The sequence below is a fragment of the Lissotriton vulgaris genome, chromosome 6, assembly GCF_964263255.1.
Source record: "Lissotriton vulgaris chromosome 6, aLisVul1.2, whole genome shotgun sequence".
Classification (NCBI taxonomy): Eukaryota; Metazoa; Chordata; class Amphibia; order Caudata; family Salamandridae; genus Lissotriton; species Lissotriton vulgaris.
In genome coordinates this window covers 552,299,690-552,371,778 of record NC_141694.1, presented here as the reverse complement: position 1 = coordinate 552,371,778, position 72,089 = coordinate 552,299,690, and positions in this window count along the sequence as shown.

Here is a 72,089-nt window from a genome sequence, read left to right as displayed (position 1 = left end):
TAAGTAATTACCTTAATTTACCTAACTTATGTGCTGAATTTATAGTTAAAAGGAATGCAGCTTTGGCAGCCAGCCATGGCATGCGTACAGAAAAAAAGGTTCTAAAGGATGATATTTTGACCTCTTAATGCTATCTGAGCATAGCTAGGAGGAATTGTACAGTGTACAACAGGTGATTCATTTCTAAAACTTCAAAAATGTCTGTCAAATCATGTGAAAGGAACGCTAAGGTTCTCTAAAGCCCCAAATGTATGCACACTAAACATTTAAAGTAGAAGGGTCTAGACCTTTAGAGAAACCATCCCAGCACAAAGTCCAATATTAAAATTGGGGCACACGAAATTGGATTCAGACTGAGACACTTTTTCCATACATCACAGATCAAAACAATTCCAGTGCTTGACATAAGTTAGAGTTTATGGACAGCTAGGTTCTTGAATTCTTGGGATACCTTCCTTGAGCACTTTTCAAGTTGCAAACACAGTCATTCAACTTCCTTGCCAGAAAGCAAAGGTATGCCACAGATTAAAGGGATATGGTTGAAAACTGAACAAGAGATAAGTTGAGAGGAAGATGGAAAGACAGCATAACTTATATATTCATTAGATAAGAGAATCATGATCAATGAGTCCAGAAATGTACCACTTGGATCACTGATGTGGCTTACTCCTGATACTTCCATGGCATCCTTGGGAGGAGGAGAATTGGAAGAAACAGGTATAGCTGACCCCTGGGTCAACTCATACATAGGGTATTTACCCCTAAGTTTTCTGATGCCAAATCTCTAAACAGATTATGGGAAGGATAGCTGCCTTTTTGTTGGCAAACATGTCTAGAAAGGGAAATTTGCATTGAATCGCAATCATCTGGAAAGTCTTTTTTGACAGATGATAATTGACTGAGGTAGGAACCATTCTGTTTGGCTTTAATCTCTTTATTTATTATCCTGAAGAGATATTAGGTTAATCTAAACTCAAGAGCGATTTTTGAGCTAGATTGGATAAGTCTCAGATGCTGAGCTCTCCTCCCAAATGATGTATACTTTCGCAACCTAGTTGGCTGTTTTTATCAGAACTGAAATCACTTAAACAATTGGCAGAAACTCTTGAAGGGACAGAAAAATTGTCCCCAATTCCTCTTAGTTTAAGGATTTTTTTTGCTCATTCTGAAAACATTGAACTTGATTCTCCTCACTTTTCAATGTAGCCCCCAATCCAAATGATTTACTTCGGATGTTATAATTATCCCAAAATAACACCCAATTAAACATCTTCCAGATCTAACCGTCATGCTAGTGCATGGGAAATAGCTGGGATCATTATAATTGCAGAATAACAACTCTTGGACTCAGAGTACTAATGCATCAGGATATGAAAGATTAAAAGTTGTAGGTGTAGGTAGCCCATAGGATGACTGCAATTGTAGATGTCTTGTAGCCTTGGCTTATCTGACAGTTTCTGGCAATCACAAGAGATTATGTACAAATTTGAGAGAGATAAGGCTGAAGACTAAGTTGCCTCTTTTTGGGAAGGAATACTGATCCAATATCATTATGTAAGAGGATACAATTGAATTGTGCTGCAACCAGTTGGGACCTATCCATGTTCACCAAAAACCTCATATCCTTAGGATAATTGCAGACTGTCAGAGTATTTTCTTCTGCCTTACTAAAAAAGCTTCAATGCAAACAATTGATTGGCGGAATGCTGAATAAATCACACATTCACTGCCAGTCAAGAGAAACTGGGTTAAATCCATTGTTCTTTTGCTCATCATGCCACCCCAGTTTAGACCCAGCCATATGCAAATCAGTCTTGACCCTGCTCCTCATGGAACCATCCAGCCCGACAGCTGCGGCCGGCAGTAGGAGTTCCCGCAGGGCGGTGACGTGGGGAGGGGGAGGGCCAGGGTGGGGGGAAGCAATGTATGGATTACGGAGTTTAACAGGTAAGTAAACATGTAAATAAATAAAACGAATTTCGTTGTGCGCACTGCATCACCAAATGTGATGCAGTGCACGCAACAAAATTCGTCCTCCCTGGACTGGAAACAAGCATCCTTGGGCCAGTTTCGGGGTATTACCCCTCATTAGCCAGGCTAGCTTGAATCCAATGGTACAGTGAGCAAAAGGCCCACATCTGGGCATACCCATACCACTTAGGGCGAAAAATGCTACACAAACAAATGATGGACGGAATGCTGAATAAATCAAACTTTCACCCCCATTAAGAGATCAAGACATGAGAGGTTAAAGGTTTTAGTTGTAGGCAGTCCATAGGATAACTGCAAGTGTAGATCTATGTTGCCTTAGTTTCTCTGTCAGCTTCAATCAAAAACACAAAAGATTATGTTAATATTTCAATGACTTAAGACTGAAAACAAAGTTGCCTCTTGTCAAGAAGAAATACTTATCCGAGATCAGTATGAAAGAAGATACAATTGAATTGTGTTGCATCCAGTTGGGACCTTTCCATGTTCAGCAAAAACCTCATTGTCTTAAGAGAATTGCAGACCTTCAGAGTATTTCCTTCTGCCTTAGGAAAAGAAGGTGGTATGTAACAACAATTGGTTCTGTAGGGGGTACAGTATTTATTTTCCAAAACATATTCAGTATCCTGTATCACTAGGAATATGACAAATAAATTGTGCAAGTATTATAAAATGGAAAACACAATGACACCAAACAGAAATGAAGTTAGACATCGTATATTATTAATCATATGTCATGAAACGATGCAAAAAATATATAAACACACAGGACTGTTATGTAACCAAATAAATAAATGAAAAAACAAAACCAATAAATGTAAATTTGACATAGTGTATCAAGACTGTGATACAATAAATACGGGAAACATTACACAGATTAACATACAGTACATAGATTAATCAATATGGTGTCCATGCAGAGCATGTATATGTTGGAGCAGATTCCTTCAACCGCAATTAAGAAACAAAAGCGTGGCGCACACCTTTGTCAATGTCATGTAAACATTCTTTTCTTACACATATATACACACGTCAATTATCATCATTTCAACCATCAGTTGGAGCAGAGAGAGGACTAGATGTTAGTACATCTCCCGATTTCTATGGATTTCACTGCGGCCATTTTGTACTACATATGTATGCAATCTTCCCTGTATGCTAACATTATGATGTTTGTAGTATTATCATACCAACATGAATTTCTTACTGTGTTCAAAGAATGCATGCAAGATTTCCTACATATTCTGTTGGATTTTGCCCTGAATGGGCCAGCGTTGTACTATTGAATTCTACATACTATGAGTAAAGTTCTTCACTCAACCGCCCTTCAGCATCCAGCCCTGAATGGGCATTGTCTGTCTCAACCTTCTGCTAATTGTCAATTTGACATAGTTCTCAAATATTGGGATATTGACGTAATTAAAAACAGTTAGTAAAGAAATTAATTTGAATTAAAGTAAATACCATATTCTCAATTTCTTAAGAGTGGGGCACACTATTCCAAACAATTTCTACAGCAGTTTTTATATCTCTATAAAAGGCTCTTTTCACTGATTCTCCCCCATGAGATATTTTGCCGGGAGTAACATGCTCTCAGCTAAATTAATTAGTTGATTAACTTCTTCTTTCTTGCATATCAATTCATTAAAGGTATAGAATACAAGGTTCACACCATCACATAACACAATCCTTCTCCTCTTCAATACTAATTTTTTCACACTTGTTCACATTAGACACTTTCCTTTATCTACCTCTTATGTTTCCGTTTTTTCCTTTATTCCCTCATTTCCCACGTTATTAACCCACATGTATCCACATTTCTTCTTCACAGTTTAGGCCATTTGGTGCTAAGGTGCGGAGTTCTATTATATATTTTGAGAGGTGGGACCTGGTCTAAACAGAAGAATTTCAATAAGTTGCAATTACTTTTGTGCATTTCCGCAAAGTGCCTGGCCAGAGGGGAACTACTGTCCTTCTTAGTTATTGCACACATGTGCTCTAAGATCCTCTTCTTAGTCTGATGTATCGTGCTTCCCACATATCGTCGGTTGCATGGACACATTAGATAGTAGACTGTGAAGTCCGAATTGGAGTTAAGAAACTTGGTGACCTCTTTAGTTTTTTGTTCCCTGGAACAGCATCAGTTTTGACTGTGCTACAATTTTTGCACGCCTTACATTTTAGACATAGATATGATCCCTTTACCTCATACCGACTCGTGTCTTTTTTAGTAAAGTGGCTATGCACTAGCATATCCCTAATTGAAACATTTTTCCTATAGGTTATGCTTGGCTGTTGGGTGATTTTCTGACCTATGGGCATATCTGCCTGGAGTATACTCCAGTGATTCTTCAGAGTCTGGCGGATATGTCCTGAGTCTGGCGAGAATGTTAAAATCAATATGGTTGTGTCATCACTTTCCATTTTTACAGGTTTATTCAAAAGATCTTCCTTTTTCCGATCTACTGCCCTCTCAAAGACCTGCTGTGGATATCCTCTTTGTTTGAAGTGATTCACAGCATCCTTTGTCGGTTTTTTATACTCTTGGTTATTCCTTTTTAATCTGAGACATTCTCCATATGGAATGCTGTTCACAAGGCAGCGTGGGTGTTGACTAGAGAAATGCAGAGTTGCATTGCCCGCCGTGGGTTTACGAAATAGTGTAATTTTTAAAGTGCCACCATCTGCATACACTAGTAGATCTAGATATGGTCTTTCTTGTGCACTGATGGTACTGGTGAAGTTAAGATTCACATAATTCTTATTAAGGTTACTGATATATTCTTCTAAATCTTGTCTAGTACCTGTCCAGGTGAAGAATATATAATTGATGAAACAGATTCAGATTCCTATTTTCTGCGACCACACTTCATTGGTGCCTTCCCAGGCACGTGCTTCTCCCACCAGCCCAAGAATAAATTCACGTAGCTAGGGGCGAAGCACGTGCCCATGGCAGTCCCCTGCCTCTGGATGTACAGTTGTTCACAAAATGCAAACATTTTATTATTGAAGCAGAAGGATAAAAATTGTAGAATCATCTGATTGTGTTCTGTGTATTTCAATGGTCTAGTTCTAAGAAAGGACTTTACAGCTGCCTCTCCCTGGCCATGATTAATGCATGTGTATAAGCTGGTAATATCAAGAGTAACAAGTAGAACGGATTCATCCCAAATAGTATTGGCAATTAATTTGATGAAATCGATACTGTCTTTGATATAAGACCCTCAGTCAAAGACAAAAGGACAAAGTACATTGTTTACCAAAATTGAGTTGTTCTCTAAAAGACTACCCATGGAGGATGGAGGAGACAATTGGTCTCCCCGGGGGTCTTTTTTTGTTTTTGTGTAATTTTGGGATGTGATAGAAGGCTGGGGTCACAGGGTGATCTGGTTTGATGGGGGGGGGGGGGGGTGCTACTGCTCGAACAGCCAGGTCTTGAGCTTCTTCCTGAAGGAGAGGTGGTCCTGGGTCAGGCGCAGGTCGGGAGGGAGGGAGTTCCAGGTCTTGGCGGCCAGGTAGGAGAAGGACCTTCCTCCTGTTGTTGTTCTGCGGATGCGGGGGACAGCGGCGAGGGCGTGACTGGCTGATCGGAGATGGCGTTTGGGAGCGTAGAAGTTGATGCGGTTGTTGAGGTAGCTCGGGCCTTGATCGTGTAGGGCTTTGTGTGCGTGGGTGAGGAGACGGAAGGTGATTCTTTTGTTGATGGGGAGCCAATGCAGGTCTCTCAGATGTCCGGAGATGTGGCTGTGTCGTGGGATGTCGAGGATGAGTCTGGCTGAGGCGTTCTGGATCCACTGGAGTCTCTTCTGGAGCTTGGCGGTGGTTCCGGCGTAGAGGGCGTTGCCGTAGTCCAGTCGGCTGGTGACGAGGGCCTGGGTGACCGTCTTCCTGGTCTCGGTGGGGATCCACCGGAAGATCTTCCGTAGCATGCGCAGGATGTTGAAGCATGACGAGGAGACGGCGTTGACTTGTCTGGTCATGGTGAGGGAGGAGTCCAGGATGAAGCCCAGGTTGCGTGTGTGGTCTGTCAGTTTGGGTGCAGTGCCCAGGGTGGGGGGCCACCAGGAGTCGTCCCAGGCAGAGGGCGAGGAGCCCAGGATGAGGACTTCCGTCTTGTCTGAGTTCAGTTTCAGGTGGCTGGTCGTCATCCATTCGCCTACGTCTTTCATCCCTTCGTGAAGGTTGGTTCTGGCGGCGGCGGGATCGTTGGTCAGGGAGAGGATCAGCTGGGTGTCGTCAGCGTAGGAGATGATGTTGATGTTGTGTTGGCGTGCGATGGCCGCGAGGGGGCTCATGTAGACGTTGAAGAGGGTGGGGCTCAGCGAGGATCCTTGAGGGACGCCGCAGATGACTTCGGTGGCCTCTGACTTGTACGGTGGTAGGCGGACTCTCTGTGTTCTTCCGTCGAGGAAGGAGATGATCCATTCCAGTGCCTTCTCCTGGATTCCGACGTTGCTGAGGCGCTGCACTAGGGTGCGGTGGCAGACAGTGTCGAATGCCGCGGAGAGGTCTAGGAGGATGAGGGCCGCTGTTTCTCCGTTGTCCATCAGGGCTCGGATGTCATCGGTGGCAACGATGAGGGCGGTCTCGGTGCTGTGGTTGGCTCGGAAGCCAGACTGTGAGGGGTCGAGGGATCCATTAGTCTCGAGGAAGGCGGCCAGCTGTTTGTTGACAGTCTTCTCGATGACTTTGGCTGGAAACGGGAGGAGCGAGATGGGGCGGTAATTCTTGAGTTCGGTGGGGTCCGCTGTAGGTTTCTTTAGTAGGGCGCTGAGTTCGGCATGCTACCAGCTCTCCGGGAAGGTGGCGGTGTCGAAGGAGGTGTTGATGATGTCCCGCAGGTGGGGTGCGATGACAGCGCCGGCCTTGTTGAAGACGGGGTGAGGGCAGGGGTCGGTCGGAGATCCGGAGTGGATGGAGTTCATCATGCGGACGGTGTCTTCGGTGCTGATCGGAGTCCAGGCGCGGAGGGTGGTGGTGGGGGGCGGTGGCTCGGTCGTGTCGTGCGTCGGGTGAGTGTTGAAGCTGTTGTGTATGTCCGCGATCTTGTTGTGGAAGTAGGAGGCGAGGGAATTGCAGAGGTCTTGCGATGGGGTGATGTCGTTGTTTCCGGCATTGGGGTTGAAGAGCTCTTTCACGATGTTGAAGAGTTCCTTGCAGTTGTGTGCGTTGTTGTCCAGCCGGTCCTTGAATGCAGTTTTCTTGGTAGCGCGGATCAGTTGGTGGTGCTTCCGGGTGGCAAGCTTGAGGGTGGTCATGTTGTCCGGTGTTGGTTCCCTTCTCCAGGCTTTCTCGAGGGCTCGGCAGTTCTTCTTGGAGCTCTTGAGTTCGTCTGTGAACCATGGGGCCCTCTTGCTGCCTTGTCTGCTGGGCGGGGTCCTCAGTGGGGCGAGTTCGTCCACGCAGTTGCTGATCCACTTCGTGAGGTTGTCGGCGGCCTGGCTGGGGTTCGCTGAGCTGGCGGGAGGGTGCTGGCTCAGGGAAGCCGCAAGATGGTCGGCTGTGATCTTGTTCCAGCTTCTTCGAGCAACCTGTTGCTGGTGGTGGTAGATCGTCGTTTTTCTGAAGGTGAAGTGGACGCAGCTGTGGTCCGTCCAGTGGAGTCCAGTGGCGTGGCTGAAGGCGATGTCTTTGCTGGATGAGAAGACGGCGTCGAGTGTGTGTCCGGCGAGGTGGGTGGGGGTGGACACCAGCTGCTTGAGTCCGAGGTTGGCGAGGTTGTCGAGCAGGGTGATGGTGTTGCGATCGTTGTTGTTCTCCAGGTGGAAGTTGAGGTCCCCCAGGAGGATGTAGTCAGCGGAGGGGAGGGCATGTGGGCTGACGAAGTCGGCGATGTCCTCGCTGAATTGTGTGCGTGGTCCCGGGGGTCGGTAGATCAGGGTGCCTCTGAGGGTGGTGTTCGGGTTGGTGCGGATCTGGAAGTGTAGGTGTTCGGCGGTAGTCAGGGTGTCGTCGGTGTTGGTCGTGATGTGGATGGTGTCCCTGTGGATGATGGCGATGCCTCCTCCCATCTGTTTGACGTGGTTTCTTCGGGCGATCTTGTATCCTTCTGGGATGGCGATGGCGATGTCGGGTGCTGAGGAGTCGTTCATCCAAGTTTCCGTGAGGAAGGCAACGCCAGGAGCTGTGATGTCGAGGAGGTTCCAGAGTTCGATAGCGTGTCTGTGGATGGAGCGGGTGTTGAGCATGATCCATTTCATATGTAACACTGTCCTGTATTACGATGTTTCTGCCTTTGTCTGAAGGCTTTATGACAATTGACAGATCTTCCTGTAGGGCTTTGATGGCTTTCCGCTATTCCAGTGATATATTTTGATGTTGTCCTTTTGTTTCTATTGGATTCGTTCTTAATTTGTCTAGATCCTTAATCACCGATTCATGAAAGCTGTTTATCATGTCAAATGCAGTTCTTGGTATGAATCTTGATTTCTTTTTCAGATGGCTAGCCATTCTGGTTTGCACTATTTCATTTTGTATAAAGAAGTCGGTGTCACTCACTGCTTGTGTTGTATTTTCAGCAGAGCAGATATCCAGTTTCGCTTGGATTTGTAGTCTGCTCAACATTGGTAAAGAGCACCTCTAATTATCGTCGACGTTTCGACCCAAGGAGGTTATGTGTTAGTCAAAACATCAACACAGGTCTTCTTCAGGACTTAGAAGCAAAAAAGAACAGCCTGCGTGTCAGAAGATATTGTTGTCAATAATGGGAATCAATCAGGGTGTAAGATAAAGCACCTGTGGTGCGTGTCCTTTTTAAATAATATAGGGAAAGCTCACCTGTAGCATGGGTAAGGCAGCCTCACTAGTAGGCATCCTATTCACACATTAGTAGTTGGGTAGGGGAAGGTCCTTGTGCTTAAAGATCGGGTGCCTAAAAAAGGGAAAGTTGTGAAGGTAAAATAGGGTGGAGGGAAAGCGGGCAGAAAAAGAAGTGAGGTAGGCCAGTTATTGAGATGGCCTTACCTAGATTAGAGTCCCTTTGGAATCGTCCTCAAGGAAGTATTTAGTAGAGCCAACAACTAGACTCAAATGTGAATCTGGCTAAATCGCCAATGATTCTGAGATCCGAAAAGGATTCTCTGTAGAAGAAAGTAAAATCAGAAAAATCCTAATTACAAAGAGATGTGTAAAACAAATATTGACATTTCTCCTTTGTTAATTCACATGATAATCAATATCAAAAGAAGCACAATGTGTGAGCAATTTTAATTGAAAGTAATTAAAAATGGAAGATTAACAGTATGAATCTGCTGTCACATGAAGTGATCAAGTGATCTGGAGCATTTTACTCAAAACAAAACTTCTGCTGGGTATCACACGAAGTGATCTATAACTTAAAACTCACATGTTAGCGGTTAAATACCATGGCTAAGCCAACCGGAAGATGGATCAAAAATAAGTCATAAAACCAAAGGGGGAGGGGAATAGTTATGTGGGAAAGGCCCTAGGTTTCCCCTTCACCCAGGGGGCCCGCAACGGGCCCCCACAGTGAAGCTCTGTATGCTTTTCTACGGCGGAAAACCCGCTCTGGAAAAGCATTTCTTTTTGGGCTTCCTAATATGGCTGGCGGTGTCTGAGAGACACCGCCACCATATTAGGGCTTTTCCGACCCGGTTGTAAGCCAACCGCGGCGGAAAAGCTGCGGACAGAAACCAGGACCCACCAGCCATCCTAATGTGGCGGTGGGTCTTTGGTGAGTCCGCTGCGGTTTTTCCGCATCCTCCGGGCCGGCGGTGGCTTCCGCCGGCCCGGAGGATGCGGAAAAACCGCAATCCGCAATCCGCAATCCTAATCTGCCCCCTGGTAAGGTGCTCATCACCAAGTGTACTCAGACTCACAGTGGGAGGGAGCACCTTTATATTCTCTATATTCTTAGTCGGATTTAAGGATGGAAAATTTTAAAAATATCTCTGGGAAACCCTAGTCCAATTATTTAATAAAAGGGATCCTGTGATTGAGATAAAAACATAAAATTACACACATGAATTTACTGATCCAGTCTATTTATTTTAGCTTGACATGTTTCATCTACTTCGCCAGATGTGCACATTTCATCAGGACTACCAAAACCGTAGAACTCTTAACCTATACTGAGCAGGATGAATTCTGTGCAAGATCAAGAGATAGTTACCCAAGCCTTCTATAAAGGATGAGTTGATTGAAAACTGGAGATTACCTACTTTATTAATCCTATTAAAGTAACACAGAAACATCTGTATTAAAATAGGGGTAGTTTAGACAACAAAACCTGTGCACTACACACTTTAAGATAGTGAAATCTCAAACCTTAGAGATACTAGGAGTAGGCAATAAATTCCACCCCGCCGGCAGAGTTTGCATAATTTTTGCCTTTCTGCGCTACACTTGTAACGCGTAGTTCTGGCCAAACTCCACTAATTGTTGTGTGCTGGAGTTTTTTTCTCGCACAGGGCTTGCCAATGATGCATTAGTGCGTGCGAGCGAGAATTGGTGTCCCCTAGTGTCATTTTCAGGTGCTAGGAGGGCACCCAGTGAGATTTTCTCAAAGCAGGCAGTCGCAAGCCTTCATAGTGAGAAAGCTTCCTCTCCACTAGAAAATCTACTCTCGGAGCAACAAAGAATCAGCGCCCTCTGGCACTCATTATGGGGCCGTTTACAGTGATTATGCAGTGTGGAACAAGCTCCAGGTGCTCAAATCAGCGTGACATGCCAGTTTCCACCCGCTCGCGGAACTCTGCAGAATCTCGCAGAGTTTTCAAGTAACTGTAGAATTCTGCAGAGTGAAACCCTGGGTTCTGCCTTCTTCTATAAGCCAGGATAAGTGAATTGGCAAGACCTAAAGTACATGTAACAGTTAGTGTTAAAATATCATGCAGTCATCTCAACATCCACGTGTATTCACACAGTGTATCACATATCCACACACAAAGAGGAGAATAAATACATGAATGTAAGCCATTAGAATCCTAGTGTGTTATGTGGGGTCTTATGTGGCAAAGGAAATTGTTCAGGCCTCATGAGAGCAAATGGCGGGTCGTGCAGGGATCAAACATCACACACTTTGAAAACATGGGGCAGACAGACCTACATTACCAACAAAGAAGAATAAACACACCACCAAATTACCCAGGGGACAGGGGGATTACTTATTGCACCGTTGTGGTGGAAAGCCAGCTCAAGCATTGTGTTAATCACAGTGCAATCAATGTGTGCTCTGATAATAAGTTACACCTGGATTGGTTCGAGAAAAATGTCTCCCAGCTGACGTGGATGGCTAAATGTACTCATGTTTATATACTTATTCCTACATCCAGGAGCAGCATTAATTGCTACTGATTGATAAAATTAATTGCCTGATCCTTCCAACCGTGACCCAGAGACTGAATCATTAATAGGGATTCCCAAAAAGTGCTGGAGAAAGTCATAAGTGTATGAACAAACAAGAAGGTGTGTGTCAAGGATAGACCACTTTATTTGCTGGACCACCTTAATGAGCGGCGATGCGGTTGCCATATTGAAATTCTCCGTGGACCTGTATAGGCGCCTGCCGGACTGGACCGGAGTTGAAACTAATCTGCCCTGAAATATTGGAGTATGGCGGCTGAGGTATCTGGGTTAGCCTGATACCATGGGCAAAGGTTACCATAGAGAGGAAAGCATTCCAGAATGTAGAGTAAACAGCAGTTGGAAGAGTGGTTAGTTGAAGGGCAGACATTACTGCTTGCTTTCCAAGGAATAAATTCTTTGAACTGGCCTTCGGCTCCTATGGTTGATGTAAAAGACACTGCAGATTTGGTTGCAAATAATCTACAGTGCGAGATCCAGACCGTCTTGTCCAGAATTAAACATACATTAGAAAGTGTATTTTGGGGTAGCATTTATTTGATCCATAACAGATATCTCCTTGAGAGTAGAGTATAGTCATGTGTGCCCAAACATGTTCTCTTCCTCCATCCTTGCCCTTTTAGTCTTTGCCAGTTAAACCCAAGATAAAATGGCATGAGTGGAAGGAATACTTTATGAATTACATGGTAATCATCTAAGAAGAAGGGACAGAAGAATTTTCTTCCTCAAGGAAAAAGAAAAATTAGCTACACAGTCTAGGACCAGAGGGGCTGAGAGTGTTTGGTCAGATGGAGAAAAAAGTTACATCAGGAAAGGATGATGATGTCTACGTGCATGCATTGGAGGATTTACACAATTGTTATCAACCAGCTGTATGTGCAGCTATTAATAGCTTTATTTTTTTTCAGAAGAAGCAAGGACAATGTGGACCACTTGAAAACTATGTATCCACTCCTACAAAATTGGCAGTGCCATGTAAATTTGGCACCATACATGATTAACCTATAAATGACGAAATAATAATGTACATGAATGATCAGAATATACAAGAAAGGTTATGGGTGAGTGGTGTTTCATCACTAAAAGAAGTGGTGGTTATAGTAAAAAAAAGGGTGAACTTTCACAGAGGTGCTCCTTGGCAGTTATATCTTCTTGTGATACGGATAAGTATACTGTATGTAAATTCTTGAATGCTAGGAAAACGAAAAATAAGGAAATTAAAAATGCACAGAGTGCTACAAAATTTGAACGCAATGAGAAAACACTTAGTTGTTTTTGATGTGGTCGCAAAAAACACCTAACAAAAGATAAATCTGTCCTGCACTTAAGCCTAACTGCTCCTATTGAGGGGTGATAGGACAGTTTGCTATGGTTTGCAGTACAAAGAAAAAATAAACAAATCAATTTGTGAAATATGTTACAGGGAAATCTGATTTGATTAAATATGGAATTAGAGAATTAGGGGAAACTGAAGGTGTGTTATGTATAGAATACCCTGTATTGAATTTGGGAAGATCATCAAGAAACAAGCCCAAGTGTGAAATGTTAATAAGAGGATTTTAGATTTCAATAGTGGCAGACTAAGGTTCTCCATTCACTATTATGAACAAAGAGGTTTGATATAATACATTTATAGTGACATCGGGTAATGAGTTGATTGAAAGAGATGTTTATCTGGTGACCTTCATAGGTAAAAAGTCCCTATGTTAAGATACACATTTCTGAATTTGAGTTTAAGAAACGAAGTGTAATGTGTAAGTTAGTTGCATGTTGCAGAAGTTAAACTCTCAGTTCTTGTATTTAAAGATCAAAATGCATTGGATATTACATTAGATCCCAATAGCAAGGATTAGGTGTTAATATTAGAGCAATCAGAATCAGATCAAAAAAGAACAATGGGGGAAGGAAGTTCCTGAAGTCTTTTCTGCAGGTATTGGAAAACTGAACACATTTGAATGTAAGATTATACTCAAGAAAGGTGCTACCCATGTGTGACACAAAGTGAGAAATATTCATTTGGGAGTTAAAGAGGAGGTTGCCAGCAATTTGGATAAATTAGAACAGCATGGAATAATTGAGCCACTTGAATGTGCTGAGTGGATGTGTCCTTTAGTGGTAGCCAGAAAAGCTAATGGGGCACTAGGAATATGCATAGCTCTGCTTGATCTAAGCATAAACATAGTTGTAGAGACATTTCCTCGACCTGAAATAAATGAGTTGTTAGCTGAGACCAAGGGAGTCAGGTGGTTTTCAGTCATAGATCTATCCTCAGCTTGCTATCAGATCGTTCTTCATGACTCCAGTAAGAATATTACAGCATTCATCACACCCATCAGATGTTACAGATTCATTTGCGTGCAGTTTTGGTTAGTCTCTGCGACTGCAGTTCTCTAGAGGTTAAGGCACAGACTGTTCAAGGGGTTTAAAAAGAGTGACGTACATTCAAGATGCTATTATTGTGGTGGATAGGAGCAAAGAAGGGCATGATGGCAAGCTGAGACAGATTCTAGGAATATTGTGAAAAAAATGAACTTACAACAGAGGTGAGGAAGTACAAATTCTGCATGAGATCTGTCACTTCTGCAATTAGAAATGCACATGCTCTGACATGCAGGGATGATATATTTTACTTTTTGAGTATCAGAATTTTATTCAAAAATTAAATGGAATGTGGAATTACAAAATGAGTTCCAGAGTATGAAGAATGACATATGCACAGCTTTACCCTTGCAAGGTTTTGATCAAAATGCACTCATCATTCTCACCACTGATGCTAGAGTGGTAAAGGATTTGAGACGGAAGTGTCAGGAAAAGGAGGAAGGTGTGTGGAATATAGTGTCTCTTTTGCTTCATGATCCTTACTGCCAACAGGAGAGAAATACTTGTGATTGAAAAACAAATGTTAGCTTGACTCTGGGCAATTGAGAGGTTCAGACATTATTTGTGGGGCTCTCAGTTCACAGTGGGTAAGAATCGCAAGCCCTTGGTGAAGGTGCTGACAATGGAAGGATCTGCTAAGGCCACCCCATGCTTAGCTAAAATGTCTATAAAATGACTAGATTATACCTACAAGGTTGAATTCATACCAGGTCAAGAAAATAAAGTAGCTGATTATTTGAGCAGATCTCCCTTGCAAAGACAAGATCTGATGTTTAATGAGTGGGTTGAGTACAGTGTTGAGATGGTTGATTTGGAAACGTATGCCATTTCAGAAAGTGACTGGTTGAAAGATTATGAGAAAGATGAAGAAACTGCAGTAATAAAGAAGTTTGTTTTTAATGGGTGGTCTAATTGGAGCAAATTGGGTGAGGAAGAAAAAAAAGTTCTAGGAGCTCAAACATGAGTTGTCTATGTCGGATAAAGGATTTTTATTGAGAGAGCACAGTGGTGTTCCTCACTTTCTTTTGAGGGAAAGAATCCTGGAATGTGCGCATGAAGGGCACTTCGGCATTGTCAAGTTAAAAAAAAGAGAGAGGATTCGTATTGGTGTCCTGGGGTGGACACTGACATGGAAACATGTTTCAAGTGCTCAAACTGTATGAATGCAAATAACTCACAGAATATTTTTAGACCTTCTGTGGGTGAAATAGCAGAAAGTCCTTGGGTTGCTTTCGCTGTGGATATTTTAGGTTCCATTTTAGATTGTGAAGGGGTGCTGAAATATATTACAGTACTAATGGATTTGTGTTCAAAGTGGCTGGAAGTAGGCATTCATTCAAAGGTAGATGCTGCTGTTACCATTTCATATTTGGAAAAGATTTTGTTAAGGAAATGTATTGCTAAAACATTACTTAATGACAATGGGCCGCAATTTATGACAGAGAAGTTAAAGAATTTCTTATCCAGGAATGGAGTAAAGGCACTGCACATGGCAGTGTACCATCCCGAAGAGAATGGTAGCGTTGAAAGATTTAATAAAGTAATCATATGGAGTGCTCAAACTGCAATTAATGCAGGCAAGAATTGGGAAAAGGAATTAAGTAAGTTAATTTGGGTTTATAGAATTAAACTAAAGTTGTGAGAGAACATGGACCATTAGGCAAGGTCAACAAGGCTTGGATGTCTTTGGAGTTGCAAAAATAATGGTCCCAAGAGGTGGTTAAGTAAAATTTGGAGTTGGCACTAAAGACGCACAAAGAGTACTATGATAAAAAGAATGGATCAAGGGATCTTAATTTGTAAAAGGATGAGAGTGTGTGGGTAAAGCTGGATTGCAAGATCAAGAAGGTTTACACCATGTTTTCACATCCTCTTCAAGTAAAATAAGCATATGTCTTTTCCACTAAGTTGTCGGATGGAAAAATCTGACATTTCAGTACATGGTCTCAATGTAACAAAGTATTGCAATGAAGTAAGGAGATGAGAAGGAAGAGAGAAGAAAGAAAACGTTTGTTGTGGTTGAAGGTTGAGGATGTTGTTGATGGAAGGTGTCCAGAGTTGGGAGAGAATGAGAATAGGATACCAGCAACATTGGTAATAGGGAAAGGTTAGAATCTAATACATGTGTAAGTAATAACAGACTTACACGGGACAATTTAGATAGTCTCCCTTCCTGCTAAGTTGAAGGATTTTGTGGTGGGGTAGTTATGCTATCTATATATACCACAGATAAATATGAACTATGCCACCTATAAATAATCATAAGTATTATTTTGGTATATTATATAAATATTGTGATGATATGTAACATTGCTAGAATTATTGGTTTTGTATATTAACCTTGCAAGAATAGGTGTAGTACGTATTAGTATAGTATCTAAAATGTTAGTTAGTTGTTAAAAGGGTTAAAAGAGTGTGTGGTATTAAGATTAGTCCGATACCATGGGCAATGGTTACCTTGGAAGGGAAGCATTCCAGAAGGTAAAGTATAGGTCAGTTGGAAGAGTACTAAGTTGAATGGCAGACATTACTGCTTACTCTCCTGGAGCAGCTTGGTAGTAATATAGAAGATTAGCAATACATTCCGGTCTTTTAAAATTGATGATAATAGAGGGAAATCGGCTACTACTGGCGATGATAGCTCAATGTGTCAACAGAAAAAAGTTCAAAACTAGTATATGTCAGAAATAAGTCAGTCATCCAGGTAAGGGAAAATGCATGAATTCTCCCTCTGTCACAGAAACAACTTTTGCCAATACCATCCAAAAACACTTGAGCAAAGAGGGATAAAAATGTAATACTTTGACACCATTTGGGGCACACAAAGGGGACTCCAGGTCCCAGCGATCCACGTGCCATGAGATGCTGACAACCAAAGGAGGGGATGGAATTTATTTATTTATTTATAGCATTTGTAGAGCGCTCTGTAACCCTACGGGCATCCTGGCGCTTAGGTACATAGCTAAAAGCTTTGTGGGGACAGGAACATGGACAAGATGCTGAACCAAGTAGATTTATTTATTGTGATGGGTTTTAGGAGGATTTTTTGGAAAAAGCCAGGTTTTCACCTTTTTTCGAAAGGTCAGAAGATCATTAGTTTTTCTGATATCGATGGGGAGGTTATTCCATAGGTGGGCTGCAGCTATACTGAAAGCTCGTCCTCCGCAGGTGGCTTTCTTGATCCTAGGAATGCTGATGAAGTTTAAGGATGAGGATCGAAGAGACCGGGTGGGCTCGTACCATTCGAATTTGTTCTGGAGTGGTCGGGGACCTAGCCCGTGAAGTGCCCTGAAAACAATATATAGGGATTTAAAGCAGATCCTTTGATGTATGGGCAGCCAATGTAGGTCAGCCAGGGCAAGAGTTGTGGAAGATCTTCGCTCACGGGAAAGTGCCAGTTTGGCTGCAGCTGCCTGGACACTTTGGAGTCTGGAAATGAGGTAGGCAGGGGATTCCAGCAAGAGAGCATTGCAGTAATCCAGGCGGCTGAGGATAGTGCTCCTGACTATGTCGGCTCTGGTCTGTGGGGGCAGGAGAGGTAGCAGCCTGCGGAGTCCTCTTAATAGGGCGAAACAGCAGCTGACCTGCTTATTGGCGTTTGTCTCTAGGCTTAGTTTGTTATTGATAGTGACTCCAAGATTTTTTACTGAGCTCATTGGGGTGGGTGAGTCCCCTAACGACTGAGGCCAGAAATCTGGTGGTAGACTTTTGGGGATTTTTCCTACTGTGCAATGCAGTATTTCAGTTTTCTCACTGTTGAATTTTAGTGAGTTCTGATTGAGCCAAAGAGACATTTCCAGCATACAGGTGTGGAAAGTTTCCATTGAGCTTGCTCGAGCTCCGTCAAGCGAGATTATCAGCTGGGTATCATCTGCGTAGTTTGTCACGCTGATGCCATGGCTTTTGATGATCCGCATCAGGGGTTGCATATAAATATTAAGGAGTATGGGTCTGATAGCAGACCCCTGTGGGACCCCGTGCGGGACTTTGATGAACTCTGATTGATAGGGAGGGATAGCTACTGCCTGCCACCTGTCTGTCAGGTAAGAGCGGAACCAGTCAAGCGCGACCCCTCCAACTCCGATGTTCCTCAATCTTTCTATCAGGATGCCGTAGGTTCACCGTATCGAACGCGGACAGGTCAAGCAGAATCAGAGTTGCTGATTCTCCCCTGTCCGCCCTCATTCGCAGGTCATCCATGACTGTCAGCAAGGCTGACTCCGTTCCATGAACTGGTCTGAAGCCAAACTGCTCCTCTTCCAGGATGTTGTGAATTCCTCACAAAGTGTGCGCTACAAAGAACTGCCACCACTCCTGCCAGGGATGATGCATACTTGCCATCCCCAGGCAAAGCCCAAGCCAACGGCGGGCCCATTCATACCCGGATGTGCCCAGAGGAGGCAGGGCCAACCCTCCTTAGCCCTTGATATTAGAGGTACTGTAGTAACGGATTGTACTGCACCTTGATTATTGATGCATGTGAAAATGGATGAGATAAAAGTCGTAGGAGGGTTCTCCACCTCAACCCCACCCATCAAACAACCTTAATTGATATGATGTTACATAGGGCTGTGAGGGTCATAACTACAGAAATCGAACAAAGGGAGAGATGATTGTCTCTTGCTTCTGCCACTGTATCAGATGTTAATGTAGGCCTCTTTCCAACTAACTCAATGGGGGTTCTACCTATTGCCTCTGCCCAAAAAGGTAGTGTGCATGTTCAAGTTGCTAATTTATTTCCCCCATCAGATAGCCCTAGTCTGTTTGTGACTGTAAATGGCCCAGGCAGGTGGTTCAAAATAAATCTGCAGAAGCTGCTGGTTAAACCAGTTTTTACCCTACACCTTTTAGTTAGGTGCAGCCCCCTTCATTGCTCACTAGGATTCCGAAGGAGCAACTGTGTCTAAACTGTGTCTAAACCATCATGGGTAGCACAACTGTTGGAGGATTGTATTGCCAAAATAAAGGATATCATTCTAGCAGTACTCCTTCCTGTTATAGACCACCTGGCAGCCATTGTAAATTAATTGATTGATATGAAGCAACCCCAGATTCTAGCTGATCAAACTCTAAGTATGGCCCCCTGTGGTACATTCCAGACCCACACTTGATAGTCATAGTCCAGACCCCACAATTCCATTTTTTAATCAGAATCGTGTCTGTCTTTTTGTCCAACACAAGGTGAAAATGTGAGCCATCATGATGGGTCCGAATCCCACAAAGCTACCTCTCTAGGAAAAAATTGGAGTTAGCAGATCTCCCCAGAACTACAGCCATCTTGTGGTAAACTTTTCATCTGAAGCTTGCCACTATGTAGCAATGTTAATAGGAGTCCCTTCTTTGTATGAGGCACAAAGAAAATTTCATGAAGAACTTTCCAAAAAATATTGAACTGCCTTGTACAGTAAAAGGACTTTCCCTTCTCCTTGACAATTAACATCCTGTTGACCTGTGGGGTGGGATGGATTGGGCCGGTGGACTGTTCAGCTGACTGTCATTATTAGCTTTAAATCTCCATTGTTGGTACAGAGTCTGCTTTCTGCGCAAACAGACAGCCAGAACAAACATTGTTTTATTCCCATTGGGCTTTTTTTATAAACCAAGTAATTTTTCCGGTCTTGACACTACCTTTCAGAAACCAGGAGTCTGAGACCACAAGTGACTGATTGTGATTTCCATGCCCCTATGTGTACTTCTGATGCATACTGAGTATTCATTTCCAACCACTTTGTTGTTTTAGAGGCTTAATCTTTAGGGGCGCTGGGAGGGGGCCGCAGACCAATATTGATCATTCTGATCATAGAGCAAAGTAGGAACATAATATTGGGTGCCAGAACAGGAATAGAGCTACCAATATGCAAGGACAAGCAGAAATCGGGCCACTGGCCACTAACCTTTCCTTGGCTATGCTTCTGTATGATATCAGATCACCCCTTTCTGGGCTAGAAAAGCAATTTCAAAGAGAGCAACTTAGTCAAAATTTGGGAGCAAAGTCTCAATTTGCTCCAGCTAACAGCACGGAGGCTAGATTCACTAGAGAAATAATTATCCCAGCTAATCTGATTAAACGACTAGAGAATAGAGTTGTATCCCTTCATCTAGGTAATAATGGGAACTTGTTGCTAGCCATATTGTTTCCCCTATTAAGGTGGGTTCATGGAATATAGCAGGGCTATCATCTACATGTATCTGCCCATAATTTTGTCATTTCATTGATAAGCATGACCTGTGCCTCTAACATGAAGCTTGGTCCTTGAAGCCTATATTTTGTATAAGCTTTGCCAACTTTCATCAGGAAGCCCTAACAATGGGAAAGGGCAGGCCTTTGGGGGACTCATGATTTGGGTTAGTACTACCCTCACATGTGTGGTAAAGGAGATTAAGATGTGTTCCCCTGACATTTGGTGCATGAGCTTGATATTTCAGCAGAATGTATATATAATGTGTATTGCAGGCCTGTGGGGAACAACGTTGAGTCTACGTTTATAGAGCTTTTATTTTTATATATAACCTTTTGTGGAGTTCCTTTTTGTGGTGTGCCTAGTTTGTTGCTGCTGTGTGTGTGTGTGTTGCGCAAACGCTTTACACATTGCCTCCGGGATAAGCCTGACTGCTCGTGCCAAGCTACCAAGGGGGTGAGCAGGGGTTATCTTGGCGTGTGACTCCCTTGCCCTAACTAGAGTGGTGGTTTCTGCCTGGCTTTGGCGCAAGCCTTAGCCAAACAGAAATCCCATTTTTAACACCTTCTGTATTCACAGAAGGCATTTAGGACTTCTGTGAATACCGAAATGAGTAAGCGCCTTCTGTGAATACCGAAATGAGTAAGTGCCTTCTGTGAATACCAAAATGGTAGTAAGTTTAGGATTTTGTCTTACGTTAGTTCTGTGAATCGGGCCCAGCGTGTTTAGCATGTGTAGGGAGCTGGCTCTGAATATACTATACCAAAGTTTGGTATATTGTGCACAGAGTCCAGTATATCACCAAAGGGAGGCAGAGGTTAAAGTAGACAGTACCCTACTCTCTATTTGTGGCAGTGTGGGCAAGAAGTAAGGCCTTTTCAGAGGGCAGTGCTAAGCATTCATTGTACCACTCAGGCAAGAAATGATTTCCCACACTCAAGGAATGAACTCTGACCAATTGTTTTTTATAAAAGTATTATTTACTTATATTTATTTTTTAGAACCAAGCCACGCCTGGTACATGTAAGTATAGTAATACTTTGCAAGCATTGCAGTTTAAATACAGTTTGAATGCAGTGAATTAGTAACAGTAGGATTACTTTGTATTGGTAGATAGTCAGAATTACTTTGCAATTACTTTTCTTACACAGCCAGGTATCTCTAGATACAAGGCTGGTGCATTTCCTGAGGAGAAGAAAAATGAGACAATGCATTTAGCAAACTTAATACAGGTTTGCAGTACTACTTACGAGCCACATGTAGTCCTCAGAAGGCAGAACTGAGTTTTACGGGTCCAAGGGTAAGATTCTGTCAAATGGGCACTCAAGTGGCACCGCCAGAGGTACAGAGGTGGCCGGTTGCAGAGTGCAGGGACCATACATTAAACAACGGGCTAAGCATGGGAGTGGGCTTAGGGACTGCGGCAAGCAGGCCACCTGATTGGTGAAATAAAGCTCCTGGGGTCCAGGTCATCACCTTAGGGCCCAATGGCCAACACAAGAACTACACCACCAGCAGCACAGGGGCGGCCGGTCGTAGGATGCGGTCTGAGCTGATGCTGTAGATTCAGTTGTGGTTCCCTCGGAGTTGGTCAGCTGTGGTTGAGGTGATTGGGATCCTTGGGAGTCGTTGTCCTGTGACCGCAAGCATTCGGTGTCAGAGTCAGTTAGACAGTTGTGGTTGCTTTATCTGGACTGCTTTGGTTACGGACCAGTGGTATAATGCACCCATCCGGAAGAGTGGCTTACCTATGCCAGGACAGTAGGTTTTAGGCAGGGCACACAGGGATGTTCTGCACCAAAATATGCAGCCAGCAAAGGCATTGTGTGTATGCAAAGATACAGGGTCTCTAAGGGTGGCACAATAGGAGTTGCAGGGCTTACAGGCCTTCCCTGGTAACAGTGCCCATGGTACCTAGGGTACCTTTTACAAGGGGCTTACTTGTGGCCAGAGAGTTGCAAATTTGCTTTTGAAACAGTACAGTTTTAGGGAAAGAACATAGAGCCTGGGTACCTGGTTGGCAGGAACCCAGGGCACACTCAGTCAAAGTACATCAACATTAGGCAAAAGGTTGGGGCGACCATGCAAAAAGAGGACCTTTTCCTACATCGTGCAAATGTGTGTTCTGCCAAGAAACCCTCCTCTGGATGATCTAACCCCTTTACCTGATAGGTAAGAGTGTAGGACACCATCTTGGTTATGAACTAGACACCCCTCCCAGAGATATTGGGTAGCTGCTAAGCAAAAAGCTTCAGCATGCATGCTCACCTCGAAGGCAGCTGAAGCGTCTCCTCTGATTCTATTTGGTAACAAAAGGTTATATATAGAAAACAGCATCCTTGCTGTGGGCCATGATTGTGAACAGTCCGCTATTGTTTATAATCCACAGATTACTGTATTGCCATGTGGATGGAGTAATAACACATTTTTATGTAAATGTATAGGCATTTATATAGCGCACTACTTACCCGTAGGGTCCCAAGGCGCTTCGACCGCTGCGAAACCCTTCCTGGCTTCTCTGAGAGATGGTCCCTTAATGGGTATCTCCAGGGTGAGACCAGGCATCCCCGGCGGTCTGGTGGGGCCATTAGTGAAGATGAGGCAAGCTAATGCCCAGAGTTGCCGAGTGTGATCGCTGATCAGAGTGGGCACCGAGGCGAGAGAATTATCGAGTCCGCTGACCCTGGTCCAGAAACCTGCCGCGCCGGGAATCGAACCCTGGTCCCGGGCCGTCCTCTGCTCTCGGGTCTGCCGCCTCTAACCAGTGAGCCACACTACTTCACTTCTTTATCACTCACGTGCGGACCTTGCACATAATAACAAGGGAATGTGATGGAGTTCATATGAAATTCTTTGTGTCAGCAAGGTCCATGTTCTTTACAACTAACCCAAGTGTCACAAATGCAAATGTGTTTCAAAAGTTGATGTGATAAAAGGAAAGGCAACTAAGATGGCACTATTTCCGACCAGGCCTAACTCTGACACATAACACCCACTCATTGAACATAAATTGACTAAGAGGCTATCTAAAGCAAACTAATCACATCCATTAAAATAGCAAATGTAAAAGGAAGTGCTAAAAGATGTATATGTATATAACTGCAATACAAGCTAGGCACTCATGCTATTTTGAGGCTGTTAGAACTGGGGTTCTCTAGATGGCAATGGTGTACACCTTTGACCAAATAGGGACCCTTGCTTCTAAGTCAGGGAAAGGTGATTACACTACTGGATAACCCCTGCTCACCCCCCTTGGTAGCTTTGCACGAGCAGACAGGCTTATCTCAGAGGCAGTGTGTTAAGCATTGGTGAATACACACAGAAATACAGTGAAAAGACTACAGATGGACACCACACAGGTTTTATAAAACAAATAAGTATTCATTATATAGACTTAACACAAGATCACAAATTACAAAAATTCACAATGCTGTACTTAAAGTAGACTTGAAGATGGTAGAAGTCTCTTAGTTCAAGTTGATGATAAATACGACACAGTTCACACAAAAGTACCGAAATGCATAACGCAAAACAAACAAAAGGCTCGCAGAGTGGGAAATGCGTTGGTTCCTTGCTTCGGGGGAGATGATGCGTCGCGCCTCAATGCTTGAGCAGAGTAGGGGATGCATCTTGATCCTTATCGGAGAGGAGGTGATGCGTAGATTCTTATAATGCGGCCCGGTTAAAATGCGGCAAGATGGACCCTCGATGCGATGCGACAATCGGGTGCGATGCGATATGATGGCGCCCTTGATGCGACAACATGAAGACGATGCGTGCACGCCCGACGGCCGTGCAGCAAACTCTGTAACTTTGGAGCCACAACAGGCCCTGCGACATGCTTCTCCTGTGATGCAACGGCGACCTTGCGGCAGCGACACGCTTCTCCTGTGATGTGCAGGGTAACAGCTTTGATGAAGGCACCCTTCTCTGGTGATGCGGCGGCGACACACTTCTCTGTCGATTTAATGGCAACAGCTGTGACTGCTTTTCGACTCAACAAATAGAAATAGAAAGATTGAGAATAGAACAGAGAGTGAGAAGTGAGGGAAAAGAGAGAGGCAGAGGTACATCCCAAGTATCAAGGATCCCATCCCGAAGGGGAGGGCCAAGTCTTGCCTCTTAGTTGCCCTCACTCACCCGAAGGATGTCATGCTTCATTATTGGGCTTTTGCTCCTCATCAGGCCGGCGCTGCAATGCCTGACGAGTCCCCCAAGGGTCACTTTTGCAGAGATCTTTTAAGGAAAAAGCTGTTAGGTGGGTGCAGGAATGTGAGGTGGATCCAATGGGAACAGTGGTGAAGTGCGTGCAGGAGTGGATAAATAAAACTACCTAGGGGTATCCACAGGGAAACGCTTTAATAGCGTGGTGCCCCAGGCAGATTAAAAAACCAAAAGGTTGGTGAGTTACTGTAGGGCTCAATGTGCCCATGTAACTAAAAAAAGGTTGACATGTTTCACACCTGGTTTGTCTGAGTGATCAACGGCTTTTCTTCAGGACCTAGCTGATGTGATAGTGGTGCACGATAAAGGTGGGCTTCTGGAGTGAAAATGGTAACCCACGTAGGTGAGTGGTGGCTTGGGGGTGACCACAGGCCTAGATTCCCTATTGTGTGGTGTAAATCTCGACTCGTAGATATACCCAAGACACAAAGATACCTAGAAGGGATGACAATAAAAAAAAAGAAAAAAAAAGTGAAGACTTATGCGTCAGACGTTTCATGGCAAAAATGTCTGTTCAGCCTTTGCACATCACAAGAAGTAGCATCCAAGACAGCATAACCAGACAAATGTGCATTTAAACAATGTGACTGAAAATCATACAGAGTGCTTCAACATCAAGTTGCAGTCAATCACCTGGTGGAGCATGCAGAGGGACCACAGGAGCGTAATGTCATCAGACAGTATGATTATAGGGCCTGAGGTATCCCATACATCTCCCGGTGGTCATCGCTGTAATGATTATCTGTGCAAGCAGAGAGAAAACCATTGAAACAACTACGTGTCCTGCCTTGTGTGTGTCAACCCTGGGGGTAATTGAAGATACGAAGCCCCTCCGTCAGTGTGGCACGCAGCCAGGGTTGGAACAACCTTCAATCGTTCAATCTAAAATGGTTACCAGTGTCGGTAGTGGCCAGACATGATAAAAGCCTACTCAAGGTGGCATATTAAGTATTGAGTGGAGAGCAATGCCCTGCTTACCCTCCCATAAATGGGAGAGGTCTCCCAAAGCTATTGTCCACTGGATGCCCGCACCCTATTGGCTATAAATACAGGAGAGAGTCCAAAGGGGACAAAGTGACAGTGACTGACAACTTCAAAACAGCGGAGCAGGAAAACAACATCTATTCTATGGAGAATGATCGGTACACTCCTCCACCGTGATGGTGGATTTTACTTACGGTTGCATCGGATGCCGGCTCATTAGGCACCTACCCTCTACCAGCGGCTGCCTGCAATCAATGTCTCTGATACCTCCGCGTACTCTTCATAGTCGTCTAGGAGGTGGAGGAAGGCGTCTTCTCCTTCCTGATTTGTGTACGTGTGGCGCTTGGTCACTGCCTCGACTCAAAGCGCATGCTCAGACAGTAGTGTCTCAAGCCAGGTGTGTGCATTCTCTGTGGACCTCTCACTCACGTGCATGCAAGTAGAGTATAAGTGACCCGGATGTAGGGTCAATACACGATCTTGGTGAAGAGTGTCAAATAGACACATTTTTCGTGTTCAGAAGAGTGAAAAAGGTCCCATGTAACATTTTCTCACCCAAGCAGATGTATAAGTACCTATGAGTCGCAAATTAGATACAGGAGTAAGGCTATTGTCAGTGACTTCGCATATCTCTTACCCCGGGTTATCTGAGGTGCACTCATTGTGCATGTATTCGGTGAAGGCCATTAAGTGTGTTGTTGCTAATGGCATGTTCCTCGTGTCTTGTGGGGAAACAGTTCTTACTTTGGCACAGTGGGATGTGGGTTCGGGGGTGGGCCGATCTGCTGCTGGACATGATAGGATGTGCATGTACGTCATATATGCGTGTGAGATTGCGTAGGCTGGTGTTAAGTTTTGCGTGCAGGGTTACAGCTCCACCCAGGGTATTTCATCATTAAGCCCTCTGGTCTGGGTATGTAAGCAAAGCACCCAACATTGTTCTTGCCGTAGAAGACCTTCTGTTTTTCAAATGGGTCTGGATTCCAGCACTGTCCATGCCAATTGCTCACAGTTGTGGCCCACCTCTAGGTAGTGGTTAGTCAGCTTGGTGGCTGTCCTTCCTTGTCGTATGGTACTCTTTTACTCGCTTATCCGTGTCTTATTCGGGCGTGAGGTCATGTCGATATACCTGAGACCACAGGAGCATTCGATGAGGTATATGCACTTCTTAATGTTACAATTAGAGTGCCCCCGTTGCTCCACGATGAAGTCGTCAAGGATCAGAGTTTTCGTCTGGGTGGTGATGGACAAGGCATTACAGTTTCCACATGGGTAGTGCCGAGTGACAGGTGATAGATTCCAGAGTGTGGCGTTCTGTAGGTTCTTCTTCTTGTTCAGTGTGCGTGTATTAACCAGGGTATCTTGTAGGTTAGACGTCCTCTTAAATGAAAAGCGTGGTTGTTCCAAGTTCGGTGTGTCTGTATTGACAGTCTTTCAATTCCGTCTGATAATTTTCTTCAGTCTGTTGGATAGTGATGTAAAGTTGGTGCCACATGTGATGATTTTGCTTGGTTCTTTTACTCTTGTTTTGAGGAGGGCCTGTCTATTATTATTCCTTGCTCGTTTTCTCACCTTTTCTACTACCCTCTTTGGGTAGTGTCTATCCAGGAGATCCTCCTCAAGGTGGTTGGCCTTGGTTTGAAAGTCCTGGGTGGTGGTGCAGTTATGTCTTATCCACAGGAACTGGTCATACAGAAGGTTCTCACATAAGGCCTTGGGATGGTGGCTTTTGAAGTCTAAAAGACTCTCTTCTCCCCCATCGAGGATGACCTTCATCTTCCATGTAATGAGGTTCTCTTTGTACGGGTTGTAGTCAGAGAACTTTTTCTGGCCTCAATGGATGCCATGTACAGGCCTGCCAGGCTTGGAGCAAAAGTGCTGCCAATTCTGGTACCTTGTATCTGGTGGAAGATTTCGCTTAGATACCCAGACCAGAGGGCTTAATGATGAAATACCGTAGGTGGAGCTGTAACCCTGCACACAAAGCAAATCTGAAAACTAGCCTACGCAATCTCACACACGTAAATGACACACACGAGGGACATGCCATTAGCAACAACGCACTTAATGGCCTTCACCGTATACACTCACAATGAGTGCACCTCAGATAAACCGGGTTAAGAGATATGCGAAGTCACTGACAACAGCCTTACTCTCGTATCTAATGTGCGACTCATAGGGACTTAAACATCTGCTTGGGTGAGAAAATGTTACATGGGTCCTTTTTCACTCTTCATAACACGAACATTATACTCTACTTGCATGCACGTAAGTGAGAGGTCCACAGAGAATGCACACACATGGTTTGAGACACTACTGTCTGAGTATGCGCTTTGAGTCGAGGCAGTGACCAAGCGCCACATGTACACAAATCAGGAAGGAGAAGACGCCTTCCTCCACCTCCTAGACGACTATGAATAGTACACGGAGGTACCAGAGAAACTGATTGCAGGCAGCCGGTGGTAGAGAGTAGGTGCCTAATGAGCCAGCACCCAACGCAACCGTAAGTAAAATCCACCGTCACTGTGGAGGAGTGTACCGATCATTCTCCATAGAATAGATGTTGTTTTCGTGCTCCGCTGTTTTGAAGTTGTCAGTCACTGTCACTTTGTCCACTTTTGGACTCTCTCCTGTATTTACAGTCAATAGGCTGCGGGCATCAAGTGGACGATAGCCTTGGGAGACCTCTCCCATTTATTATAAGTGTAGGCAGGGCACTGCCCTCCACTCCGTACCTATTATGCCACCTTGAGTATGCTTCTATCATGTCTGGCTATTATCGACACTGGTAACCTTTTTAGATTGAACGATTAAAGGTTGTTCCAGCACTGGCTGCGTGCCACATCGACGGAGGGGCTTCATATCTTCATTTCCCCCCTGGGGTTGACACGCACCAGGCAGGACACCTGGTTGTTTCAATGGTTTCCTCTCTGCTTGCACAGACAATCATTACAGCAATGACTGCCGGGGGATGGGCGGGATACCTCCGGCACTATAGCCATACTGTATGATGGCATTACGCTCCTGTTGTACCTCAGCATGCTCCACCAGGTGATTGACTTCAACTTGGTGTTGAAGCACTCTGTATGATTTTTAGTCACATTGTTCAATTGCATATTTGTCTGGTTATGCTGTTGTGGACGCTACTTCATGTGATGTTCAAAGGCTGAACAGACATTTTTGCCATGAAAGGTCTGACGCCTAAGGCTTCTCTTTCTTCTTTTTTTTTATTGTCATCCCCTCTAGGGATCTTTGTGCTTTGGGTATATCTACGAGTCGAGATTCACACCACACAATAGGGAATCTAGCCCTGTGGTCACCCCCAAGACAGCCCTCACCTACTTGCAAAACCTTTTTCACTCTGGAACCCCACCTTTCTCAGGTAGGTCCTGAAGAAAGGCCATTGATCTCTCAGACAAACCAGGTGTGAAACATGTCAACCTTTTTTTAGTGTCTTGGGCACTAACTCACCAACTTTTCAGTTTTTTAATCTGCCAGGGGCACCACACTATTAAAGGGTTTCCCTGTGGCTACCCTGAGGTAGTTTTATTTATCCACTCCTGCACGCACTTCACCACTGTTCCCATTGGATCTACCTCACATACCCGCACCCACCTAACAGCTTTTTTCTTAAAACATCTCTGCAAAAGTGACCCTTCGGGGGACCCATCAGGCATTGCAATGCAAGCCTGACGAGGAGCAAAAGCCCAATGATGAAGAGTGACATCCTTCGGGGTGTGTGAGAGCAAATAAGAGGCAAGACTTGGCCCTCCCATTCGGATTGGATCCTCGATACTGGGGATGTACCTCTGCCTCTCTCTTCTTCCCTCTCCTCTCACTTTCTATTGTATTCTATTCTCAATCTTTCTATTTTTATTTGTTGAGTCCGTGAGACTATACACCCTCAACTCGGAACAGTGTTCCCTATGATTTAACAGTATCTTGTGGAGCACGGACACTGGACCTTAACAGGTTCCTAGGCCTCCCTCTCATTTGTTGACTTAACAGCTGTGACTGCGACACGCTTCTTCTCGATGCGTCACGCTCTAGCTCCCAGCAACACGCAGGGTTCTGCAGATAGAATTCCCAGCAAGGAAATGCAGAGGGGAGCTGGTGGTACAGTCATTTGTCCCTGAGAATTCAGCAGGAGGCAAGCACAAGTTCAAGCCCTTGGAGTAATATTCTGCAAGGTGATGAAAGTTCTTTAAAAGTTCCTTCTCCTTTCCTTGCCAATAAAGAAACCACTGCAGGCCAAACCAGCAACACAGCCCACTGGCAGGGGGCAGTCCAAAATCCTGCAGCTTCCTTGGCTCTTCTCCTTGGCAAAAGGTTTGTCTTGTTCCCAGAAGTGATCTAAAGTCTTGGGGTCTGGGTCCCCATATTCATACTACAAACTCCTTTGTCCTCTGAAGGCAGAGAGGCCTTTGCCTAGTCCAGAGCAGTTCTGGTCAGTCCTGGAGCACTTTGTTGACAAGAGTCCTTCTTTCCTTTCACAGTGTAGGCCAGGGATATCAGACACACCACAGGAGGCTGAGCCAGCATTGAGGAGGGAAGGCCCAGCCCTTTTCAGGTCCCAGGTGCAACTCCTCTCACTCATCTACATGCAGATTTCTCTATTCAGCCCTGTGCCGATTCACCGTGTCTCCTGGAATCCCCCAGCCCCTGTCACTCAAACTCCAGAGAAGGAATACACAACCTAGCAGAGGCAGGCTTGGATAGTTAGACAAGAAAATACCTACTTTCTAAAAGTGGTATTTTCAAACACAGAATGTTTAAACCAACTTTACTAAAATATATAATTTATCATTCTGAGTTCATGCATACTAAATTCGAATCGCTACCATGTTCCCTTGTGGTATTAGGTTCCCAAGGCCTACATGCTCCGCAGAAATACCCACTTACACCAAAAGAACTGTTGGCACGGAATCTGAAAAGTACAAAAGACAAGTTTATTAAGACCCCATGGGGTGGTGGTACATTCCTACAGCACCCTTCGGCAATGCAAGAAGTATCACACTGAACGTTGGTGCGAGTCCTTCTTTTATACAGATTTACAGTATTAAAAAGGTAGGCGGTACATGGTTACAAAGTTTAGGTACATTTATGGTCATTTTTGAAACACAGCCAACTCATGGGAGGGGTTACAACACCACTGGTCAGTTTGGCGGAACATTCCTAAGGGGTGACTGGTCAGTCGGAACTGCGCATGTACAGGCTTGACCGTTACTAAAAATAGCCTGTTGCTGGGCAAACTCGAGTGGTCAGTGGCACGGACAAAGGACTAAAGGGCATGCTGACCACGAGGCCGCTCATTCCCTAAAATGGCCGCTGTAGCATACAAAATGGTGTTTTTCGAATAAGGCCAAGTTAAGGGAAATAACGTGTAGCAAAGCTAAGCGCTAACCCAGCCATCGTCATATTATGACAGACGACCCTTTTAGCGTTTAGCTGAAGCTACCTCATAGTGGACATAGTCGGGATACTCATCTTCTATATCAATTGACATAATTTGAGCCACTTCTTTATGAAGCATTAATTCATTTTGGGCAAGAGCTCGTCTAGATGGAATACAAGCAGATAAACACATGGAACATAATGCAGGGCCACATTGTATACATACACACAAGAAGAATAAGATCCCAACTATGATACATAAGATTGTCAGTAGTTTCCAGCCCCATGTACTAAGCATAGACCAGAACCACCCCGAAAAGGTCCATGTACCATAATCCGGATGTATTTCAGCGGCAATTTTATGCAATTTTGATATAGCATCATATACAGATGGTGAGTTGTCAGGAACGTAAACACAACAGCTACTTCCGATAATTCTACATGCCCCCCCTCGATCAGCTAGAACTACATCTAGAACCATCCGGTTCTGGAGCGTGACAATTCTAGATATTTGAAGCTCTTCAGTTATATTCCCCAATGCAAAAGCAGTATCATTAGCTACAGCCTCAACAACACGGGTCAGTCGTCGTATCTTTCGACTGTTCAGAGCAGCTCCCACAAAGGAAAACAAACCCAAATTAAAATCCACATATTGTTGTAGTGCAGTATCGGTCTGATCAATGTCTTCCAGGACTACAGCACGTTTGACTCTATTTAACACATAGTCATGGTATAGAATATAGTCATTATGGTACATTGGTGGGGCAATGAATATAGGGGGCAATACAAAAGAGATATAACATGTACCTAACCATCCTAACGGGAGACGATGATAACCTTTATTGCCACAGATGAAGTATGTATTTCGAGATGCCACAAAGGATATGCCATTCGGACTGTCAAATGTAAGTGTGGTGTTACATTCACTTTTTCCAACAGGGATCGTACCTTTATTTCGTATGCAAAGATCAGCTTTAGTATCTATAACATTAATAACATGAGAGCTGGACATATTAATGTTCCATTGATTACTGTAGATTCGGGGTGCAGACACGTTGTCGGGGCGGTACTCTTCCCATTTGAATTGAGTACCCTCAGCTTGGGGATAGCCATCCCGATCATGATAGCATATCTTGTTTAAACGGAAAAGCACCCCCCCTTTTGTTGGCCAGCGCAAAGTGAATAGAAGAGTATACCAAGCATTGCAGGAACCATTATGGGAAAACGGAAGAGGGATAAGTGGTGTGCCTCCTTTCTTCTGATGTCCAGGCAACATCCCACACACCCAACAGTTAGAAGTGTTCGTCATATTGTGAGTATGATGCAAGATTTGAATGAAGCTATTGTTCAAGTAAGTCTGTCGGTGCCGTTCTTCATGATAGGGTAAGGTGAAATGAAAATGTTCAGATGGAGCCGGGGTAGTCGGCAGTAAATGTTCTCGTACAGGCACCACAAGTTCTACTACCCAGGCTATCACTGCTATTACCACAATTGCCAATACAAACAATATAGCACCAAAAATTATTTTGTCTCGTGCTGCAGAAGACGCCATAGTTCAAAAGAGTTCACAATGTCTCAAATATACAATTAAAAATAAAAATGTGAGTGCTGAGCTCCGAGGTAGCCGTTGTTTTCTTCTCCGGGGTCAAGACGGGTGTCGCTACTCTTGGCAGAACTGATCCCCCCCCTTGAGATTCCCGGCTTCCGTTTCACAAACCCCAGAGCGGTAACCAACCAGTCTCGCACCAAAAAAAAATCTTCTTTCTATTTTGGCCGCAGATTATAACGCTGTTGTCCAGAAACGGTGTGGTCCGGGAAGGCTCCCTCCGATTCGGCCGACGTCACAGCTCAGCTCTTTTCCTCGTCCAAGATATCTCTGTAGTCAGACAGCACAGTAGGATTCACCAGGTCCGGAGAGACGCGACGGCAGTGAGTTGAATGCACCCACCGCTTCCTGTTGGTCACTCGTACAGCCGTTCGAGTCGCAAGCAGGACTTGCTCGGGGCCACGCCACCTCGGTTCCAAGCTGTTCGCTCTCTCAAACGATTTTATCATTACAAAGTCACCAGGACGAAGATTGTGAGCCTCTCCAATGGAATTGTCAGGGAGCGCTTCTCGAACCTGTTGGTGAATAGAAAGTAAATCATTTGTTAATCGTGCCAAATAATCGTTCATCATTATACAAGGCACATCATGTAACAATCGCGGCTTAGGAACTCCCCATATATTCATAGGCCTTCCAAACACCACTTCATAAGGTGTGAGGCCAGTTCGAGAGTGGGGCACTGATCTAATAGAGAGTAATGCTAACGGCAAGGCATCCGGCCACTTCAAAGACGTGGATGCCACAATCTTAGCCAACTTTAGTTTCAAAGTGGCATTGTACCGTTCGACAAGACCTGCTGACTGAGGATGGAACACAGCATGAAACTTTTGCTGAATCCCCAATCCCTTCAGCACATATTCTACAATTTTCCCAACAAAATGAGGACCATTATCACTCCACAAAAATTTGCAAACTCCATATCAAGGAAAGTACTCTTTGAGCAAAACCTTGGCCGTTGTCAGAGCCGTATTATCTTTCGTGGGGAAAGCCTCAACCCATTTGCTAAAGGCACACACCACCACTAAGACATACTTAAGGTTATTGCAATGCTCAAGCTGGATATAATCCATCTGAAATACCTCGAATGGTGCAGAAGGTGGAACGAACCCTCCTTTCGGAGTATGCGTCCCTTTTGCAGGATTGTGCTGTAAACATATCAAACAGGTCTGCACTATTCTCTTGGCAGTGTTGGCAATCTCAGGATGCTCCCAAACTCGTGTTAACAATCGAGTGATTGCAAGAGCTCCAACATGTGCCAACCCATGTGTCATCTGGACCATTGCTTGCAAGTAAGCTGCAGGCAATTTCCATCGTTCCATATCCTTGCTCCTCCAACAACCCTCATCATCCAGCACCCCCTCTGCTGCCCATGTTACAAGTTCTTCTTCAGTCGCGGATTTCTGGATGTCTAATATCTCTGCTCTAGCATCATGCCATCGCTCGGCCTGCGACTTCACTACATACATGGGGGAGTCGTTTCGTGACATAGCTGTTTGTCTTGCTATACTGTCTGCAAAGGCATTGCCTTGTCCCACTTTGTCAGTGACCTTTTTATGTGCACTGCATTTGATTATCGCCACTTTCTTTGGACAAAGTAACGCGTTTAGGAGATCACGCACTAGTTCTCGGTGCATAATGTGTACTCCATGCGAAGTCAAAAACCCACGCTCTCTCCAGAGTAGGCTGAAGTCATGCGCTACTCTGAAGGCGTACCGGCTATCTGTGTAGATGTTCACACATAAGCCAGCACCCAATTCGCAGGCTCTTGTCAAAGCTATCAGCTCCGCTGCTTGGGCTGATTTCTGGGGTATTCGTGCTGTTTCTACCACCGTCTTAAGTGTCGTGATCGCATATGCTGCAGAAGTTGTGCCATCTGGCAGCCTCAAACACGATCCATCAACCCACAGTTCCCCATCCACATCTGGAAGTGGCATATCCTGTCAGTCGACGCGACCCTTTGTTTGTTCCTCGGTCAGGAAAACACAATCATGGTGTTTTTCCTCCTGACCCTCTTCAACCGGATATGGCAATAAAGTGGCAGGGTTCAGGGTAGCGCATCTTTTCAGTGTGATATGTGGCACCAAGAGTGTGAGCTCATATCCTGTTAAACGTGCGCTCGTGAGGTACTGTGTCTTCGTTTGATTTAACAGGGCATCTACTGCATGGGGAACTAACACCAACAATTAGTGTGACAAAACTATTCCCTCACTTTGCCGTATAGCTACTGCTGTCGCTGCGACTGCTCGGAAACACCCAGGTAGCCCTCTCGCTACAGGATCAAGAATGGCTGAGAAATATGCACATGGCCTCTGCTTATCCCCGTGTGCCTGCACTAACACTGATAACGCGCACCCATCCTTCTCGTGCACGTACAACGTGAAGATCTTTGTGTAATCTGGTGTACCTAACACGGGTGCAGAGCAAAGGGCCTGTCTCAATTGTTCAATAGCATTTTGACATTCATCTGTCCATTCAAGGGGCATTGGTGTAGTTTTGGACAATAACGCTAACAAAGGTTTGATAATGTGCGAAAACCCCATGATCCACTGTCTACAAAAGGACGTTAGTCCTATGAAGGCGCGTACATCTCTCTGAGTGCGGGGGACTGGCGTATCTAAAATCGCTTGAATTCGATCTGATGTTAATGCACGCCCCTCCTTAGACAAAAGATGACCGAGGTAGGTCACTTTGGGTCTACAGTATTGTAGCTTTTTCTTAGAGACTTTGTGATTGTTCTGAGCAAAAAAGGAAAGCAAAGCAAGTGTACTCTCCTCACATTGTGCATAGGTGTCTGCACCCAACAGGAGATCATCAACATACTGTATAAGGGCTACTCCGGATTGCAATTCAAAAGAGTCAAACTGTCTTTTTAAAGCCTCGCTATAGATGCTAGGACTCTCGGTGTAACCTTGGGGAACACGACCACATCTGTACGATTTATTATTTAATGTAAAGCCAAATAAGTATCTTCTGTCAGGATGAATGGGGATGAAAAAGAACGCGTTCTTAAGGTCAATAACAGAAAAGGTCGTCGCAGTTGGGGGGACCAAGGTAAGCAATGTCGTGATATCAGACACCACCGGGTATTGGGGAATGACAATTTTGTTAATTTCTCTCAAATCAATAATAAATCGATAGACTTTGTTGTCAGTGTCTTTCTTAAGGATCGTAAGAATAGGGCTGTTACAGACATTGTAGGGAACTTCCTCCACTACTCCTGCAATAATCAAATCCTGAACGATGTTCGTCAGGGCAATTTCACCTTCCCTAGAGATATTGTACTGTGGTACACGTGGCAAAAGTACTCCCTCCTTGACAGTGATTCGAATAGGTGGAATGAGCATCTGTCCCACATCCGTATCTGATGTCGCCCATAACGTGTGTGGGAGAGAGGCTAATGCTTCAATTTCCTTCATTGTACAAAATCTGTCTGAATCTGGGTAATTGTCATTCAAAATAACCCGCACTCCTTCAGGAGCACAGCGTATCGTTGCTCGAAAATATTTAAGCAAATCAATGACCATAATGTTATCTGGAGTGTGAGGTGACAACAAAAATGGGCAAAAGCTGAAAAATGTGTCAATACAAAGTGCAAGAGGTTGTGATAATGGGCTAGGAGAGGGTGTGCCATCAAACCCTATACATGTTATTGTTTTGTCAGACAGGGGAGCCCTTGGAACCAAGTTTTTAGACAAAGCACTACGAGTAGCTGCTGTGTCAACTAAAAACTGATCAGTAGAACCCAAAATGCCCGCTGATACATATGGACCTCTTTGATCTACTGGCACTTCAACTGATTCCGCACCCCATCCTACGCAATCCTATGCATGCACATAATCCTGATGCTCCACATTCTCACCCTCCTATATCTGATATTGGTTCCGTCTATCAAAGGTATTTCATTCATCCTGACCACGACCCCTCGCTTCAAACCTACCACGATCACTTCCGCCACCTCTCGCTCCTGAATAACTATTCCTCGACCTTCCACCTCCTCGACCACGCTGGCTCCGTTGCTCACGAAGCACTGGACAATCTTCAGCCCAATGCCCAAACTCTTTACAATAGGCACATTGGTCCTCAGCAATATCGGTAGGACCGTACGACACATTACCCCCTCCTCGCCTGCCTCTATCATTTCCTCTAGATTGCGCACCGCGAACCTGTGCCAACATCACCTTCGTTTTCAATTCCTTCGTTTTCTTATCAACACTTTCTTTAGCCTCTAGTTCCTGCCGCTCATAATACTGAGCCATAGTTAACAAAGACGCAGGGGCCGCCGTGGTCCAGGAACTTTCACTTGTTTTCAACCGTTTTGCAATCTCCGGTAGGAGATTAGCCACATACTTATCTACAAACAAATGCCTACCCGTATCATCTGTTAATGATTGACCACTGTAATCATGAAACGCTTCTTCAAAACGTGTAAAGAAATCAGATACCGATTTGTCTGGCTTCTGTTTGCATGAAGCTAACATAGTCCAATCGATCTTTTTAGGAGGAACAAGCGTTTTTAGTTTGTTCAAAATAGCCGCTGGAAGATCTAAAATTAAGTCACATGGTTTGCATGCAGGTTCCCTGTCTAAATCAGCCTGACTTATCTCCTTCCAAGTTGCCCCAAATATCGTTTGATCATTAGTCTTACGAATCGATCTCCACATATCAGGGGGAAGTATTAATCCAAAGAAAAGATCTATATCAACAAGAGTCATAACACAAGAGGAAATGGCCCCCTCCACCCCTTCATAGAATGCTGCCGGATTCTTACGGAGATCAGGTAAAGCGTTTTTCAATGCCATAACATCTGCTCTATTCCAAGGCGTATACACCCAATTATATATAAAATACCCCTTTGAATTTGCCGACATTTTATCTTCATCTGTACCGTCCCCTTTAGGGGGAACATACAGAGGTGCAGCTTCACGCATAGGCATAACATGCACTTTAGAATTCTTATCTGAACCCAGGATAGAACACTGTTTGGACTGCTCCGTCGACCCCGGCACGGACTCTTTTTCTGTTTTTCGTGCTTCCCGCAATCTAGACGCCTCATCCCGTAGCTGGAGCAATCGTGTGAAAAACCCATCTGCAAGAACAAATAAACCTTTACGCATATTCTCATGATGGACTGACATATCCTTTGGTTCTAAGTCCACTGAATTTTTACGGAATCGAGTAATAACTTCATCTGCAAAAGTAGTTAAAAAACACATCAATTCTCGTTCCGACCACTTATCCTTTTCAGCTGCAACTTCTGACACAGTTATGTGATTCAAATTCAATTTCCTAGCAAAACTACGCAAGTCCGCGGCTCTCTCAGCAGTTAACCTGGTACTCGACTTATCCCGACCTTCATCACCGGAATCCTCGGACGGGGCCGTAGGCTGAACATACAGAGGCGGAGATCGATCTAATAACGAAAAATCATCAACCTCATTATTAAGGACAGGATAAAGCGGACGACGAATAGGAAGTTGACCGGTCGTTTGCAAATTACGTTCCCGTGCCTCCCTCTCTTTCTTCTCCTGCTCCTCCTTCTCCTCAAGCTGTAAAGCTTTATCTCGAGCAGCCTTGCGCTGCTCTTTGTCCGCCAAGGCAACTTCACGCTTCATACGTTCACGCACTGCTTTCTCCCACATTTGCACACAATCAAACATGTCCTGTCTAGACCTGCGCTGAAACAAACATTGCTCAACAAACTGAACCTTTCGCAAATCAAACGACCCATGTAGTGGCCATTGCAACTCGGGATCGGTTCTAGTGTATTTATGCCATAATTTACTGTACAGTATAGGGGGAAGGCCGAATTTCACATACATCTCACGATTAGGTGTTCCCTCTGGGGGAGCCGGCTGAGATTCATTTAGCCTATATGTGGTACCATTTCCAAGGCAGCATATCCCTCGGAGTGTGCTTAAAACAGGCATGTTCAAAAAGTACCACGAAAGCATGATACCATAAAAATGGCACTTACAGTAATTCACACAAAGTTAGAGAAACATCTCTACATGCCTGCCTATGTGAAGTGCACTACACATATATATTAAAAATTCACAAAGTCAAAATGTTAGCTAACTCAAATTTTAGTCACAATTATAGAACTTCAGTAAGCGTCCGCAGACTACCTTACCGATCACAAATCTTACCCAAATCTCAAATATCCAGATTCCAACTGCCAAGGTCTTTGATCGGATCAGCCTATCGGGCACTGTACAGCAACGCAGACGATCAGGATCTCAGTCGGAGACCGGCGCCACCTGGAAGGTCATATCAGAAGGAAGGGAGGAAAACACCGTGGGTGCCAAGACTCTGGTCACTCAATGGCAGCGTACGCGTCCATGGCGAGTTTCCAATCCTTCGTCACGACCTCTCCTTCGGGCATCCGAGTCGCCGATGAGTCCCTTCGTGATCGCCAATTTGTGGTATTGGGTTCCCAAGGCCTACATGCTCCGCAGAAATACCCACTTACACCAAAAGAACTGTTGGCACGGAAACTGAAAAGTACAAAAGACAAGTTTATTAAGACCCCATGGGGTGGTGGTACATTCCTACAGCACCCTTCGGCAATGCAAGAAGTATCACACCGAACGTTGGTGCGAGTCCTTCATTTATACAGATTTACAGTAATAAAAAGGTAGGCGGTACATGGTTACAAAGTTTAGGTACATATATGGTCATTTTTGGAACACAGCCAACTCATGGGAGGGGTTACAACACCACTGGTCAGTTTGGCGGAACATTCTTAAGGGGTGACTGGTCAGTCGGAACTGCACATGTACAGGCTTGACCGTTACTAAAAATATAAGAAACCAAACACTTTTATAGGGCTAGAGGGATGTTTAAAGACCAGGCCTAAGTAATATCCCCCGCTAGGACTAAAGTTATAAACAACAAACTTAGGGGTCTGAATTAGAATCCAGTAGTGATTCTCAAATATTGTACCTAGAACAACTAATGTGCATAGGGACCAAAATTACTAGGTGAAAAATGACAAACCATATCGCCAAAATGTGAGGCACCAGTAAACGTGAGTCACCCTTGGTTGAGGATTCCCATCAAAGTCTTGTATGGATCAATATTCTCATCTGGTAATCCTTATCGGGTATTATGTCTCTTGATCATTGAGACCACTAGCATACCCAGATAGCCATTTCAGGGTAGAGACCCACAATCACTCAGATGTACCACATGAGGTGGATATGATGGGAATGTGCAGTGCAACAAATGATATATGTGGTGGTTAAAAAGGGATAGGGAACTTAACAAAAACCTATTTTATTGAGCGTTAGCCCCTTCCTGTTTAAAAACAAGAACAGTTTAGCATTATCTACGCAGTACACACAAATAGCTGCGGGGAGACCAACATGTTTCAGCCCCAGAGGGAAGTTCCTCAGGCTTTCGTCAGGGTCTCTGTTCTCTACTACTGCTACTGCTTACAAGTGATAAGTAAAGTGTGAAAAAATTATATAAAAAAACACACAAGTGAAGTATAACAGTAAAGGATATGTGATTCCTTCATCTGTACGAACTCCTCTTCGGACCTGGTGTCTTAGTACTCCCCCTGACTCAGTCACAGTCCGAGACAACGACGGACAGTGCGGGGTCTCACATATCCTGAGCCAGGTCCAGGAAGAGGTGAGGTCCACTCCCCGGACACACTGGATAGTACTAAGACAGACTTTTTTTAAACAGGAAGGGGCTAACGCTCAATAAAATAGGTTTTTGTTAAGTTCCCTATCCCTTTTTAACCACCACATATATCATTTGTTGCACTGCACATTCCCATCATATCCACCTCATGTGGTACATCTGAGTGATTGTGGGTCGCTACCCTGAAATGGCTATCTGGGTATGCTAGTGGTCTCAATGATCAAGAGACACAATACCCGATAAGGATTACCAGATGAGAATATTGATCCATACAAGACTTTGATGGGAATCCTCAACCAAGGGTGACTCATTTTTACTGGTGCCTCACATTTTGGCGATATGGTTTGTCATTTTTCACCTAGTAATTTTGGTCCCTATGCACATTAGTTGTTCTAGGTACAATATTTGAGAATCACTACTGGATTCTAATTCAGACCCCTAAGTTTGTCGTTACTAAAAATAGCCTGTTGCTGGGCAAACTCGAGTGGTCAGTGGCACGGACAAAGGACTAAAGGGCATGCTGACCACGAGGCCGCTCATTCCCTAAAATGGCCGCCGTAGCATACAAAATGGCGTTTTTCGAATAAGGCCAAGTTAAGGGAAATAACGTGTAGCAAAGCTAAGCGCTAACCCAGCCATCGTCAAATTACGACACCCTGAGTCAGTTAGGATTATAAAATGTTATCATCAAACTGCCCATTCTGGCCTATGGGGAACAGGTAGCCTTGCAATAGTGAAAAACAAAAATGGCTGTCATTCACTATTAGGACATGCCACACACATCAGGGCATGTCCTACCTTATATTTGCAATGCACCCTGCCCTTGGGCCTACCTTAGGGGTGTCTGCTATGAGGAAAATGGAAGGTTTAGGGACTGGAAAGTGGGTGCACTTACCAAGTCAACATGGCAGTACTAGACTGCATGCAGGCTCTGCAATGGCAGGCCTGAGACACACTTTACAAGCTGCTTCATTGGGTGGCACAACCAGTGCTGCAAGCCCACCAGCAGCATTGGATTTACAAGCCCTGGGAACACATGGTGCACTGCACTAAGGTCTGACAAGTAAATCAAATAACCCAATCATGGAGTCACTAATCAATACATCAATTTAACATAGGGAACACTTGCACTGTGGCACTGAATAGTAGTGGCACAGAGCCAAAAGCATCTAACCAGCAACACAGATCAAAAACAGAGGAGACCATCAGTAAAAAATAGAAGGGAGGCTCACGCCAATGATACCAGGTCTAACATGAGAACTACCCTTCCCCTTGGGAGTTCTCTACACTAAGGTGGAAAATTCTGGACAGACCATCAGCATTGCTGTGTTCTGTACCAGGGCGGTGTTCCACCGTAAAGTCCATCCCCTGTAGATAAATTGAACACCTTAACAACTTTGGGTTCTCACCCCTCATCTGCATCAACCATCTGAGGGGCCTGTGGTCGCTCTGAACCAGGAAGGGAGTCCTAAACAAGTATGGTCTCAACTTCTTTAGTGCCCAGACCACAGCAAATGCCTCCGTCTCAATTGCACTCCACCTCTGTTCCCATGGAAGTAACCTCCTACTAATGAAGGCTACAGGTTAGTTTAAGTACTCCTCATTAATCTGTGAAAGAACAGCCCCCACAGCATGCTCTGAAGCGTCTGTTTGAACAATTAATTCCTTTGAGAAGTTGGGCGCCTGAGGCACGGGTGTTGTGCACATGGCAGTTTTCAGGGCGTCAAGAACCTTCTGACAGGTGTCAGTCCAGTTCACTTTCTTGGGCTGCTTCCTGGAAGTCAGCTCAGTCAAGGGGGCAACAATGTTGCCATACCCCTTGACAAACCTCCTGTAGTACCCGTGAGTCCTAAAAAGGCTCTCACCTGTGTCTGAATCTTTGGGGGCTCCCATGCTAGGATGGTATCAATCTTGGGTTGTAGGGGTGCCACCTGGCCGCTCCCTACCTGGTGCCCAAGTACACCACGGAACCCTGTCCGATCTGGCACTTACTCACCTTGATCATGAGGCCTGCCTTGCCCAGTGCCATCAACACTTTCCAGAGGTGGCACAGATGTTCTTCCCAGCTGGCGCTGAAGACTGCAATGTCATCCAGGTAGGTGGCACTGAAATCTTCCAGTCCAGCCAATACCTGGTTGACCAACCTCTGAGAGGTGGCAGGGGCATTCTTCATCCCAAAGGGCATAACCCAGAATTGATAGTGCCCATCTGGTGTGGAGTATGCTGACCTCTCTTTGGCCCCATCAGTCAAGGCGATCTGCCAGTACCCAGACGTCAAATCAAAGTGCTGAGGTACTGTGCAGCCCCTAACCGATCAATGAGCTCATCAGCTCTGGGGATGGGGTGCGTGTCCCCGGTAGTCCACACAGAACCAGAGTTTAAGTGTGGCACCAGGCGTGGCAGCTTTTGGGATCAAGACAACTGGGTTGGCCCAAGGACTGTTGGAGGACTCAATCACCCCTAAGTCAAACATCTTTGAGACTTCCTCCTTGATGTAAGCTCTGACCTTGTCAGTCACTCTGTAAGCCTTGTGCTTCACAGGGGGACTGTCCCCAGTGTCCACATTATGGACGCACCACTCAGTGACACTAGGAATCAAGGAAAACAAATCAGAGAATTGTCCCAACAGTTGGCGACAATCTTGCTGCTGATCAGGGGTCAGGGTGACAAAAAGGCTGACACCATCCACTGACCCATTTTGCTCTGTTGCAGACAGAAGGTCAGGAAGAGGCTCTGTCTCCTCCTCCATTCCATCATCTGTCGCTAGATGCATGCCCACTACGGACCTTTCTAAGTGGGCTTCAGGCGGTTAACATGCAGGACCCGCAAAGGGTTCCTTGGAGACCGCAAGTTCATCAAATAGGTGACATCACTCTTGCTCTCCACCACTTCAAATGGTCCGGTCCACCTGTCATGCCATGGCCCAAACTTTCTGTCTAGGTTGAAGCGCAATCAGAGTGGCATTCTGATCATAGCACCGCTTCATGCCCTCCTGGCTGGCTTCCAGATCCGTCTGAGTGAGCCGTCTGAATTACCAAGTCTGGTTCCTGAAGGCCAGCATGTAACTGTATACATCCTGGGGTGGTTTCCTGGGAGAATGCTCCCAGCCTTCCTTGATCAGACTCAAAGGCCCTCTTACTGGGTGTCCATGCAACAGTTCTAAAGAGTCTGAACCCTAGGGACTTGTGTGGCGCCTCAAGGTAAGCAAAAAGTAGGCATGGCAAGAGGACATCCCACTTATGCCTCATAGGTTCCTCAAGACCCATAATCATGCCTTTAAGGTTCAGGTTGAATCTCTCAACCTACCCATTACCTGGTGGGTGGTAAGGAGTGGTGAACTTGTAAGTAACACCACACTCCTTCCACAAGGACTTCATATAACTGGAAATGAAGTTGGTATCTCGGTCAGACACCACCTCTCTGAGGAACCCCACACGGGAGAAAATTCCCATCGTGCATGTCCCACCACGGGGGCCGTCACTATCCTGAGTGGGATGGCTTCCGGGTACCGGGTAGCATGGTCCTCCAAGACCAGGATAAACCTGTTGCCCATAGCTGTCTTGGGGTCCAGTGGCCCCACAATGTCAATGCCCACCCGTTCAAAGGGGGTACTGACTACAGGGAAAGGTTGAAGCAGAGCCTTGTGATTCCTTCCACTTTTCCACTTTGTCTGGCAAGTTTGACAAGTCCTACAATGAGTATGTGAACTCTTCCGCATCTGCGGCCAAAAAAAGTGGGTGACAAGCCTTTCAAAGGTCTTGTCCTGCCCCAGATGTCCAGCTAAAGGCCAACCCCAGCAGGAAGGCTCTGAAGCACTAGGGTACCATCAGCACACAGGCTTACCCAGGTTTCGCAACCTTAGGCTCGCTATACAGGAGGTTGTTCTCCCAGTAGATCCAATGTGATCCAGACTGAACACCTGCTGCCTGGTTTGTGGCCTGTTGCTGCAAACCCACAAGCGAAGGGCACTTCCTCTGTTCTGCACAAAATGCTACCCTGGAGGGTCCTCCTTCCTGTTGCCAATGGGTCAGCTCAGGTAGGTCCCCCAATTCAGCATTGTGTTCCCCTGTAAGTTCCAGGGCATCCCCCTCAAGGTATCCTTCCTCCTGGACTGTGGGAACAATGGGGGCTCATTTCCAGTGCCCCCTACCTCTTCTCTTTAAGCAGGTTCCTGGGCCATACTTTAAGGCTCTAGGACCTCTTGAACACACTTACTGGCTACCATAGACCGAGTGGTCAAACACGCCCACTCAGCCAGACCCAACCTCTCCAAATGAGCCTTCTTCTCCACCTTAGCCCAAGGGGAGTGCTCTAAATCATTGCCCAACAGACAATCCACAGGCATGGCTGGCATCACAGCTACTTGAAGAGTACCAGAAACGCCCCCACTCAAACGGAACTTGAACCACCTCTCACTGGCTCTGTGAGTTGTCCGCTGCAACTACAGGGAAGAATGCATGAGGGATAACCTGTTCCTTGGACACCAACCACCAATTAACAGCTGTCACACTAACCCGGGGTCCCTCAGAGCCTCCGCTCTATGGCCATTGATGGTCACCCACTGTCTTTACTTTTTAGTGTTATCAGGCAGCTGAGTTTTAGGGACCATCTCAAAGTCTCCTAATTCGACAAGGGACATTTCTGCGGGACCAACCCACCTTGGGCACCCATCTCCTCCCCACCCAGGGCTACACTGGCCATCTGACGGGGTGGTGCATTGGTGGCACATACTGACCCTTCTGGGGACATTGGGCATCATACAAATTGTGTCCCACTTGCTTACACTGAAAGCATGTAGCAGGCCCCCTGTGAAAAGGTTTACCGGTCGGGGCTCTGACTTTTTCTCTGGGGGAAGCTGGAAACTCTTCCCTTGGTTCCCTTGGGAATTACTTTTTGGGGTCCTTTCTGGAACTCCATCTGTTTACCTTTGTCCCCCCCACTCTTCTGCTGGGGACCCTGCCCACCTTTGGCTGAGTCTCCCACATGACCCTTGAGGACCCTGTACTGACTCAGTGGTACGCATCCTTAGCAATCTTCCTAGGGTTAGTTAACTTGCTATCAATAAGGTGCTGGTGTAGCTCTGGAAAACCGATACCAGACAAGTGCTCCCTTGCAACCAAATCATAGTGCGCTTCAAAAGTATCCACTTTGCTACCCTTCACTCAGCCATCCATAGCTCTGCATTAGAAAGATACATATTCTACCCAAGTGTTTCCCTCCAGCTTCTTACAGTTCCTGAATCTCTGTATATAGAGTTCTGGGGTCAAACCATACCTTTTCATCAGGGCTTCCTACACGTGGGCGTAAGACATCCTATTTTCACTGGGTAGGTCTAACAAAGTATCCCTCCCTTCACTCACAAAGTGGCCCCACAACCCAGCTCCCCAATTCTTCTCCGGGACCCGGTGGGCCAACATTCCTATCTCATAGGCGACAAACCATTGCCCAATATTTTCATGCTTATGGGAATCTTTGATGACATCCTTGGGGATATATACCCTGCCTTTTGAAGGCGCAGATGGTGCGCTGCCACCAGAGTGATTGATCTCTAAGCCCTTTGCCTTGATCTCTAACTCCCTCAACATCCTCTCATGTTTCATTCGAATTCTCTTTCTCTCTCCAAGGACAATCTGTTATTCTCTAAGTCCCTCTGACCCTCCATCTTAAGCTTAGCCAACTCTAGCTTGCGTGCCCCATTTCTCTCACCGTCTTCCAGCTCACTGGGGGACAGGTCTTTGGAAGAGGTACTACTGCCAGGTGGGAATGGTACACCTCGCCTGGCTGGAAACACTGGCCCATACAGCTGCCCATCTGCATCCCGAGCTGGCTCCATCACCAACTCAGGGGCATTTCTTGCTTCTACTCAGGCCCTCAGCACCTTTTGGTAGTCATCCTTTTTAGAAATGCCTGGTGTTGCAACTTTCAATTTCTTGCAGAGATGCTTGGGCTGTTTCAAAGTGTAGGTTTCCATCCTCTCTTCCTCAAAATCTAGATCCATAGATGCAACAGATGCTGGTCTATTCATGGCAGTAAGAATTGGCAGTTTCCATGAAAAATACCAATCCAAGGAAAAATAAATTCTACCAAAAAAAGTATGTAGTTGTGTATGGTCTGCACTTACTAGTAGTGGACAACCAATTACTGTAACTGAGCCACATTATAGTGCGTTGTGCCCCCGATTTGGGTACGCTTTTTTTATGCCAATTTATTTCATAAGGTTTATGCTGGGTATTTCATAATGTATTTATGCTTGTGATGCCTATTGCACAATGCGTTCTCCTAATCAGTTTTATGCCTCATGATTATTACATAATGTATGTTTGAGGTTGGTGCATAATGTGTGATCCTAATATGGTTTATGCATAATATGATAAGGCTGAGATCAGTATTTCGCCAGTGGTAACTGGTTGTGCTCTACATTTACTACTTGTGCTACATTTAAAATTGGTGATTTGTGATGGTGTTGACAGTGGCCCCATTGTTAATGTTAATGTTAATGTTAAGCCGAACTTTTTGAGCGCACGGCTACCCCAAAAGGGTGTCCCGGCGCTTTAGCAAAGAGGCCCAGAGAAACAAGAAACCAAAGGCATACACACTACAGTCACAGCGGATTACTTGGTAAAGAGCAGAGTCTTCAACTCCTTCCTAAAAGCCAGGAGGTTGTTCGCTTTCCGAAGAGAAAGTGGGAGCTCGTTCCACAAGCAAGCTGTCACGTGTTGGAAGGATCGACCTCCCATCCGGACACGTTTGACCACAGGCACCTCCATTTTGGCCAGGTCCGCTGACCGCAGCGACCTCCGTGGCACATAGAAAGCAATACGCTTCCTCAGATAGTTGGGACCAATCGCATGGAGGGCTTTAAACGCCAGAGTGAGGAGTTTAAATCTAATTCTCCCAGTGATTGGCAGCCAGTGCAACCTAGCTAGGAGCGCAGAGGCACTGGCTCTCCTGGGCAGGCCATAGATGGCTCTGGCCGCCGAATTCTGGACAATTTGCAGTCTGGATAACAGATACTTAGGTAGGCCTGCAAAAAGCGCATTTGCATAGTCCAGGCGGGATCCCACAAGCGCCTGGACTACATTCCTACGATACTGCAATGAAAGCAGAGGAAGGAATTTCCTAAGCATCTTAAGGATGCCGAAGCATTTCCCTGCTAATCCCAGAATGTGTGGACGGAAAGAAAGATCATCGTCAAACACCACTCCAAGATTTTTTACCTGAGAAGATGGTTTCTCTGGGGGGAACATGTCCTGGGGCCACCATGTCTTCCAACCCGGATCAGGGGCACAGCCGAAAAAGAGCAGCTCAGACTTGTCTGAGTTGCATTTCAGGCTGTGCCGCTGAAACCACGCAAAGACTGCACTCAGACAGTCCTTGATTCTGCCGCCGTTGAAGACCTCTCCCTTCCTGCAGGTGAACAAGAGCTGGGTGTCATCAGCGTATGAGATGACCCGGGCCCCAAACACCTCCGCTACCTCCGCTAGAGGGGCCATATATATGTTGAAGATGGTGGGGCTCAGGATAGAACCTTGAGGCACCCCCACCTCCAGCGAAGGCATTTCAGCCGAGAACGGCGGAGCCCAGATCACCTGTCGGCGGTCGGCAAGAAAGGATTGAAACCAGTCCAGCACCGTCCCTCGCAGACCAATCTCCCTGAGTCTTGAAAGGAGACCTGCGTGTGGGACGGTGTTGAACGCCGCCGATAGGTCCAACATGACTAACATAGCCTTTCCCCCATGATCGAGCGTCTCCCTGATGGCGTCGGTAACCTCTACCAGAGCTGTCTCCGTGCTGTAATTCGCACGAAAGCCAGACTGGCCCTTTTGTGTGTAAATAGTCCCCTGTAAATACTGCCTAGTGCCAGTTGGCACAGTGTACATTTTGTGATTATGGTCTAATGTGTTTATGACAATACAAAGGCTATTTTTGATATAACCTTGTGTGGAGTTGCTTTTTTGTGGTGTGCCTAGTGTTTTGCCGCTGTGTGTGTGTGTTGCACCAACACTTTACACATTGCCCCCGGGATAAGCCTGACTGCTCGTGATGTAAATAATTAATTTACTCTCTTAATTTCTATGCAGATAAGTACTTAATCAATAATAACTCAATCGAAATGAAGGAAAACAGAGTCCGTGGTGTAAGAGTTTCTAAGGGTTTTATTCCTCATAAAGGAATCAGGATATCATGTTCTGACCACCACACAGGATGTCAGAAGGGATAGATGAGCGCGCTGTCGTTTATTGACAATACATAGCTTATATACTTGATTTACATCATAATGTTCAATGTAAGAGGCGTAACAGCTGAGAGAAGACAAGATAACAGTATACACGTGGTGCTAGTACATCATCAAGAGGCGTAAACTAGGCGTGAACTAGGGTGTGTGCTAGAAACGTCACTGATAGGTGACGCAAGTGGGTGGCACCAAGGGGTGGTGCTAACAGAATGTTGCAATGTCAGCAGAAATCGGAAGCTTGGATGCGCGCGCAGCTGCATGACGTGTGATAGACGGGGTGCAGGGGACTTGACATTTACACTGGCGGAAAGAGACAGAAGTCTGGCATGTCAGATCAACTTGTGCTTCTATCATATCTGATATCTGATGTTTAGGAACTAAGCTATCTGGGCAGAAAGGTCTCTAGAGCAGAAGCTATTCTATACTTGCTGTGAGTGCGTGTATAAGCGCCTGAGTGTCTGTATGAGAAGCGTGGGGGCATGGGGCCTTCCATGGAAGCATGGCAACAGAGGCTATGAATTACTTGCATAAAGACAGGTCGGCCCTTTAGCCCTGTAGCTGAGGAAGGATGTTTACTGAAGCTAGCAGGCTGGAATGTATCTTCGGGGAGGAAAACAGATAACTCGAAGATTATAGTCAATCTTGGCAGGCAGCAGGCTGAGCTGAGCACGGAGGGCCGCGCTAGAAGTAAGTCAGAGTTCACGGGTACGGGGGCTGCTTGGGCAGAGGCCCTCGCAGTCAGAAGCCAGAAAAGAGGCTCGGTGGCAGAGATTCAGGGCCTACTTTCAGCCAGGCTGAAAAACGTAGGAGTACACTTCAAAAAGACGTTGGCATAGCATACTTAGGAACGGACCATCAAACCCATTCATGGTGGGTCTGAAAGAGGACAAGTTAACGTTGGACGCAAATGTATTTGCGTCTTCATAGCTGGTACAGGAGGGAAGTTACATGCACTTTTAACTCGTACATGGAGTCGGTGGGGTACTCGCTAGGGAACACAACATGACCATAAAATTTATATTACCTCATTCCCTCCTTGTTCCCTACGGACCCTTCATGATATATCGATCCTCATAAATCGATCAGTTTGTTCTTGTAACATTATATGTTCGTCTTTCTTTCTTTGACTGTTTGAGAGGCAACTGGAATGCTCAATGCAGGATGTGGCACACAGTCCACATATCGCTGGCCCACACTGCAGGCACAGGCAACAACTGAATACTATAACAAGGCCAATGCCTAGGAAGGATAAGATCTTCCATCCCCAAGCTGTTAACGTAGTCCAGAACCAACCGGACCAAGTCCAGGTGCCTGGATTCTGATGTATCTGATTTGCAATTTTATGTAAACGGGTGATAGCTTGATAGACAGATGGTGCGTTTTGTGGAATGAAAACACAGCAACTTGACCCGATGACCTTACAGGCTCCACCTCTATCTGCCAAGATGACGTCAATCACAAGGCGATTTTGAAGGACAACAGTCCGTATAGCAGACTGCTCCTCTGTTAAGTTACCTAGAGCGGAGGCAGTTTCGTTCACTACTGCTTCGAGTGTTCTCGTTAATCTGCGTATTAATTTACTGTTTTGGACAGGCCCTAGGAAGAAAAAGAATCCTTTATTGAAATCAGTGTACTGTTCCCATGCCGTTTCTGTGTAGTCGACAAGGGGAATATCTCTTTTGGGTCTATTCGGTGCTAGATTCGTATTTCTATGGTAATCAGGGGGAGCTAGAAAAACAGGTGGCAGGAGGAAGGCAATGTAACAGGTACCATCCCAATCTGGAGGCAAACGTATGTATGCGGTATGACCACAAACAAAGTAGGAATGACTGATAGCTTTAAAGGACGATTTACCATGGTCACTGAACTCGACCACAGTAGTGCATTTACTATGACCTACGTGTACTGAACCTTTCTTGCTAACACATAATTCACCTGTGACTGGTAGTACTAACATATGGGGCAGAACTGGAGCAGTTTCAGATTCAACAGTGAGGATCATAAGGCTAATTGTGTAATTACCTAATCCATATACTTCATTTTCTAGATCAGTTCCTATTCGAGTGGGAAGTCCCTCTTTATCAGGATAACAGACGTTGAGCAGGACTAAGTTCAAGTTTCCCCAAACCCAGCCCCCATCGAAAACAGCAATATCAGGATCTAAAGAATTAATTATTTTAAACCATGCTCCACAGGAGCCATTGTGAGTGAATGGGTACGGAAAGAGAGGCAGAGCTCCCTTGTAATTCTGGTAGGGAGGGAGTCGGCCACATATCCAACAGTCTGTAGCATTATTTGTCTGATGGGAATGGTGTAACATACTAATGAATGTATTGTTGCGCAGCGCAAGTCTGTAAGAGAGTTCATGTGCGGGAAGTTCACTAAAAGTGTGTTCAGCAGAGACATTGTAAGCAGATTGTTCACGCCTGAAAATAGGCCAGTACATAGGAAGCAGAATGCTGGCAATAATAATTAGAATACTCAGAATAAACATGATTATTAGTGTCACTATGCAGTGACTACGAAGTGATTTGCAATATGTTCTTCTCTTTTCCTCTCTCTCTCTAACTCGATCTAGGGGATACATGTCAGAAACTATTTAACCGATTCACCTAGGGGAGGACTTAAACAATTAAACTGTCTGACTTGCTAGATCGAAGCTTCATACGGTAAAGTTCTTGAGGAGTCTTTTCTCTTTTAGGCACAGTAACGTCTTGTGCTTCAACACAGTCTTTGGTGGGGGTGGACGAGTCAGAGTCCTGTTTCAGTCCGTTTTTTAGTTCATTGCATAGTTTGATGTGACTCGTGTGGACCCACCCCTTTCTCCCCTCGATTTTCACGGCGGTCCTGCTGGTAAGCAGAACGGTCTTTGGAGACTTCCAGCGGGGCTCCAGCAGACTTTTCCGGTCGAAATTCCGGACGAGTACCAGGTCCCCTGGACGGACCTCATGCGCCTTTACATCGGTGTTGTCAGGGAAGGCTGCGGCAACCTGTGAACGACATGATTGGAGTGCAGACATCAAGGAGGCAAGGTAATCTGTCAACATGTTACAATCAATATCAGTGATCTTTTTCGGAACGGGCGTCCCCCACATATTCGGCGGTCTGCCAAAGACCACTTCGTACGGGGATAGCCCTGATCTCGAGTGGGCGACCATTCTCATGTAGAATAGTGCCACGGGCAGGGCGACTATCCAGTCGACCCCTTTTTCCTGACAGATCTTGGCAAGACGGATTTTTAGTGTCTGATTATGCCTTTCTACAAGGCCAGCTGCTTCGGGATGTCGGACACAGTGGAACCTCCACTGATATCCTAGCAAGAGGGAAACTTGTCTCATCAGCTCGGACGAGAACGGCTGTCCGTTATCTGAATACACGACACGGGGCAAACCGTACCGTGGGAAGAATTCACGAACCAACTGTCTGGCAGTGGTCGGAGCAGTGTAGTCTGGGACTGGGTATGCTTCGGTCCAGCGGGACAGAGCACAAACAATTACAAGGACATACTTAAATCCTCTACAGCTATTCATCTGGATATAATCCATCTGGAGGACTTCAAAAGGGTGATCGGGAGGATGAAATCCACCTTGCTCAACAGGGACACTTTTACCTGGATTGAACTGACAACAGATCATGCAAGTACGCACTTTCTGTTTTGCTGCTGCTCGTAAGTGTTTGTTGTACCAGAGATTCTGTAAACTGTCTAACATGGCTTTCTCTCCAAGATGGGCAGGACTATGTGCTGTATTTATCATGACTTGAACCATTGAGTCGGGGAGAAACCATATAGATTTTCCCTTCGTCACCCAACCTTGATCTGTCTGAATCCCTCCTAGTTCAGTCCATTTCTTTATCTCCTCTGGAGTAGCATGTGTCTGGATATCAATTACATCTAGGGCGGGATCTCTAACTGCCATACACTGGGTCTGGACTATTGTCTTTGTCACATCAGTAGTCTGGGTGTGAGTCAGTGCTGTATGTTTTGCTGTCTGGTCTGCCAGGTCGTTACCCTGGGAAACAGAATCTGTGACTTTAGTATGTGCCTTACACTTCATGACTGATATGCCCGAGGGCAAATGTATTGCTTCTAACAGTGCTTGAATGAGGGGGCCATGTTGGATCTTGGCCCCATGGGAAGTCAGAAAACCTCGTTCTTGCCAGAGGACTCCGAAGTCGTGTACAACTCCGAAGGCATAGCGGGAATCTGTGTATATGTTAACATTTCTGTTCTTGGCTAGAATACAGGCTCGAGTCAGAGCGATGAGCTCTGCCGCTTGAGCAGACAGTGTGTCAATACGATGTGTTTCTTTAATTTCAGTTTCAGTGGTCACGGCGTACGCGGCCACTAATTCTCCTGTACTTGTTCTCATGCATGAACCATCCACATAAAGTGTCAGGTCTGGATTTGTCAATGGGACATCTGTTAAGTCTCGTCTAGGCTTAGTTACTGCATTAATTATTTCTATACAATCATGCGGAGCTGGATCTGTCATAACTGTAGGTAACAGTGTTGCTGGGTTCAGGATGCTGCAACGTCTGATTTCTATGTGTGGCTGGAATAGTGTTAATTCATAACCTGTCAGTCGTGCTATAGTTAAGTGTTGAGTCTGGGTTCTGTTTAACAAAACCTCTACAGAATGTGGTACTTGAACTGTTAACTGATGACCTAAAACAATTGAATCACTTTGTCTTATTGCTAACGCTGTTGCTGCTACTGACTTTAAGCACGCAGGGAGTGCTTGAGCTACTGAATCCAATGTACTAGAAAAATAAGCACAAGGCTTATGTGAACCTGCTTGGTCTTGAGTGAGGACAGACAACGCTGTGCCATCACGTTCTGTAACAAAAAGTGTAAACGGTTTGCTGTAACATGGTGTCGCTAAAACTGGTGCTTGGCATAAAACTTTCTTTAATTCTTCAAAAGCTTGTGTGTGTTCCTGAGTCCAAGGGAGGACAGTCGAAGTCGCTGCCTCCTGTGTCGTTAACTGGATGAGTGGTTTAGCTAGAAATGCATACTGGGGAATCCATTGTCTGCAGTACGAGGTGAGGCCTATGAAGGCCCGCACTTCCTTTTGTGTCTTGGGTTGCGGCATGTTCACAATTAACTGAATGCGATCGGGAGTGAGCTGTCTCCCCACTTTGGACAGCAAGTGACCCAAGTACACAACTTGCTGAACACAGAATTGTAGCTTCGAAGGAGACACCTTGTGTCCCTTGTCGGCCAGGAAATGTAAAACTGTCAGTGATGCTTTTTCACATTCGGGCTCACTTCGTGCGGTGATCAGCAGATCATCGACGTATTGTAGTAAAGCGGTGTTAACTGGCATTTGAATACAATCTAGTTGTCTTTTCAGTGCTTGACTATAGATGCTGGGGCTTTCTGTGAATCCTTGAGGTGCGCGCGAAAATTTGAAACTGCGTCCATTTAAACAGAATCCGAAGAGATATTGGCTCTCTGGATCAATAGGCACGCTGAAGAAGGCGTTCTTGAGATCAATTACAGTAAAGAACGTTGCTTCTGAATCAATAGCAGTCAAGAGAGATGATATATCGGGGACCACAGGATACTGTGGGATAATGCATTTATTCAATTCTCGAAGATCAATCACCAGCCGATATACTGGCGGTGCATTGGGATCAGTACGTTTAAGAATCGGAATGATGGGTGAGTTACAGATATTGGAGTCGGTCTCGACGACCACTCCTTGGGCAATGAGCTCTTCAATAATTTTCAGTAAAGCCGCTACAGCATCGGGTGGTAACTTGTATTGTCTGATTCTGGGTAATACAACACCTGCCTTGAGGGTAACGCGGTATGGTGTAATGTGCATACATCCTACATCAGTTGGGCCTTTTGCCCACAAGTAATCAGGTACATTTTTCAATCTGACGTCAAACTCACGAAGGACGTAATGACCCTTGAAATCCCGCAGAAAGAGTCTAACCCCCTCCGGGGAGCAGCATATTATAGCTCCTAGAGCCTTCAGTGTTTTAATTCCTAACAGATTTTCCGGACATGATTTTGTTAGTAACAGGTCTGTAACGCGTGATAATGGACCCACAGCCAGGGGAACTGGTTCTGATACTTCATTTACAATAGGTTGTCCTGAAAAACCAAGGGAAACATTTTGTGAGCCTGAGAGGGGTGCCCCTGGAACTTCGTCATGACTTATTGTAGTGCGACTTGCCCCTGTGTCAATTAAAAACTTTCTATCTTTCCCCAATACTTGACTGTGTACATAAGGACCTTCTTGATCTACAGGAATCTCGATAAGAGGCAAGCCACCTTCCCTCTCTAGGCTGTTTCATGTATATCGGGAATATTCGGGGTAAGCAGACTGGGCATACTGGTACATCTGTTGTGAGACTTGCTGAGTTGCAGCAATGGGCTGTGGCTGTGGTACTGCTACGGTCTGTGCTGTCTGTGCAGATGCATGCATGGGCTGTGTATTCTGTGTAGACTGATGCTGGTTATGGTCTTGTCTAGGCGGATGCGGTCTCTCTTTAGTTTTACCTGTCGCTATGTTATGTTTCAGAACTGCACATTCGTGTACGTAGTGACCTGGCTGCTTGCAATAATTGCATGTCCCTTTAACAGGAGCTGCAGCGTGACTTGTCTGGGTCGTACCTTTCCTGTGACTGTCGGATGGGACCGTCTGGGCTACTAACATTTTCATTTTCGTGTCTTTCATGCGCTTCTGTTCCTGATCTTGTTCTTCCCTAATTCTATTCTGGTGATATTGTAACATTTGTAACATCTGGGATGGCGTATTTGCTTGCCATGTACTCTCGACTTTATACACTCTATTTTTAACTAACGGTAGGGAATTCTCGACTAACTTTGATACAAAAAGATGTGGGTACGACTCGCTACTTGGCTGGAGGCCACTATTGATAATAAAACATTTCTCGAATCTTGAATAAAAGTCGCTAGTATCTTCATCATGTTTCTGTTTACAGGACGAGATTGCATCCCAATCCTCCTTTCTAGTTGTCAATAATCTGGGCAGGACCTGTACTATCAAACCTGGTAATGCTTTAGTTTTGTCCCCAAGGCCTAACCCTGGAACCCGTTTTTTCTCTTCGTCTTCTATTTCTGCCCAGGCAATCTTTGTGTCTCCCACCTCCCATTCCTTTTCCTTTAATTTCTCGAATATACCCGTAGGCAATAATACTTTCAACATTTTCATGATATCATCATATGTGTAGTCCCCCATTAATAACATGTCTTTAAGCTCTCTATGGAAACCTGCAGGGTCTTTATCATGGCATGGTACTAATTTCTTCATTTCTAACAGTTCTAATTTAGTCAGAGGCGTGTGCACATACACGCGTTTCAAAACCTTGTCCTCACCCATAACAGGGTGTACTTCTCGTAAGGGGTTCTGACTTTCAATACCACCCCCGCACTGCATATGGTACATTTTCCTTTCTGGAGGTGGGGCGGGGACATATTCAGGACTTACAAAGGTATCATATCTGCGTCGTTGTTCTAGAATTATTTGAACTAATTTAGTGCTTAGGCCTCTCCATCTATCCATCAGTAGTGCTTCTAGTGTCTCATGTAAGGGACCTGGATCGGAATAATGTTTTCTGTACTTAATGAGAAGGTGCTGAATCATATATACCCCTGCTAATTTCTGTTCGTCGGGGGAGAGGTTCAGAAATGTCTGTGCTACGGTGTCATCATTATATATGTCTGCATTTTCGGCCCATGATACCGCTGATCGGGCTAATTCTTGTTCATCCATAGAATTGAGTACATGGTACCCCACTCGATCTCGAAGCCGTTTATCAGTTTCCTGGAACTGATGCTCAGCAGAATTCGGATTCGTTAAGGCAGAGAAGAAAACTCTCTTGCTTTCTGGACGGATACCCTTCCTAAGATAAGTTCCCTTACCTACATATGCTATAGTGCTTGTAGTCGGTTCTAGTTCTTCAGATTCTTCTTCCTCCTCGGAGGGAACCTTTTCTTTCTCTTTCTCGTGTACTGCTATCACTGCTTTCTTAATCTTTTTATACATGGCCTCTATGCAATTTTGTCTGTCATGTTTTCCATCAGCTATATTTTGACCCCACTTGTTCAATGCATCTAATTCACTCTGATCTGTTCCGGGCCTGTCTCGTTCTCTTATTAGACAATTTATGAAAAATCGTAGTATCAGTGCTTGCATGTTAACTTTCTGTTTCTCCAGGGCATCCTTAATACTGTCGGGGTCCTTTCCCGTTTGAACGAACTCATATATTCTATCTAGGCGCTCCTTCATTCCTGCATAACATAACAAACTATCAGTAGCAGATCTTAACCGTAAAGACGCTAATATCATTAAGTCGTCCTGTCCAGGTTCTGGATCATATCTACAAACTGACATATTTTCTTTTAGTGCATCAAGACGGGATGAATTAGAAGAACGGGGGGATCTGTGCGTAAGAGGACTCTGCATACCTCTGAGATTTAATCTGTGAGTCGGTGGCGGGGTCTGGAGACCCGCGGTCGCACCTCCTGAAGCGGAAACTTGGGCATTATCTCTGTGTGTAGTCAGTATCTGAATTTGTCTTTTAGTAGGATCTGATTGAAGTGGTTTCGGCAGATCAGTTTTAGGTGAGGGAAGTGGCGGAGCTGGCGGAACGGAACTAGTCTTTTTCGGTGTCGGCTGAGAGTGATCTTGGGGGGCAGTACCACCCCCGGCCCTGTCAGTAGGCAGGGCACGAACAGGCAGATTGGTGTAAGCTGGCGCTACATCTTCGAGATATGAATTTAGGAATATGTCTTTAGTAGTCTTATGCATTACTTTAGTTGGAACTAATGGTGACGGCAAATTTTTCGGTATTTCTGAAATGGCGTCAGGGGTACCATCGGCCAAAAGATACATGTTGTTCACTTTGCCATTTTGGATACGATCTATTTGTTCTACTTTTACTCGAATTCCCTCAGTAACTAATTCGTTTTCTTGGGCCTTTTCTGATTCTTTAAGCCTGTCTTCTCTACGGAGTGCTCTATCAGCACGCTTACGTGATTCCTTACGCCAAAATTCTATGGCGTCTTTCTGAGATTGTCTAGCTTTCTTTTTCCGTAATATTTCTTCTACCTTTATGATGCACTCGGCATCCCATGTTCCGTTAACTGGCCATCGGTATCTTTCCTCTAGGTGCTTGGTATAATCTGTCCATAACTCTAGATACAAGATGGCGTCTATGCCATGCTTATTATACATGAAATTACCTGGAGTGTCCCTAGGGGGGATTGGAATCTCTTCCTCTAACATCCCTTTCCTAGTTCCTATCTGCTTTAATTTGTTAAAAAACGGCATTGTGCCTACTTGATACTGAAATGCTTGATCCTTAATACTTAATTTCGCCTGTAACTATTTAAACAAAAAAAACACAATAATGCACAAAAACAATCACATTCATACCACGACATTAATCACATGAAACATTTAAAGACATAGCTAACTTCCCCCTACTCTGAATGTACCGCTCAACGATACAGATACACTGCTGTAACAGTGCAGAAATTCGGAATACTTTATATACTGCTAAACAGTACAGATACACTGCCTAAAAACAGTGCAGACCGGACTTGCGTACCCAAACCCGTCTAGATACGACCCAGCAATGGTACTCACCGGGAAGCACGGAAAACAGAAGGCCTCGGAAAACTCGACTGGACTCGACTCGGAACTTCGGAAAACTTCGGAAAACTTCGGAAAACTTCGGAAAACTTCGGAAAACTTCGGAAAACTGGTGGGCCTCTTCACACCTCGGACCTTGCTTCCTTCGGCTGGGCTCTGGTCGGGATCCTCCGCACTCCTCACCGCCTCGTCTGGGCACTGATCGCAGTCTTCGTCACCTCCGTGTGTCAGAGGGGGATGCAGGAAATCCTGCCAGTACACGTGTGGTCCGTCTAACTGATGGCAGGGGACACGGATTGCAACGCACCTTCCGGCGCGTGAGGTGGGGGAGGGGTCCCTATTCGGGCGCCAAAATGATGTAAATAATTAATTTACTCTCTTAATTTCTATGCAGATAAGTACTTAATCAATAATAACTCAATCGAAATGAAGGAAAACAGAGTCCGTGGTGTAAGAGTTTCTAAGGGTTTTATTCCTCATAAAGGAATCAGGATATCATGTTCTGACCACCACACAGGATGTCAGAAGGGATAGATGAGCGCGCTGTCGTTTATTGACAATACATAGCTTATATACTTGATTTACATCATAATGTTCAATGTAAGAGGCGTAACAGCTGAGAGAAGACAAGATAACAGTATACACGTGGTGCTAGTACATCATCAAGAGGCGTAAACTAGGCGTGAACTAGGGTGTGTGCTAGAAACGTCACTGATAGGTGACGCAAGTGGGTGGCACCAAGGGGTGGTGCTAACAGAATGTTGCAATGTCAGCAGAAATCGGAAGCTTGGATGCGCGCGCAGCTGCATGACGTGTGATAGACGGGGTGCAGGGGACTTGACATTTACACTGGCGGAAAGAGACAGAAGTCTGGCATGTCAGATCAACTTGTGCTTCTATCATATCTGATATCTGATGTTTAGGAACTAAGCTATCTGGGCAGAAAGGTCTCTAGAGCAGAAGCTATTCTATACTTGCTGTGAGTGCGTGTATAAGCGCCTGAGTGTCTGTATGAGAAGCGTGGGGGCATGGGGCCTTCCATGGAAGCATGGCAACAGAGGCTATGAATTACTTGCATAAAGACAGGTCGGCCCTTTAGCCCTGTAGCTGAGGAAGGATGTTTACTGAAGCTAGCAGGCTGGAATGTATCTTCGGGGAGGAAAACAGATAACTCGAAGATTATAGTCAATCTTGGCAGGCAGCAGGCTGAGCTGAGCACGGAGGGCCGCGCTAGAAGTAAGTCAGAGTTCACGGGTACGGGGGCTGCTTGGGCAGAGGCCCTCGCAGTCAGAAGCCAGAAAAGAGGCTCGGTGGCAGAGATTCAGGGCCTACTTTCAGCCAGGCTGAAAAACGTAGGAGTACACTTCAAAAAGACGTTGGCATAGCATACTTAGGAACGGACCATCAAACCCATTCATGGTGGGTCTGAAAGAGGACAAGTTAACGTTGGACGCAAATGTATTTGCGTCTTCATAGCTGGTACAGGAGGGAAGTTACATGCACTTTTAACTCGTACATGGAGTCGGTGGGGTACTCGCTAGGGAACACAACATGACCATAAAATTTATATTACCTCACTCGTGCCAAGCTACCAAGGGGGTGAGCAGGGGTTATCTTTGGTTTGTATCTCCCTTGCCCTGACTAGAGTGGTGGTCTCTACCAGGCTTTGGTGCAAGCTTTAGCCAACCAGAAATCCCATTTCTAACAGCGGTGAAGATAGGACTTGCATTTGTGCAGTACCACAGCAACAACAGGTTGCAGTACAAGCTCTGCATTTTAGATAATCACATGTTTTGGGGATTATTGTACTGAGTTTTATTTTTATTTTTATCCTAAAAGTGTTATTTGTAAATTGTGTACTCTTGCTTCAGCTCAGACACCTAGGTCTCCTGTGTTGCACGTGTCCCTGAGCGTCCTGCCAAAATGGAGTCTGGTTTTAATTTTTACGGTCTGTTTAGATACAGTATGTGGGAATTAGTGGGGTTCTGTGAGGAGACAGACATAGCAGTGAGTGGGTCAGACACCCAGTCAAAACTGTGGGAAAATCTGATCCAATGGCAAAAGGATGAATGGGAACGTGAGCGCGATGAGGAGGAGAGGGCCTGGTCCGCACAACAAGAGGGTGGTGGTTCTGAGGGGAGCCCTGAGGAGCCTGAAGAGGAGGAAGAAAGTGACAGGACAGGGACGCCAGTAGATAGTGATGACCCCATAGATAGGGAGTCCCTCGCTGGGTCCAGTTCCAGGGGCAGCGCCCCATCCCATCTCCTGTCCCCAGAGAAGTGGGTAGATAGGAGGGAAGAAAGGGAGCATCAACTGGCTTTGGAGAAGCTCAGGTTAGAGCATGCCAAGGAGATAGCACAGCTGTGTGTGGAGGAGAAGTTCGAGACCAAGAGGGTCTTAGCACAGGAGAGAATGGCGGGGGGCTGAGAGGGCCTTCACCAGGGAGAAATTAGCTCTGGATGGTATATCCCTGAGTGCAGTTGTAGTTTTCTGGATTCACCACTGAAGGTGGGGTCCAGTGGTGGCAGCAAAATAGAGTCCAGTGCAGGAAGTCCCATCCCCAGCTCCCAAGGTATGGTACCTTGTTCCCGAGAAGAGGAGTACAGGTTGAAGTTCAGGGACAGTAAGAAACTATCTCACCAGTCTTTGGGGGATTTTGCGGATGACTGTTATGATGCACTGATGGCTTGGGTGACGGTTAACCCAGAACATGATTTTGATGGACTGCTCAATATGGTTATCAAAGAGCACATGCTCAGTCGTTGTTTTCCGGGGTTGTGCCAACACCTGTTGAGGTGTGCGTCCTTTGATCCTTGGGATCTTGCACAGGAGGCAGACCGCTGGCAAAGTGCCTGAGGTTCTGCCGAGGCATTGGGGAGTGAACCCAAAAGTAGTGGCTTAGGTACCTTCCAGTCCTGTACTCGGGAAGAGGTTTAGAGAAGCCCAGCTAGGTCCCAGTGTAGTGGGAGGGGTGTAGGGGCTCATGTCCTGTCTCAGTGGAGTGGGAGTGAGTGTGGAACTGTGTATCCCCAGGTGCCCGAAAACCAGTCTCAGGACCTGGATGGTTCCTGAGGTAAACACCAGGTTGGGAGCCTAGGCTGTACTAATAGACCATTTGAGGAGGATCATCTAGTGTCTGGAGAACCTGGAGCATCTGTAAATAGAGCCCCAGTGGTTCTGGTGTTGGTTGGTGCCGCTCCAGCTGGGAGGGTACAGAAGTCTGGATTGGAGAGTGAGGGGGGATGTGTTCCCCAGTGGAAGAACCAGTGGGTCAGGGACCAGCCAGAAGGGCTGAGTCCCCTTGCAGTGACCATGGTGACACCACTTCTGTTCTGGGGGATCTCCACGCACTGTCAGGTGGACAGGGGATGGGAGATCTGCACCAGGCAAACTGTCACACGACACATGAGTCATGTGTTACCCTCGGGGGTTACTGTGGGAGTCCCATGAAGTCCTGGCATGCCAGGCAAGTGTTCAACCTCAAGGATTGGTCCCTGGGTTGGGAGGACAGGTTCAGGATCTGCCTGACCTTTAGGGAGGGACATATGTAACTAGTGTCCTGACTGGTTTGGCTTCCAGGGGTACATCTCCAGTTGGGAGGGTGCAGAACTCTGGAAGGGGGTACAGAGGGAGGGAGCCCTCGCCTTTGACCCCGGTGCAACCTGAGGGTTTAGACCCTAGGTTGGGAGAACAGTTGATGGAGAGAGGTCCTGAACTGGTGGGAGAGTGGTGTTCTAAGGGTACCTCTTGAAGGAGGAGAGGGCGGAACCCCAGAAGGAGAGGTAGGGGAGGAGAGTCTCGCCAGTGACTTCTTGTCAGCCTGAGGGTGCGGACCCTAGGCTGGAGGATCAGTGGCAGTCTAGAACTATCCTGATGAGGGGTAGAGTGTAGAATGGTCACTATGTGCAAGGGGTTACTGCCCCCCACTCTGTGAGAAGGCAGGGACCAGATACATCTGGATGGCCAAGGGCCTGGTCCTGGCCATGGGCAACTAGGGAGTACCAGTGGGGTAGCCTAGTTGGTCCTGAGAGTGTTTACAAAGGGAACCACATGGGTTCACAGTGGCATAAAACAGGAGGGTGTCCCTGCAGTTGCGGGCCCATGTCCGTGTTCTATCGCCCCAAGCAGGGAAGCCCATCACGGTGGTGATTGGTCTGCCCTGCGTTTTGGCTGGAAGGGGATTGTGTTGGACTTGGCCCTTTTGGCAGGTTCACCCCTAAACTTTTTGCCTTTGCTGTGACCCGATATTGGTAATTGTTGGCCTCTGCTCACTTTAGCACTGTGGGCCAGTGTAAAGTGCGTGCACGTTCTGAGTGCGTGTGGTGAGATTGGCCTGCCCTCGCAAAGGAATGCATGGGGGATATGTGTGTCCATAGTAGTTCCTGATGCATGGGGAGTGCAGGGAAGAGTTTGGTATGGGCGAACTGGTGTGATTAAATGCTGCGTGATGGTGTGCCTGATGTGATTTGCATGTCTGGCTTGTTATTGACAGGAGCTGGATGGTGTGGGTGGCTCCAGGAACCAGGGTGAGTCAGCCCAGTGAGGAATAGAGGGATCTGCATCTAGATGGGAGGGAGGAGTTGCACCTGGGACCTGAATAGGGCTGTGCCTTCCCTCCACAATGCCGGATCCTCCCCCTGTGGTGCGTCTGATCCCTGAGCCCCCACCTGACAAAGAAGAGAGGAGCTGAGCAAAACAAAGTGCTCCAAATCCCCCCTAAACTAGTTGCACTTGGTTTTTCCCCCAGCCCTGTGCTGTGTCACAAAGGAAAATGTCCTATAAAAGAAGGGGCTGTGACCCCATGAAAAGGTTGTGCTTTTTGGTGCTGTTCCTGACTTGGGGGGCCTGCTACTGCTGGGCTCCAGGAGGAACTGCCATTAGGGACTGCCTCCCTGCTGAAGGATCCTGTGAGCTGGCCTGCCTGGGCCCAGCCTTTGCCCCCCTTTTATCCTAAAGGGCTTACTTTGGACTATAGTGCCTGTGAGCGCTTTTATCTTGCATTGGGGAGAGTGCTTTACTTATATTAGGAAAAGCGCTCCTGTTGTTCATTTGCAGTGCTTGGCTGGTGCCTGGGAATTCAAAGAGCGGGTGCCAACCCCGATGTATGCTCATTTTTCGAGTAAGTGTCCACCCCGCTGGAGAGCTGTTGTGGCGGGTGCCCACCCCGCCAGTATATTTAATTTAAACGAAGGCAGGAGCCCACCCCACGTTTCGGTGAAGGAAGGAGAAAAATCACCACAACAGCCCGAGGGAAGCCCATCATCGTGACACAGAGAGGAGGCAGGAAGCCCTGGCTCCAGGGAGATCGCGAGGACGTAGTCGGCGTCTTCACCCGGGGCCCCTGAGAGCGAGGGAGAGTCTTGTGGTGCCCTTTGAGAAGGCGAGAGTTATTGCAATTACTGGCGAGGCTCCTGTGTTGGAGGTAGATGCCCCGCGTGCCGCCTGATCACCTGGAGCCTCGGATGCTCCACGGAGAAGCCACAGCCATCTGGGAGTGAGGCGGAGGGGACCCGAGGCACATTGTCAGTGCCTGCCCCCGCCGCATGTCAGCCCCGCGCAGTCCGCACCGAAGAGAGGAGACCGCAGGTTGCGGAGTCCAGTGACCGGCACAGGGGAAAGAGACGGCAAAGTCCTACAGTGTTCCTGGTGAGTGGGGACGGGAGTGGGAGCGGTTGGCTTGTGCTCCCAAGACCTGGTTGGGGGGTCAGCTATTCCCTGTGTGAGTCCAATTTCCTCGATGGCTCTGCCGTAGCAGGCCACTGCACCAAGGGGGCACCAGTGTTTTTCTGACTCCCAGAGCGGGACTCCAACGTGCACCTTGTTGGTGCTGACTTCCCTCCCAGCTGCCCCATCCACCAGTGGGCAGCTGCAACGGTTTGGCGCAATTACGCCCCGTAGTGCCAATGCATTTCACCCCAGCTGCCCCATGTGATAGAGGGCAGCTGCAACACTGCGCAGCTCTGCTACTGAGGGCATAGTGAATGCCGTGCCCATCTTTTGATTTTCCAGCTGCCCAGCAATTAGTGGGCAGCTGCCACGTTTAGGTGGTGCAACTGCGTACTTGGCTTTGCTACTTTAGCAGCCCACCCTGACATTCTGGACCTTGGGCATTTTGAGCCCCTTTGAGAGGCCAGTTGGCCTGGGGCCAGTTTCAGTGCGTTGTGCCCCCGATTGGGGCACACTGTTTTTGGCCAATTTATTTCATAAGGTTTATGTTGGGTATTGCATAACGTATTTATGCTTGTGATGCCTATTGCGCAATGCGTTCTCCTAATCTGTTTTATTCCTTATGATTCTTACATAATGTATGTTTGAGGTTGGTGCATAATGTGTAATCCTAATATGCTTTATGCCTAATATGATAAGGCTGAATTCAGTATTTGGGCAGTGGTTACTGGTTGTGCTCTACATTTATTACTTATGCTGCATTTACAATTGGTGATTTGTGATGGTGTTGACAGTGGCCCCATTGGCCCGTGTTGTGTGTAAATAGTCCCCTGTAAATACTGCCTAGTGCCAGTTGGCACAGTGTACATTGTGCGATTATGATATAATGTGTTTATGACAATACAAAGTCTATTTTTGATATAACCTCATGTGTATTGCTTTTGTAGTGTACCTAGTATGTTGCCGCTGTGTGTCTGTTGCGCAAACGCTTCACACATTGCCTCCTTGATAAGCCTGACTGCTCGTACCAAGCGGGTGAGCAGGGGTTATCTTTGGCATGTAACTCCCTTGCCCTGACTAGAGTGGTGGTCTGTGCCTGGGTTAGGCACAAGCATTAGCCAACCAGAGATCCCATTTCTAACAGCTGCGTTTACAAATTTGTTTTTTTACTGGTAGGCGCACAAAAGTGATGCTAGGACAGCTAGCGTCTATTCTCTAGATGCTAATTGGCTGAATGTCACTTTTGAAGTATTAGCTTCAAATGTCCTTATGACATGGCACACACAACAGCCTCAGTTTTTATGACGCTGGCTTCTTCCTAACGCCATAGTGCTCCATATTGTAAATAAAATGCAGGCATGGCGTTGGAACCTGTCGTACCGCAGCGTTATATTTTTGGTACATCGCTGTGGCAAAACAGCAGTGCATCAGTTTTTGTAAATATAATCCTGAAGGGAATATTTACAAGCCTTTAGTGCCACTCGAGCGTCACTTTTTTACCTGTCTGATGGCACTGTGTACTGTCCCATATTTACAAGGCCACGCAAAGCCACCCTGTGTATAAATACTGCCCCTTTTAATGCATCACTCTGTGTGAAAGGGGTTTGCAATTGGTGTTGCTGTGGGTGTTCCACCACAACACTCATTGCTTTTTGGTGTTGCCCCAGATTTATGTGGATCTCTAGATCTGAGGCAGCACCAAAACCTAACACCACTGAAAAGCAGGCATTAGAGTGGCACACCAAGGAGAAATACTTTTATTCTGCATTTTTAAAACTGCTAAATTACTTGCAGCACCGCGCTCGTTCATTTCTTTGAAAAGATGCCCCTTTATGCATTGTAGAACTATATTTATCTGAGTAATATCACGTTTACATTCAGATACTATTTAATGTGGCATTTGAGAGAAGCACTTACTAAATGTCTTGTCTATTTGCGTTCTCGTGCACATAGCTGAAGAAATATTAAACATCCCGTAAATTACATAATTTTAATACAGGAATAATCCCTCCATCTCTCACAATCATGATACATGTACTTATGAAAATATATTTGCTTTGAGAGAGGATCACTCTTTGCCCTTCTGGCTACCTTGTCAGCTTGTAGGTTTCCCACGTGCTTCGATAAACAACAGACTGCTCCTAAGGGGGAATGACATATTTTGTGCTTCTCTGCCTGAGGACAGACAGGCAAATCTTACCAGGTGCGAGAACGTAGAGAATTCGATTGCCAGGGGCAGAAAGAGCTTGGCTGTTCAATGATTTGCCATTCCTTTGTACAGCTCTTTACAGCAACTTGTACAAGGGTGCACACCTTCAGGGATCTGGCAGTAATAAGAGTAATGCTTGCTTCAAGGTAGTAATTGCTTTACACTTATCTACAGATGAGTATTTATGTTTAAAATAAGCATAAAACGACCAGGGCAGATGGTATATCAGGTATTGCAAACTCTTACTGACCCTCGATTTTTAACCTCTCACTTGTTTTCTTCCCTTTTCTTTACAACTTACCTCCTAGCCCTCATTATTTCCCTTTTTATACATATAAGTCTTGGCTCTTACCTACACACCGTAAAAAAACAAATACAAAAATAGCTGGATATAAAACACAAGCCAAGGCTCTTTAAAGTTTTACGTTTTGTAACATTTAGGTTTTTCGCATTGATTGTCAAAAAAAGCATGGACGTCTATTCACCAAAATGTCAGGGGTAGCAGAAGCAGCATCACACGCCATTTGACCTTGATGACAGGAAGTGACATCATATGACATTTGCCCTAAATGTTCCCAGGAAATGATGTCACATAACAAAAAACCTCATGACATCACAATACTTGTCCAATGAGAATAGCAATTATGACCTCTTTAATTTTCGTATCTTTCCCCAAATGTAGTTTAGGTTGGATTGGGGGTAGTAAATCTACCTACTTTAAAGTCCAATACTTTCCCCAGCATAGGATAGATTTGAATGGCAATAGTAAATCTACCCCTTTTCAAGTTCAACACCTCCCACAATCAGTGCTTAATTTGTAAAACAATAAGTGCCAGGGCCCATAGAATTTGATTAAAAGCCTGCAGCAGCTGTATTGAAGTCCAAGGCTGGAATGCCTTGTTTCTACTCCCTACTGCTGTCATCCACCACCACCCACTCCCTGCCTCCTTGTCTCCCTCTTTCCCTACTTTGTATCTCTGTCACTGTTTATCTGTCTTTCTATTCCTCCCCATTTCTCCCCTCTTGAGTTTTTTTTCTCTCTCTCTCTGGATCAACGTCTGATGAGACAAAATAAGTGCCAGATCCCAAAAACAAATACATGGGGGCCCGCCTGCAACCACCAGTTCAAATTAGGCACTGCACCCAATGTAGCTGAGATTGTAGTGACAATAGTATGTTTTAACTTTCAATGTCTAAAGAGTTCCCCAATGTACGTTTCATAGGAGTGGGAATACTTAATTTACCACTTAAGGGTCAAACATCTTCCTCAATGTAGATTACATTCGAGTGGAATTAATAAATACATCCTCTTAAAAGTGTATAGCTTACAAATTAGTGCAGTGTTGTTGCGTTACGATAGATATTGTTCAAACATTTGGTGGTCCATTAGGATATCGGGCGGATTGCCTCCGCCAGGGTGGTGGTGGCCACTGCCACCCTGGCGGAGGCAATCCGCCCGACAACCACTCTCGTTTTCCCCTCCGCCAGATTAGGATGGTGGAGGGGACAGTGGCGGACGGAAAGACCGTCCGCCACTTTACCGCCGCGGTCGCCTTGCGACCGCGGTGGTAATAGATGAATGTGGTGGCGGTGTCCAATGGACACCACCAGCCATATTATGATGGCAAAATGTGTGGGCCTTTCCGCGGCGGCAATGGCGCCACGGAAAGGCATGCAGAGATTGCTGCGGGGGCCCCCTGCAGGGCCCCCAGGTTGGCGCCACTGTCGGGGGGCACATGGGGGGTACCTATGGTACCCCCCCACATGTACATATGCTAAGCGGCAGGCACCGCGCGGTGCCTGCCGCTTTGCATGTGTGAATGTGTCAACTTATGTTTTACATTGTGGCGGGCGGTGCAGAGAGCACCGCCTGCCACAATGTAAAACATATAGGATGTGTCCGCCACTGTGGCGGGCACATCCTAATACACACAACGGGACCCCCGCCCTATTAAATTAACAAACACATTTTATTTTTTACATGAAAAGTTTATCAGTTGTTTTACAAAACATAAGCATATCTATTACATTTTAATGAGTGCTGCAAATTCAAGAGAATGTTTATCCTTTAAACACTTTTAATATAGTTAAATTTTTTATATTGTCATAAAATATAGTCCCCTTTGGAACGGTAATCAACAGTCAAACACACTTACATGCAGCGCCTTACTAGTTAGAGCATTCTTCAAAATAAGAGCAATACTGAGAGATGATGCAAAAATTTGTCAGACATTATAAAAAGTACACAGTTTAATAGTTAAAAAAAAAAATATACATTACATTTACTATTCGACAGAACCCCATAAGTAGGAAGGACGTTTTTCGTGTTCGCAGACTGCTGGCGGTCTTGCATTCCTCTAGGCGTATGCTTTGTCGTAACAGAGAAGCCGTATTTATCCAACGCCGACTTTCGCATACAGAATACTTAAGACAGACGACTAGCTGTCTCCGATCTCACCAAGATTTTACCCGCTAAACATCGAGATATGAAATATATCACCTAGTCCTCATGGGTGACTTTATCGTGCTGTATACTTAATCACCTCCTACATTGTGACTTATTATTGGAAGGACCAAAATTCTGGCCTGTGGATACCTACTATATGAGATGTGTCTTATATTGTGGGAACTTTTTATAAAAATTTCATCCTGATGAAGGTGTTGGCTTGAAAATTTAATTTGCCAAAACCAAAACGCGTCGATGCCCTTGTGTATTGGGATACACTAAATCATTGGAGTGTACTACCTTTCCAATCGGATAAATATGAATTACGAAATTGGAATATGATTTATTGAGATTATACTTTTGTATCCCTGCTTTATCTTTTAACCACTGTGTTGTCTTTTGTTCCCACTGTGTTATCATTTTCTGCATATATTGTACTAGGATATATGGTTTATCCTTTTTTAATCTACATTTTTTTTTTAAAACTATTAAACTGTGTACTTTTTATAATTTCTGACTAATTTTTGCATCATCTCTCAGTATTGCTCTTATTTTGAAGAATGCTCTAACTAGTAAGGCGCTGCATGTAAGTGTGTTTGACTGTTGATTACCGTTCCAAAGGGGACTATATTTTATGACAGATTGTCTTGTGGTACCCTACCCCTTTGGTACTTTGGGTCCCTCTCTTTTATTAGAGACATTTTTTATATTGTACATCACTTGCTTAATTTCAAATACATTTCTCTACATTGTGATAGTTTTTTTTGTCTATGCAATAATTATTCTTACATTTTATTTGTTTGTTCCCATTCATTTTTATTGATGGTGGACTTTTAAAAATGTTGATTTAATAGCCATTTTTTTTTACCTCAGTCTTGCTTTTTTAACCTATGAGGCTTTTCTCTCTTTCTAAGTAAGCTGCATAATGCAGCACACTTAGAGGAAACAACAATGGTGAAATAAGAATATTTTGTCTTGCTTTTTCTCCCCTGGGAGGGCATAGTATTTTGACAATCCAGAACTGCACCAACTTCCTTGGGTAGATACATGGGAACACCCACACCCCACCCAGTGACTTGTGCTGCCTTTCGTTACTCCAGATTTACCAAGCACTGCAGGGCCACACAAGATAGCATTGCGTTGCTTGGCAAATCTGACTTAAAGATTGCGTTGCATTTGCATTATGTTGCCCTTGCGGCACCCTACAAGGCAAAGCCAATCCCTTGATAAATTTGGCCCAAAGCTTTAGCTTTATACAAATTATAGATGAAAGAATGGCACTTTTCCAGATGTGGAGGGTCTGAGTTATACCAGTGCCTGGCAACACATAAATCAACAAGAATAGCAGCAGGCAACATTTTGCATTATGATGGTCCAGACTTTAATTGGCACCATAAGTGATTGCATCGGTGTCTAGAGCCAGATGAAAATGATTTATTTTAGATTTGCAGATTCAGTGCCTTGTGTATACCAAAAATGGTATTAATACTCCTTAAAAGCATATCCCCAGAAATCTTCATGCTCATCTTCCTAGTCTAGCGTATGACCGAGCCTTTAATATTATCAGATGGCATCTTTGTGAGTAGGTGATATAGTGCACCAATTGGACCTTTCCCATATTAATGCATACCGTGTGGATTTTATTAAAACATCCCATCCTTGTTATTATTTAAAGCAGCGAGTTCTACCTAAATCAAAATATGTTTGACGATCTGAAAATTATTGCAATGCCCGGTTGTGGTTGGGTAATCCTCCTCTTATTCCCATATGGGACTGACACAATTTCAGGTAACAAAGATTTACCTCACAACAATGTATGAACACAATATTTAGTTATATTGAACACCTTAAACTAGGCTTGCCGTTCCTGCAATTCTGCCCGCACTACCTTAAATACTATCCACTTGTAGTAGTTGGAACCATTTGTATTCACACTACAACATAGCTGATATCTTGATGGGGAGTATTTTCATAGTCATAGTTACTAAGGGGCATATTAGCAAGGTCCTGCGATAATTATCGCTCAGCGCTTTAAGCACAAGGATAATTATCGCAGGCTAACACTGGATTCCATCGCGGAGATAGTGAGCTATCAGCAATGCTTATCTCCCAAGCGATAGGAATCCATACGTTAGCTGGTAAACAGTGTGATTATCGCAAGCTATAATCACACTGCAACCAGCGAAACCTTGCTGATAGGGCAGGGTGATCTTAGCCATGTAATCCACCTCCCATTGGATTACATGGCTAAGTCTGAAAATTAGCAGACGTAAAAAAGCAGAGTTAACCGTGGTTAGCGCTGCTTTTTTTGTCTCTAACAGGGTTAGCGTGAAGCTTGATAATAGGAGAAATGATGCTTAGCGACATTTATCCTATTATTTTGCTCTGGAATGCCCACTTTGCATCTCATTTGAGATGCAAAGGGAAGCGTAGTGGAAAAGGGTGCTAACATGCGATTTTGCATGATAGCACCCTGTTGTTGATAGGGCGACATTTTTATCTCCGCTTCTTTGGCTTTTAAAGACAAAAAAGCCGAGATAAAGCTCTTGATAATATGCCCCTAAGGTTGCAAGTCCTTTTTCCATGGTGGGATGAGTAAAAAAACAAAAATCTAGCAGGTACCAGCCTCCTTTAATGTGAGGTAACCTTGAAATATTCATAGCTTAATCTTCCCTACAATGTGCTATCTAGTTACCAGTACCTAGGTAACATGATGGCATCAGTACCAGAATGTTATGATGAGTAGGAGCAGAGCATTGCACTTAGAAGGTGGATTGGAGGAATGAGGACACTACATGGCTTGCTCTCAATAAAGACATACCGTACTTCTATATGTGTATGTCATCTCTCCTAATTGGCGATGACTAGGAGCCCTGCATTTCCATTCCTGCCCTGGATGCCATGATTGCCTGCTGGAATGAGACAAGCACTGATCGTAACATTGGCGGGCACTGTACTTGAGTAATTAGGTGGAGCAGGAGTGGAAGTCTGTGGTGCTGTGGAGCACGATTACTGTATTACGGCAATTAACTGCAGAAAATGTACATTTTGGAGGAGTGCGGGACAAATGGTGAGCATGACATCTTAGTAGCATTGGCCGCACTCAAACTTGTACATACCAACGGTTGTTTCTGAGCTTGTTCGGCTGTGGATTGCTGACAACTGTTGTGATGACGACAACTGCTGGCTAAGGATACGTCCACAACTACTGGCAAGGGGATGCATGTGCATGTAAGCAACACGCAGAGGCCGCACTCTTACGGTGCATGGCCATTGTCTTGGAAGGGCACAGAGCTGGTTGCAGCGCCTCTTGAGCCTCGGGATTTCGGAGGATAAATAGTGAGCAATCAGGAGTGCACGTCCTCTGTGATTTCCGCACTTTGCAAACTACGAGCAACCAGTGAATAATCTAGGTGATTCTGCACGTCCTCAGTGGTTTGTACACCTTGCGGCTGCAAGACTCGATGTTTCTTTGCGCATCACAGGTATTCACACACCTTGGGACAGCAGAATTACTATGGTATTATTCTGAGTTGTTGTTTATAATATTATCAGTGATATAGTTAGTGCCTGTGCTGGAGATTCACACACCTCATTATATTCTTGGGTGTTCTCATCTACTTAGTGTGTGTCACAGAGATTCATAGACTTTAATTTTGACAGAGTCAGTTCACTTGGTACACAGAGACATTTCCCATTGCATTGCAAGGCATCTGTGCAGTAATTGGGTGGCCGGTTGTGAAGAGGGAGACAGTAAGCACATTCACAAGCTATTTTGTGCATTCCAGAGGCTACGTTGGAGAGGACTGCTGCATTACATATGTTTGCAGGAGAGCATACATTGGAGAGAACTAGTGCATTTTTACTCATACTGTGCAGTTGTACAAATTCTGACATGTGTGCCCAAAATAGTGTTCTTACCCCACCTGTACCCTTTGTTCCATGTCCTGGTAATCCCTTACTGAAATGGCCAGACTAGAAGGAATATTTTATTAACTACATCTCAGCTCTTGAAGAGGAGCATAGTGATGAGTTTACTCTGTCTAGGAAGAAAAAGATTCCTCGGCTTAGTCTAGGACCAGAAAGGTTATGTGTATACAGCCAGATGGAAAATAAAGCAAGAACAGTTGACAGTGCAGATGTTTGTAAGGATGCCTTGAAAGATCT